Raw genomic sequence first — 72089 nt, 5'->3', positions numbered from 1 at the left:
AACCAAAACCTTCATAATAATTATGAATTAAACCATATGATTGCTAAACCATAGTTATAGACTTTAACTGTAGTTATTAAAAGACTAATCATAGTAGAAAGGAAAATACTAAATTCAAAGGTCTACTATGATTAAAAGGCTTCAAAATAAGTGTTAGAATACTCACGTGGTAATCCAACAACAACTTCATTTAAAAATATAAACCTTTCAAAGTTGAGATCTCAAGTTTAATAACTTAAACTTTGAAATCAAGTATAAAATAATTCAATCTATAGTAGAAACATATATGAAAGCATGAAAATCATATAAGATAATAAGTCAATTTAGAGTCAAAGGGTCAAAATAACATTTCTAGCACAATACATCACAGCATAATGCACCTATGCCGACAATAAGGCACAATAAATGCACTTCAGCAATTTGGCATTACACCGTGGCATAACATTTTATGCTACGGATTAAATTACAGAACCCATGACAGCAACATGTTGTTATGAAAATTTCCAACCAAACTTTTGACACACCTTAAATCTTCGTTCAACATTAGATTGAGGTAGTCTAGGTGTCTATAAAAAACTCTTTCAATGAACTAGCTAATGGCACTAGTCTCATTTACAAATTATATGATATCAAAAATTTAGACACTCAAAATCAAAACTACTATTTATATTTTTCAACAAACACACCATAATACACATATATACCATAGATCATATTTTTATCCCTCAACTCCAAATTTATCAAAAGCAAAAAGGGAGGCATTTTAACATCAAATCTCACAATTTTCAATTACAATCATCTTAAACTCAAAAGTCATATTTGCACTAATATTTTAGCTCTATCCAAACTTCTCAATCATAACACATTATTCTATAGCCTAAAACATAATAAATTAACATAAACGATTAAATGGTGCAAGAAATATTGAAATTTGTATTTTAGTTGGTATTATCAAATCAATATATTACTAAAATCTAATCCATTAAAACACCTTTGTGAACAATAACAGCTTCATTTTGGGCTTTGCAACTCACATTTTAGCTTGGCTTTGTCTTTCATGGCTCAACTTGAAAGGGACTAGAGGGTTTTTTATTTAAAAAATATGTCTTTAAAAAATAATTTTGAAAAAATAAAGTTGCAAAACAGTGACATATGCTGCCTTCTTCATCTTTTCCCAAACAACCCTAGCCGCTCTAAACAACATGTTTCATATTAGCTCGTCTTTTGTCTTTCTTCCTTCTTACTTTGTCCTCTTATGAACTATATAACTCATCTTCCTCTTCTCCTATTGTGAACCACTTCTATCTTTACCCCTACTCATCTTCCTGTTCTCTAGCTATCTAGGCCACTACCGACTTCCATAGTCATTGTGAAACGCACCACTGGCTTCTCTGCCTCAATCTCTCTGTCGTTCTCATCGTTCTCTTTGCCACAAAGCTCCTTGGATGTCTTCTATTACAAGCTTTATCCTTAAATTCTTATCCAGTCTTCATATATCTATACCTTTTGAAACCCTTGATTTTTCCTTTCTCCCTCAATATCTTCCATCTTCTTCTGGTATAGATCTTTACTTCAATATGGGAAAACTAAAGGCCGAGCGAGCTTTCTAAAGAAATAGACTAATTGTCTGTGTCTAAAAGAACATATATATTTACACTATACTTTTTTCCCCTACACCTCCTATGCCTTTGATTTTTTTTTCCTTTGTATTTTCTTTAATCAACCATCACACCTATGTCAAGTTTGCATTTGTAGGTTCTTCTTCATGAGTTATAAATACTATATATTTTGTATTATATGAATCATATTGAATGATTTGCATCTAAATTAGTTTTGAGTTGTTTTATCTAACTAGATTCTAAACAAATAATAAATATTGTCTTACGCTTTTTTTGACTCTTCTTTTATTGTTTTATGGTCTCTTCATTCTACACCATTTGTTTTGCTATAACTAGCAAAGATTCTTCATTATTAGGTGGCATTGCAAGCTTAAAGTCAGTAAATCTACCTACCTACCACTTATTTTCTAAAACTTAAAAAATGAAGGAGGTAATTACATTAAATATTCTCTACAAGTGCTTTATATTATTTATAAATATGTATGTGTCAAACATGCCTTGTGGTCATTTTGCTTATTTGCTTTTAAATTTTAATAAGTGCTAGATTGATCCTTTATAAGGTTTGCTCATATTCTTTTTTATAGCTTGTGCATAAGGATTCATAGAGATCTATACTTCAATGGTTTGGAATGGTGAAGGACATAACACGCTTTTGGTCTTTTTTGTATACCAAATTTCTTTTTGAGTTCCATTTTTGGAATGCTTGGATTAGAATGGTAAATTTTGATTTCAATATTGTTGTTTGTTTGGTGTATAAAATCAATAGTGTCACCTCATATTTCAATAGCTACTTTCTCATGATGAATGGTATCCCATTGGTATTTTGCAACCTATGAACAAGGTCCATTTTCTAGATTTTGACATAGACAGTTTAATGTAGATGACTTACAGGTGGATATAATTGTAGTGCCAACAAAATATACTTGACTATGATGAATGACAACTCATTGGTCGTAGATGATTTATCCTACATAATGTTGATGTTTTATTGGTCCTCTTTTATCTATGCATAGGACTTGCATTTTTCTTTGTGAATAATAAAGTAATATTTATAAAGAGAAGTATTTCATGAAAAGGTTTCCACTTTGACTTTACAATAGAATAAAAAGATAGCACCAACGAGGTAATAGTTTATTAGTTTATTGCAAACGTTACTTTCCTCTCATCTTTGCATTACTTTGAATTATTTTAATTATTTTTATATTTTTATATTCTATTAATGAATTTTATTTTCTAAACCTATCCTGTTTTAGAATATCTACATCTTGACATAACAATTTAGAATATCTGCATCTTGACATAACAATGCTACATTTTTTTGGATCCGTGACTCAGTCAACTCTTCACATCACTTTCTTCTTCAATACTGCTTGGCTAGTATAAAGGTATGTCTTCAACTATTCTATTCTCCACATATAAGGTATTTGTTTCATTTTCTCTTCAGCCATTACTTCAATAAGCTTCTATTTTTCTGCCATGCACCCATTTCTTGGTGACTTTATGCCTCCTTCAGACATTGATATGCTTGATTCCCTTTATCCATCAAAAGAGGGGTCTGCAATCCTTGTCTGAGTTGATAGGGTTTACCTAAGCACTTGTGTTGATAGTGACAATGGTGGATGTGGATAGTGGAAGAAGGTTAATGCTGTTGACATGATTGTATTTGACACAACTATGAGTCTACTTCTTGAATATTAATGAACCTTCATAATGTGTATACATGTTTCTTTATTTCTTTATATGTTGATCATTTATTTATTTTTCATACAGTGCTCCAGAATGATTGTTTCAGTTATTGGTGACAATCTCATTAAAAGATTCTGTAAGCGCCTCCTGGAGAAGAATGCTTACTTCATACACCGTTTTGAGATTGTGGCTAATGGAATGGCCATCCATCCAAACTTTCATATAGAGTTACAACCTACTTCATGTATTCAAGAGTATCCATGTCATATGATTAATTATCTTTTCAAGATAAGATAAGTCTTTATGATAAGCTATGAATGGTGGCCCAAAGGTACAGGTTTGAGGTTTGTATGTTTATAAATTTGTCTTTAATATGTGTCTTCATTGCTTCATTGTGTAATCATCTGTCTTCTTCAACCAAACGTAATAGGCTTTGTCAAATAGCCTGTCAACTATCATTGTTACAAACTTAATGATCTTATTACTTGAAAGTTCAAGTTCTTTGTGTCTGATAGCCAGTTAAGTACTATATTGCATTTATTACATCTCTATATATTGAAAGTTAATCATTGTCATGAAGGAGTCATGATTATAAATTTATTTTCTTCTTTCAGGGGTAACATCATTTAGTGTGTTCTCTATGGTGATGTTGCTAAAAAGGCATTTAATACTTTTAAGTCATTGCATATTACAGGAAATATTATATTAGTGGTGCAATATGCTTTGTTTCGTAGGGTGAATGGTAATAGTTGAGTATATCTTCATACTAACTCTATTATATTATGTATTGAAATTTTTTTTTTTGATATGGGATTACTTTTGCTCATAGGAAATGCTATATTGACAAATTTTGGCGCAGTTACAAGGGTATTCTAGGATCCAAAATTTGATGAACTAGCCCCTCTTCACAAATCATTGATTGAGAATATCATCTCTAACTAGATTAGGAAATTTAAGATAGTATGGCTGCACTTTTATAATTTATGATCTATTCCGTTTGATAGATGTTTTGAGATTGTATCCTAAATTGCTACGTCTCTATTACTTTTAGTTTGTAAGTTTTATTATCGTTGTATAGATATTTATGTTTTTTTATTTAAGAATGACATTCTAGATTGTGTTGTTTTCTGTTGTCTCTAAATCATCTTTTTTAATTCTTGATTCTACTCACAATTTTTTTTAATTCAATGTTATGAAACTATATAGTGCATTGTGTATCCTCTTAGGACTGAAATTGCAAATGGTGGTAGATTCTCATTTTTGTTTTATTATTTCTTCCATTACTGTTGTTTCATTATTTTGCAATTGTTTATTCAGAAAACATAATTGATATAATCCATTATTGTTGTTTTAGTTTGATTAGTTTTCCGTATTTTTATTGTTACACTTAAATTATATACTTGCTATGCATATATTTTGCATTGTGATTACAAAAATAAAGCATGTGGATAAAATCAATACTTTTATCTAGGCATTGCAAGATCTATTCCATGAAGGAGAATTCTAAGAATGACCAATTTTTCCTATTTTTATTCTTATATTTAAACTACATACTTGCTATGCATATGTTTTGCATTTGTCATGCCCAAAAATTTAGACATGACTGGTACAAGATATATGCACAAACATATATCTCTTAAGTCTTGATTAAGGAAACTTTAATATAATATTTTAATTCATTTAAAATAGAATAGAAAATCATTGTAACATTTTTTAGACAAAAGATTCTTAAACTTTTTGTAAAAATTTTGATAGAACCTCCCCAAAAACATAAAACCTCCCAAAAATTGTATTACCAATTACAACATCAACTCAGCAAAAGGGAGCTCCACTCCTCAACAACAATCAAACAACACAATAGAAGATCAAGACTCTAAGTGTAGTCTATATGGAGCACCTAAAATATTATTTATAAAAATATAACATATAAATTATAAATTTACATCAAAGTAGAAATTAACCAAACGTCTCAACTTCAGTCCAAAAGAAAAATGCCTTCAAGGAGCTAATAGATGTGCAGGGTCAACTATGTTATTTGAGACCAAAAATATTTTTCAGTGAATAATGTCTCAACTTTAACATTTTGTAGATTCAAAATGAATAAAATACAATATATACATAAATTAAAGAGAAAGCAATTTAACGTAATTAAATTTGTATACTTGAAATAAAAGTTTTATGTAACTTCAATATCATGAAACTTAAAATCTATAATGATAAAACAGCTTTAACATTTGATCTTGACAATTCAAAATAATTAAATAAATGCATAAATGAAAATAACAACATTTGCTAAAAAAAACCATTAGAGTGTGAAATCATCAATTAATTAAAAATTCAAATTTCTGGGGATTTATCAAAACAATTTATAAACATGAATACACAATCCACGAGAGTAAATAACCAAATATGCCTTATGCCATAAAGACAAATATGGACACACAGTCCACGAAAATAAGTAACCAAATACAATTAAAGCCATGAAATAAATGTGGATACACAATTCATGAGGGTAATACTAACCAAACGTGGCTTGAAGCCATGAAAACAAACGTAGGTTCAAGCCACGAATAACAAACGTGAGAACAGAGCTCATAAAAATCAAACTAGCTAGTCGTTTATAATGGTGCGCCAAAGGCTAACGGAACTACTATTAGCAACCAATATTCTATATAACATCCCCTCCAAATCCATTTTCAAATATCCAAGAAAGTCATCATTATTAAAATATAATTTTCATTCTCAAAATCAAACTCGCTTGAAGAATTTTGAACATTAGAAACTTGCCAAAATAAAACTTCATAAATGATATCTATGCTTCCATTTATTGAGAAACCAAAATTACCAAAGGTGATAAAAATAATTTCATCAATCTTGAAAGTATCCTTTGTAAAGAAAAACACATACACGTCATAATTCAAATATCCTTCCACATCCCTTTATAATTTTCTAAGATAAAAATAATTTAATTAAAAAAGTATGAAATATGTAATATAATTGTTATTAAATGATCCAAGTAAAAAACATTTTTGAAAAAAAAATTGATCATAAATTAGTTGGAATGCTATCCACTTACCTGCAAAGTTTTCAAATGTATAATTTACTTCCAAACTAGTCCTCTAGGGCCAATGCTCTATCTTAAAATTCTTAATATTCAAATAACATCATTGTCACTTCCTCACTTATACTTTACCATCCAAAATCTTTAAAGCCAAAAAAACATAGAAAAATAAAAGAAAGAAATTTCTCACTTTTATTTTTCTCAACATTGCGTAAAATATCCCAATGATATTTCAAAAATGAATATTACATTGGTTCTTAAATTACTATTTAAATATCTCTTCCAAAAACTTCTAAGTTCTACTTGAACTTTCATTGCAAAGAACAAATGCCTACCATAATTGTTTAATCCATGACGCAATACTTGTCATATATGTGTGTATATATATATATATATATTGCCACTTAGATCAAAATATTCATTCTTGTGCTCAATGTCTAGACCATAAGAGCAAGTTCTTTTTCTCATCAAATTGCTCTCCAAAATTTTTCTTATTTTTGTAATTAAATCATTCACCTCTCAACTTCTATCAAAGAGAGTAATTATCTTTTAATGATAGTTTATTTAATCAACAATATATCCATCTCATATATATATATATATATATATAATGCCGTCATATAACAAGAATTCCTCTTGGTCATTTTGTCAAACACCTTATGAACAATAAACCCCAAATTATTACCAAGCTTATTCCTATTCAATTCTACTTCCCAAACATTCTCTAACATAAATACATGAATAAATCAACTTTCCAAGTTCCATTCCTTCAATAAAATCAATTTAAATTCTACTATAGCTCATTGGATCCCAAGTTTCATTCTTTCAATAAAATCAATATAAATTCTACTATAGCTCATTAGATTAAAATTTAGCTTGGTTCAACAACCATTTTTTTCCCCACACATACATGCATGGAATAGCAACCTTACAAACCAAATAAGAGAATTAATTTCAATCTCAAAGAAAACTCAATTCCCATCTCCTTAACACTTACAGTAAATAAAAAATGAGATAACCATAACCACAGCCATCAAATGTACACAACGCCGATGAAATGAGATACTGCAATTTCAACCTCTTAAACATACACACATATATGAACAAATAAGGAGAAGAAAGCATCATAACTCCTCACCTTAAATAACAACGACGGGATCAAAGAAAGAATAGGGAAGAGAGACGCTAGCTAGACGAATAAGGAGAAGGAAGGAGATGATGAACCTCACGCATCTATATTACGATGGACACACGTAACACACCGGCCAACTGGAAATAGAGGAGGAATGTTGGGTTTGAAGCTTTTAGATGAGCTCCCTCTTGTTGTCTTACCTGAATTTCCCACCTCACCTCAAGATGACAAAGTAGAGGAAGAGCAAGAAGGAAAAAAAAGTTGGTTGTGCAAGCTAAACAAGGGAAGGTCTGTTGTAACCAAAGCAACAAGAAAGAACAATAACCAACTACATAGAAGAATGAAAGGTGGATTGGCTGAATCACAATTAATGTTGGCGAGAAGTTGGCAACAAAAAATAGGGGAGAGGAAGGAAGAGCAAGCTCAATAAACCAACACCTTGATTGAGCTCCTTGTGACTTCAAACTCATGGCAACTTGAACCCCATGCCAACAGCCAACTAAGAACAAAGAAGGAGATGAGAAGATGACAATGAATGAAAGAAGGAGGAGAGGGAAACCAGTAGCACAAAAGAAGGGAAACTTACAGTAGTGGTCCCATGGCAGGGCACAAGTAGTAGAAGGAGAAAAAAAATTCAAGTGCACCTTCAATGGCCAGAGATCGGAAGGATGAAGGAAGAGGAGGGCAGTATCGCGAGCTCTTGAAGGTTCAAAAATGCAAAGGGAGGAGATGATGAACAAAATTTGATGGTGCTTGATTTTTTCAGCTCCATTTTTTATTCATTGTTTTTGTATTTATTTATATTTTTTAAGGGCAAACTAGGAATTTCACTATGGGTTGAAGTGAAAAATAAGTCACCTGCTTTTTAGAGGATTTGAACTAAGTACCAAAGATTAAACATCAATAAAATTTTAAATAAACTTGTATGCTATTCTTGCTATATTTGGCCCAAAATAAAATGAAAAACAAAACAAAACATTTAAAATTCCTCACTATAAATTTTAAATTTTTACTTAAAATTTTTGGTCTTTATAATAATAGTAGTATAATTAAAAAATTAAAAAAATTAAATTGCTAAACAAAAATTAAAAAGAATGAAAAAAAATTTGATATATTAAAGTCTAATGAGAACATTTTTGATAGCTTATTCAAAATTACACACCAAAATTTTTAATTTTAATAATAATTTTCCAGGTCATTATAGCATTCTCATTGAAAACATATATCATGCCATTAGGATGATGGATGGAGAATCAGGGCATGTCAGAAGTTCCCGGACAACGTGAAACACGTCATGATGTATTAGCGCCTGAGTTGCGGCGTGTGGCACAGAGAGCAACACTTTATGGCGCATTGCCCTGTTTTATAGCAAATAACTTATTTTCCAACTGTTTTCAATTTCTTTCACTCCTCCAAGGTATCCCATGCTTCCATAACTTATTGTTACTATGATATAAGAGTTTATGATGATTTAAACTCATTTTTATTATGAAAACTTAGGATACCTTGATTTAAAAACTAAAACTTGGTAATCTCTTAAAAGGATTAATCATTGAATTACCATGAGTTTGTTTGATTAATTATGATTAGTAGAAGAGATTTTACAAGTACAACTATTTAGTAATAAAGGTACATCTAGCCTATATAATGCAAGTTAATCAACTATAACAATGCAAGTGGTAGGTTAAACTTATCATGAAATTACAATATATCTCAATCACATTTAGTCATAATACTAACAAACATGCAACTTAAAATAGTAGAATGCATAATGTCACAATAATACCAATCATATGACTATATTATGCCAAATTATGCAAGGGCCATAATAATAACAATTATGTGGCCATAAAGATGATGTGTATGATCAAGAAACAACCTTATATCCTTCATATACTATTGACTAAATCCATAGACTAACAAATCAAATAGGGATGCATTCGTGTCAGCGAACTAACCAAGCTCACCAATTGTGAAGAGCTACTTAGCCAAGGTGTTACACTCACTCATGGACCACAGATTTACCCATTTTTGAATTTTTGGGGTGTCACAAGCTGTGCTCCATTCTCAATCCAGGATGATATTAAGGGTATAAGGTTTTGGTAACCTATACTTACACCCTCTCTGAGGTGCGATTTAAGAAGACTCGACCGAGTTCAAACAATCGACGGCTATACCCATCCCTACATGAGATTCAGGAAAAATCAACCCTAAACACATTAGAGCCACCTATGGTGCTGGTAATATCCATGTGGATTTATATTTTTACTCCTTTTCTTAGGTGAACCCTACCTTATATGATCATGCAATGAAATATTCTTAACTCATAGCATATATACTCAATCATTATATATTCTTTGCATGCAAATTCTCAACCATTATACTTCTTTACGTCAACATATTCCTCATATCATATATTCATACTATAAGAAGTACACCTCTGCCATCTTATCACATCATCATCATCATCATATTACCATTACATATAATTATCCTCCTTTCTCAACTATCATCAAACTCATTTTTAACACATGTCACATAGAATTAACCGCATCATGCCACACTGGCATTAAGATAAGTTCATAATATTATATTTTTCAAATGACTTTGTAAACATCTATAATCAATTAAGCAAGCAAATGCATAAACTAAATTTTCTCTAGTTACCTCAAACATTTAAGTCAAAAGTTTACCCCTTAATAAAAGTACTTCTAAAGTTATACCAAAACTTAAATAGTGTATAAGATAATTTATTTATAATTAATCATACCTATTATCACTAATATCCTCATAAATACTCTTCCAACTTCCGTTAATCAATACTTCAACTATTCAAAATTTTAATATTTTGCATTTAAGAATAACCATTAAGTTTATTAACTCCCATTAGTTTCAACTAACATTAAAAAACTCCTTAATCAACATCAATGACAGCCGCCTATCTCAACCACCACTATTTATGGCATTTTAGGACATAATTTCTTCCATATTAATGAGCCCAAACTCAAGGATGCTCAAACTCATTAGAGCTAAGTTTAGACAAATTAAATAACTTTCATTGGTCCTATTTAAACTAATGGGTTTGAACTCATAGCCTTAGATTCAAAAATTATCATCTTCCAATCTTAAATCTTACTTCTAAAATGTGTAGAGAAAAAAAGAAGAGATAAAAAAGGCATACATTGGTGAAATCACACTCCTATTATCTACCTAGGTGAAATCAAGCTCCAATTACCTCCAAAATGCCCAGAAGTTAATGCACTAGAAGAGAAAATACTCTTTATGTCGCTCTCCCTTTGTTTCTAGCTTCTCTATCTATTTCTATCATTTTCTACATTTTCTAAAAGATTGATTCCTAATATTACACTACAGCGTAATGCATAGTGAGTGAATTTTCAATTTTCTCTCTATAATTTGAGTTCAGGTAGCCCAATTCACTTTCAAACACAATCCAAAAGCTAAAGCAAAACCTAATAGGCCCATTAGTCACCTCTAACTATCCTCAAATCTAATTATATTTAAATTAATATAATTATCCTTCATTAGCTTTATTAATCAGCAAAATAATTTTTAAAATATTACACTTTAGCAATGTAAACCATCCAACACACACACATATGCACAACTATAAGTTTAGGATTATTTGAAATTCTAAACTTAATTTTATTGCAATAATTCCCTTTAACATTTCAAAATAGTGTAATATTGCATCTACTGTCAATGAATGTTAATTTTGACTATTAGTTGACCAACGTATTACAAAAAATGACTTCAAAAATTATAAAAAAAGACCATATAACTATAATTTTGGGGTCATTTTTATAATTTTTAGGTCATTTTCTATAGTTTTGAAATCCTTTTCTATAATTTTTTTGGTCCTTTATGTAATTTTTATGTCCTTTTCCATAATTTTTTAATCAACTACTAGTAAAAATTAACTTTTGTAAACTATAGGGATAAAATTATATCATTTTTAAAGTTGAAGGGTAACATTGCACTAATGTTTTGAAACTCAAATGGTTGGACCAGTCAAATTGTCATCCAGTCAAGAAAATAATTTGGTTCAATCATTTAACATGTTCTTGTAGTTGGCCTAGGTTAGCCTGCCATAACTCGATCGAGTTTTCAAAACCCTATAAAAAGTTGGAACCTAGAACAGCTAGACCATTTTGAACCATTTTTCTTACTATTATTTTAGTGGTAAAATTTTTTATTCAATTTAAAAATATTAATACCAACTAACTTCTTGGTTATTGTAGTAAAACCTTGAGTATATAATTTGTTTATTGGCATTATATTAATGAAAGTTTAGAGGAAATTGAAAAAATTGTCTGCTTTAAAAGAATAAATAAGATAAATAAAAAGATATACAAATAAAAAAATGAGAGAATTAAAATTTAATATGTTATAACTAAACAATTCCGAATTGTGATTGATATTGCAAGTATTTTTATTTCTATATATATATATATATATGGATGTAAATATCATTTTTATTTGATTATTATGTCTCTAGTTTAACCATCAGTCTAACCGATTAAACCATGAGAATTTTGATATATTGACCTTTTTCAATTCATTATCCAATCCAATTTTTAAAATATTGTATTGCGCCAAAACATGTTAAAGAGTTCTAAAAACACCTGGACATATAGTTTAAGGGTGAAACTACCCTTTAATTCAAAACATAATTGTTTTTAATTAGGTTTGAGAAAACTTGAATTTTCTCAATAATACTAAATATAATACAACTACTCCTTCTATTAAGAAATATAAGGCATTTTTTAGATGTTGATATTAAAAAATATAAGATATTTTTAATATTTTAAGGTGTAATTAATGTCCTTTTTTCAAAATTGCACTTGATAAATAAGTTACTTTATATTTATTTTTAAGTGAAACTATTAAATAAGAGTATATATAAAAAATAATGTTAATTGAAAGGAAATTAATTAATTTATTGAAAGTAGAATTCAGCTAAAAACCCTGATAATGAATGAAGTATATAAAAAAAGAAAAATGTTGGGTGTTTGCCACCATATTAATATTCCTTGCCCTCTCTTTCACTCATAATAAAAGTAGAAGGATCCACACACTTTAACCCTTTTTTGAGATCTTATATACATATTTTGTATTGCCCAAACATTATGCTTGAACCAAGAACAAGAATTTACAATGGCAAAAAAAAATTGAGAATTATATTCAATTCTCCATAACACAATTAAATATCATGAAGTTAATAACTGAGTATGTTATCATCCTCTACTAATTTTAGTTGTCATTTTAATAAACTTCTAACTAGAGGTAGGAAAATGAGTGAGTCCAACCTTTAAAGGCTCTTGAGTCTGATTTCTCAGAAAATAGTTGATTTCTGAAGCCTGACCCTTATTTAAAGGCATTAGGGTAAAGTTCGTAAGCCTTTTTTTTTAAATAAAAAAATTAATAAAATAAATAAATATAATTATAGACATAGAATCTTAATCAAGTCTTAAAATGAAGGTAAAAATTTTCAATCAAGATTAATTTTATTAAATCCAATAAATACAAAAATTCGTGTATCATTGAGTACAACATTAATCAAAATCAAGAAATGGACCTTACAAAGTAATTGTATTTAAAAAATTAATAAAAAATTTGTCAACATCATGTTAAAATAAGTGACAAAAGAATCAATATCAATTATTTTGATAACATAATATTTGAAAGATCATCTATTTTTTAGGCAATAAAGCTTGAAGGGCTGCCCAAGCTCAATAAATGTTTTCAAGGCCTAGAAGCTCGATTTCTCAAAAAAATCACCAATTTTCAAGTTTAAATTTTTATTTAAATAGGACCTTCAAGCCCGCCTATTATTCCTGACTCTACTTTTAACATGTTTCCTTGATTTTAAAAATATTAAACATTATTAACTATATTTATAAATTTAATAAATTTTTAACTTCATTCCTATTAAATTTATATATTTTAAAAATAAATATTTTTTTTTAAATGAAACTGAGGTTGGAAAAGTGCAAGTAAAAAAAACAAAACACAAAAAAGAAAGAAAGAAAGAAAGATGTTCGGTAGAGAGGATCCACTTCCTCGAAAAATCTAATTCCATGAAAAAAAAGGTGGTTGTGGATTCCATCCCTGCATCCGAAAAAACACTCGCTTCCTTCCCCAATTCCTTCATTGTTTTCTCTCTTTTTGTTCCTTCAACCTCTCTCTCCTTCCATGTTCGACCCTAAGCCCAGGCTTATTGACAGCGTCATGACGGAGGACCAAATCGGCGACGGCAACGACTGTGGTGACTGGAGGAGGCGACAACTGCTATGACTGGATCATCCACGGCTTATATTGCTTCCACTACCAGCATACCCATGTTTGGATCATCACTCGGTGCATCAACGAGTCCCATTTTCTCATTTACTTCAACTGCAATGGCTACTTCCACACAACCTGTTTTTGGTAATCCTAATCCTTTTTCTCATTTGGTTCAGCTGCTTCGGTTAATAATTGATCAGATGAGTATGGAAGACAGCATGGCAGAGGACCCAATTCATTCATCTTCACCTCTGACTCCTGCGACTCCTGCATTTGGTCAACAACCTGCCCCGCCTCAATCCAATTTTGGTTTTGGAGCACCGGCTCCATCGGGAACTAGTCCCTTCCAGTTTGGGACTCAGCAGAATATTGCTCCACAGAGCCCAACCCCATTTCAGGCTTCTAGCAGTCTAGAGGTCAATGGCACCGGAAGTTTCTCGTTAGGTACTGGAGGCGGCGACAAGTCTGGTCGAAGATTTGTCAGAGTTCGTAAAACTAGGGGACGCAAGAAGTAAGGCTTGGTCTATTAAAATGGTTATATAGATTATTGTGAAAGTGAATTCATCAAGGACATGCCTTTTCTTTCATGCAGTTTTTCTCTACCATTCCGCGTTCTTTCTATAATATGCATTTTTTGCCATTCTTTAAGTTCTTACACTTTCTGCCTGTTTTTTGGGCTAGCTACACCCTTTGGATCCTTAACCATATTATGATTTGTTAAGCATTTTCTTTTCATCTCTAATCTTACATCAAGTCATAAATTCTTTGAATGATCTTGGTTTTTAAGGCCATCCTGTTCTTTGTTCAGTTATATTTAGAGGTGAAATTTTTCATTATATTGCAATTTTTCTATTGATCTGTTGTATATCTAAATTGTCTTATTCTTTAGTTTATTTTTAATATACAGCATGATATACCCTGAATTAAATCATGGCCATTGAGGCATCAAGATCATTCATTTTCTAAATATCTGTTCATGCTGCATGTGCGGGGCTTCTAGTCGGCAGGCCAACAAGTCTACGTTTGGTTCCGCATTTAATTCATTGTCGTTTTCTGGCATTTCCTTTAGAGTATCAAGTGGTTCTGTTTCGTCTACCTCTAGGTTACCCATATTTGGATCATCCACTGCTTCTATTGCTTCAACTGCTAGTACACCCATGTTTGGATCATCCACGTCTTCTATTGCTTCCACTACCAGCTCACCCATGTTTGGATCATCCCCTGTTTCGTTCACTACTAGCACACCCCTGTTTGGATCATCACTTGGTGCATCAACGATTCCCATTTTGTCATTTACTTCAGCTGCAATGGCTACTTCCACACAACCTGTTTTTGGTAATCCTAATCCTTTTTCTCATTTGGTTCAGCTGCTTCGGTTAATAATGATCAGATGAGTATGGAAGACAGCATGGCAGAGGACCCAATTCATTCATCTTCACCTCTGACTCCTGCGACTCCTGCATTTGGTCAACAACCTGCCCCGCCTCACTCCAATTTTGGTTTTGGAGCACCGGCTCCATCGGGAACTAGTCCCTTCCAGCTTGGGACTCAGCAGAATATTGCTCCACAGAGCCCAACCCCATTTCAGGCTTCTAGCAGTCTAGAGGTCAATGGCACCGGAAGTTTCGCGTTAGGTACTGGAGGCAGTGACAAGTCTGGTCGAAGATTTGTTAGAGTTAATAAAGCTAGGGGACACAAGAGGTAAGACTTAGTCTATTAAAATGCTTATATTTTTTTTCACATCTGTGATCTGCACTGTCTTCCATGAGACACACTTTAACGGCAGGCGGTCATGGGTATAACTGTTCTGATGGCAATCTGGAATTCAGTGGTGCTATCGAAGCAAATGATCATGTTTAGGCTTGTCAGTTCTAAACCTTCATTTGTTTGTCTCCCAGATTCTTGTAGATTGCAAAGGTGCAAGTTTTCACAATTTTGTATCAGTATGAACAACATAATCTTCTGTACTTTGAGGGCTCCAGGATCAAGATGTGGGCAACTATGATGTCCGGTGAGCTCTGTACTGTTACTTGTATTATAACTAGAAATAGGTATGAATTATTAGCTTGTAATTTGCATTTCCATCGGGCAATATGTAAACCGACTTTCTTAGCTGTCTGTTCTGTTTAATTATTTTCTCTCCCCCATAACGGGAATTTTTGAGACAATATAAACATGGTGTCTGTACAATATTGAGCTGGACGTTTCGTGATCGATGATTTTCTGCCACGTGATGTTTCCTCAGCATTGAGTTTTGGGTTTTGAACTCCAAGTCTGGTGAATGGCACACCATTTAAGTTTTAGCTTGCGCATTTGATGTATTTGATTCAAGAGGTGGAGTGAAGTTCATGCCTTCTGTGCATCGTCCTGGCTTCAGGTTGTGGTTCTCATTGATTTAGGATTTCTTTTCTTCCAACCTTTAATCTTATTTCCTCAAAAAATTTAGGGAAATGTAGCAGTTATAGATAAATTCACCTTAAATTGTATCGTCTCTTAAATTTAAGCAATATCATCAGCCATTGGACATTTTGGTTTTTATTGCAACAAATCTATGATCTAAACCGAAGTTTAGTAATGTAAAGTGCTGCGCGCGCGCGCATCCTTTCAGAAGTTGTTTAGAAACAAGATAGAAGAATACAATTAAACATAAAATTCTTTGTTTTTTTTTAAAAATTATGGAAAAGCTTATTACCCATAACATTGGTCAAAGGCTCTCTCATAAATGGAAAACTATCTAAAAGAGTGCTTGGTTTCATGTTTGCAGCAATTATTATAAAGCTTTTATTCCCTCCTTTAGAGACTTGAGGGTGAAACATGAGAATGTAACACATGATTCATCCTCCTCCCCTATTTTTAACCATGCTACGGACGAGCTTCCCAGTTCTAGTTCAAGTATTTTTTAAATTTTAATCTCGGTTCACGGTGAAATCCATGGAGTTACGAGTTAACGTGGTATTTCCCATTTCATACCTATGTGTATCTCTATCTTCTTCATTTGGATATTAAGTCCTGTAAACCATGTTGCATTCTATTAGATCCAAAGGGCTTATTGGGATTAGTGGGCTTGGTACACATTTATTAGTATTTTTGGGCTTGTTCAAAACATTCTTCATGGATTTGAGGATATTGGATCTTATACCAATAGACATTGGTTCTAGAGGAAAGGATCATAGTTGCTTAAGCATGTGGTCTTGAGTTCAAGTCCGTGTAAATGCAGACAGTGTCTTCGGGAAAGTTATCACTAATTGAACCTGACAATTCTTGAATTTGATTTAGCAGAAGCTAAATATAAAAAAAGTCATCAAAACAAAACGTACTCAAAGCCTCGAAGGTCTTGCTGGATCGAAGCTACTCATGATGATCATCAAAGTTTTGCTTGGTTCGATGGAGGAGAACGAAAGGAAAGAAAGTGAAAATAATCAGCTATCATGCTTCTACCTAGTTTGCCCCGTTTGTTTATTTTTCAGGGAAAATGCAGTTTTTTCTCAATAAGTATTTCTTGAAGAGCTATAAGCATCTTAAAATCAATTGTAAAACAATATGGCATAATCTTTGAAAAATGGTGCAACATTGCCCTATTTTTAACTCTCAATGTTAAGTTGATTGTTAGTGTGACTTGGGAGATTTTTGGCCACAACTTTAACTTAACATTGATAGTTAAAGAATGGCAACGTTACACTGATTTTAAAAAATATATATATGTTGCATTGTTCCACATTTTTCTGCTCATAACTCTCTTTGGAATATTTTCTTTGCTGCTACAGATGTTGTCCTCCTACTGCTCTTACTAGTGTTATTCTTGCTGCTGCTGTTATTGCTAATACTATAACTCCTACTGCTACTGCTGCTATTGATTTATGGTCATGTTGTATTTTTTGAATTTAAATCCTCTAAAGTTGAAATGGGTAAATTTAGGTGAAGTTTTCTTTGTTAAGTATTTTTCTTTATTTTATCATTTTTATAAAAATATAAAATCTCTCTCTTTCTTAAAAAGGAAAACTTCACATAAATCCTTCAATATCAAATTCAAAGGATTTAAATCCGTATTTTTTTTTTTTAATAACAAAAGCAACCAACCTAAAACCTAAATAGAACAAGCAAAAAAAGTAGCATTTCTGCACGCAACATTAATGATAACATCAGATGGATCACTAAATTGATCATATTATGTTATTTTTTTAACAACTAGGCATATTGTAGAGTTATTATATATATATATATATATATATATTATACATTAATATTATTATTTTTTATTTATTTAATTATTGTACCATTGGTTTGACTAATGTTTAACTGGTTAAACCAAAGAAAATCAAAATCCACTAACATTTCTACTTTAACATCCTACCTAGCTTTTAACACATTGCTATTAATCTAATATTAAATACTCTTCTTAGCCATATTTAAGTTTTGCCAAATTCAATTGAGGTAGTTTTCCCATAATAGTTGATTTTATCCACAAAGTTTAAATCCTTAACCTTACGTAAATCAAATCCCTTCCACTCACTCCAATTACTATTATTTGTGAGTTCATTATTTGATTTGTTCTAGAAGATGTAACATCCTCATTTTTAAATTATGAATTAATTGTGGATATGGAGATTTTGATTGAGAATATATAATTACGGGTTGATATTATTTTAAGGTTTGCTTTGAGGAAGTATGAGCACTTGAGGATTTAATTAAAGAAAAGTGTGTAGTTGAGAATTTAATTGAAGAAACATGTATTTTCAGGATCTAATTGATGGTGTATGTTGATTGAGATTTATAAATGTTAATTAATTATTTAAGCTCTCAATTATGTTTTAAATTGAGACTAAGATCATTATCAAGGTTATTTGGTGTTTAAAATAGGTATTGGGCTAATTTGGATCCAAATTATTGGACTTAACTGGGATTGTTCACTGCTGTGTCATATGTCACAATATACAATGCATTTTCAACATATATTGTTTTGGTGCGAAAAATAGAATCAGAAAAGGGAGAGTTAGGGTTTGGTGTGCAATTTTAATACTCTCTACTAGGGTTTGGTAGGAGCATTGATTTCCTACATTTTAAGAGCCTCAAATCTCTAAGGTAAGCTCATTTAATCTCTTCTCTACCTTTTATTCTCCTCTTTAGTCTAGTTTGTGAAGAAGTTGGTGGTTGGATTTCATTTTTAAGTTTACCTAGCCCTTATAATAGAATTATATGAGTGTTTTGAGGTTAGATGATTATATATAATATTTTAAGCTTTTTTTTATATATATTATCAAATTTGCCCTTAATTATCTTGTACTAATTTCATCCTATTCTATCATATTTGCATCTCGTGAGTAATCTAAGTCTACTTATTCAATAAATGTTTTACATGCTATGATAACTCAGTTGTAGCTTAACACTTGAATTTTAATTCAATTGTAACTCATTTCTTGAATTTTGACTCAGTGCAACTTCGTTCTTATAATTTTAACAATTTAAAATATTAATTCCTACATTTTAGAAAATAAAATTATAAATATTAAAATTTTAAAAATAATTTTAAGCTTTATAATCTTTGTAAAGATTAAAAGTTTTAGTAATTTAAAATATTTGTCCCTAAATGTCAATATAATTTCTATTTTTATGATTTTATTTTTAAAATATAGGAACCAATGTTTTAAATGTTTAAAACTATATAGACTGAGTTGTATCGAGCTAAAGTTTATGGACTAAATTATAACTGAATTAAAAATATAAGAATTGGATTATAATAAATTAAAGTTCATGGACAAAATTATAACTTAGTCAAAACTATCTGAACTCAATGATTAATTTTCTCTAAAAGGAAAATAAAGAAAGGAGTGTGCTTATAATAGGAAATGGATGGAGTATCAAATCCAATCATCTTAGTTGAATTCAACAACAAACTATTATATATACATACATATACATGTATGTATTTTATATACATTTAATATTATTTTTTATTTAATTATTATACTATTGATTCAATTGCTGTTTAACAAAATTCATTGACATTTTTGCTTCAACATCTTATTTGGCTTTTAAAACATTGCTAATAATCTAATATTAAATGCTCTACTTAGCCATATTTAAGTCTTGTGGAATCCAATTGAGATAGTTTTCTCATCATAGTTGATTTTATCTACAAAGTTTAAATCCTTAACCATATGTAAGTCAAATCCCTTCCACTCAATTCAATTACTATTATTAGTAAGTTCATTATTTGATCTGTTCTAGAAGACACATTTGAAGATCCCCAACCATCAATGACAAAAACTCTAGGTTCATTTTGAAATTGGCCCCAAAATTTGTTGGATTCAGGGTTTGAGTCCTCAAAGACACGTTTGGGTTCTCCCAAATGATGCATATAGGTGTACAGGCATAACTTGACCTCTTTATGCTAGTACTTTCCCTTTTAATTTTACATTAAATTTTAATAAAATAGTTAATAAAGTATATTTTGAATTACATATGTATAAAATCTTTTTTTTAATTACTATGTGCCAGATTTTTTTTTTGTCTATTATCTCTCTCTACCATATTCTATTCATTTCCTTATTACATGGAATTGTACTTTTTTTTTAAATCCCAGAAGCCCTAAGTCTGTTACTCTTTACTCCCCCCTCCCTCTTTGCTGTCTTTTTTTTCCTGTCTTTTTCATCTTTCATTATTTTTTTTCTTTTCTTTTATTGCTTTTCTTGTTTTCAATTTTTTTTTTGTTTGGCGCCAAGATCAAATGGCTCTTAATATCACATCAGATTTTTATATACACATAAGGATTGTTTGTTTAACCAAATTAGCTTAATTTACTTAGTTAAAATATCCTAAACTTTCCACATCTACTACCTATTATGCTTTTCTGATTATTACATGTCATACTTCTTTCTCTAATGTATCTTATCCCTTAAAAACATAATGATATCGTATATAGTTACTTTTTTCTACCAAACCTATAATAGCTTCTTAACAAAAGCTTGTTATATTGATTAGAGTCAATAATTTGGGTTAATTAAATTTATTTAGATTGAATTTAAAATATCATATTTTTTAAAAAAATTTATATAATTAAGTCTATCCCTAACTTTTTTCGAGCGGATTCTGGATGGCCTATCGGCTTGACCTGAATTACTAACTCCACATACATATAGAATTGATAATTCTAGCTACCAAACTTATTTGGATTGAACTTAAAAAATTATATATTTTTTAAAAAAGTTTATATAGTCAAGCTTGACTCTAATTTTTTTTCGAGTGAGTTTGAATTGGCTCAAATTACCTACTTTAACATTTATTATTTCTCCTAATATTTTTACTATTCATGTTGATCTCAGTTTATATGTTTCTGTCATTCCCCCCCCCCCCCTAATATGGCGTGTATGTGTTATATTTTGCATAAGATAATAACTTTGAACTTTTCGCACATGGCAAGGATTTTTTTTTTTTGGGGCTAAATCAAATTTGACAAAATCACTAATCCTAAATCAGTGAACAATAGAATTTTTGTATACGAAAAAAAAAAATTGAACATCAGATGAACACAAATAAAACAAAGCAAGTTCTTTACTAATTATAGAAAAGAGGATAATAATATAAAACTCATGCACTACAATTATTTACTATAATTATTTGAGAATCAATCAATTTAATTTTTAAAGGAAGGAAACATATTTTATTAATTTCATAATTAATGTACTATAGTTACAATTTTATCTTAATTAAGATAGCAACATTTTTAAATAATAATTAAATATCGGTGGCTACCGGTCAGAATCCTCTTTTTTTTTTTTCCTTCTTTTCCCATAGATAGAGAGGAAAAGAATATTGTAAGGAAAAATCTTATATAATTAACCTTATATATTTAATATGCTTATTTTTAATTAAACTAAAACATGTGGATCTTTTATAAACTATTTATTTTATAACAAATTTTTGTTATTAATATTATCAATATATTAAAATTAATTTATTTTAATTTGATTGGATAAAAATATTTTAAGTATATAAGATTAAGTACCTAAATTTACTTGTAATATACCTTATTGTTGAGGGATAAACTCGCAATAAATTAAAATATACTGTAATTAAAGAAGTCAGATTTAAGATTTTTTAAAAAAATTAAATTATGAATTGTTGTACTTGTATTTTAAAAAATTTAATTATAATAGCAATTGTAACTTACAATTTTAAATTAAAATTATTACGTAAATTTTAGAATCTTTTAATGTTGATGTTTTTTATTTAATTTTTCACTTATAATTATTTAATAAGTTAATCTAATCAGTTATAAGTCATTATTATAACTAATGATAATTGGATTGAATAATTGAATTAAAAAAATGCCCCGTTTCCCTTAAACATGGTTTCCAATTTCAGCGTTGTAGATAAAAAACTAATAACCAATGTATGTTTGGTTTAATTGATTGAGAAGGCTAAATTAACTTTTAACTTATGAGTAACGCTGAAAATAGGTTGGGCCAAATTAAACTTTAATCAAATTTGTTTGAGTTTGTATGATAAGTTAAAAGCATGAATTTAGCTGAAGCCGTATAAGGATTTTTTTTATTGCTCAAGTTTGAGCCTACTTAAAACTTGACCACACCTACAAACTTATTTAGAAGCTTACTTAAAAATAAAGCTTTTTAAATAGACTTGCATTTTAGTTTTAAATATCTCAAATATATTTTAGAATTATTATAATATATAATATATAATCTAATTTATTAATTACAATATATAAGAATTGAAAGGACTTACTAACTACAATATAGTATAACAATAAAGTGACAACATTAAAATTAATATATCAGTCAAATATGATTAAAAATATAACTAGAAAGAGTAAAGAATAAATTGATTAAAAATCATATAGTGAAATTGATGTGTTTGTGATATAGTACATTATATATATATATATAGAGGCTAGCCTACTGGCCTTGTAAGCTAGGCCTTAAAAAATAAACTAAGCCTATTAATTAAATAGGCTTAATTAAAAGCCTGAGTCTGGCTTAAACCTATTTAGTAAACAGGCTAAGCTAAGTCTAAAATAAATTAACATATAGGCTTTTGTTAAAGGTCTGGCTTATTCTCACCCTTACTTATGAGTAAAATATTTTGACTTTTTTTTTATTTTAACTTGATTACAAATACCATCTTTCTATTTTTGAAATCTATATAAACTTTTCTTAGTATAAATTATTACAAAACACAAACATTCTCTCTATTTTTAAGATTTTATTTTTGTCCACCCAAATGTTAGTTGACTATTAATTTATATATGTTGGGCCAAAATATCACTTATTTAAATATAAATATTGTCTAAAAATCATTCAAATTATCAAAAAAAATTGGCCAGAATAATATTTCAAAGATGCAGTTAAAAAACTTAATTAGATAAGGATTTAATTATAATAAACTACTCAATATAATTTATATTTATTTTTAAAAATTTATTAATTTTAAATTATTTATTTTAATATTGACAAAATTGTTTAAAGTTTTTAAAATTGGGAGAGAGAGGATATACAATTAGATTATAAGGGTTTTTCAACATAGTTACAAATAAAAAACAAAAGAAAGGTTATTGCATTTTACTCTTATTATAAAATCTCAAGTTTAAGTCCTATAATATGTAGTTGTGTTAAATAAAAATAATAAAAGATAAATCAATCTAATATAGTGGAGGTTGAAAATTAGTCTAGCCAAGTGAGGATAATGCCTTAGCTTTATTATAATGGCCGGGGATGAAATAAAAGATAACTAATAGGCATTGGTTTTAATAAAAGAGGTAATAGCCACTGAAACAAAACACAATGTTTTTTAATTTAAATTCATGTGAATAAACTAACATTATTGAGAAAATTGTATCTAATTAGGTCTGATAAAACTTAAATTTGTCTCAAATACTAAATATAGTAGAACTACATAAAAAATAAAAAAAAAAGGAGGAGAGAGAGAATGAGAGAAGTGTCATTCTCAAAAATGTTGGTGTGTTGGCCGCCATATTATTATTCCTTGCCCTCTCTTTCACTCATAACCAAAGCAGGAGGGCTCCACACGCTTTAACTCTTTTCTTGGATCTTACACACACACAAACACACACATAAATACATACATATATATATATATATATATATAAAGAATTTACGGTGAAAAGTTATATTCAGATTCTCGTAACACTATTCAATATCATAGAGTAAATAATAGAGTATGTTCTCATACTCAACTAATTTCAGTTGTCATTTTCATATACTGTTTTCAATTTTACTTATAAATCACTTTAGTATATTTTATTAAAATAAAAAATTTTAAATTTTATTAATTTTATTTAAAAATTCAATAAATTTCTAACTTAATCCCAATTAAATATATATATTTTAAAAATAAAATACTTAAACAATTAATAAATTTCTTGTATTTAATAAATTTTCTATTAAATACTTTTTCAATATTTAATAAAAAGAAAAAGATAAAGATGAATACAAAAATCAAATAAATAAAACAAAAATAAATACTTTATTTTATAAATAAGAATCTGGGAGAACTCAATTTTCAATAAACCTTGTGTTATTTAATGACTAAAGTATATTTTTTATCTTTTAATTTTATATAAAGTTTAATTTAATTCCTTAATTTTATATAAAGTATCTTTTCAGTTTTCTACTCTCTGACATTATTAATTTTAAATGATTATTTTTTATATCAATTATTATTTTTTAAAAAATAAATTAAAAATATTATGGTTAAAAGAATGAAAAAATATTATTAAAATTAAAAGATCAAAATAAAATTATATAACATTAAAAGATTAACAGCATATTCTAGTCTTATTTATTGTGTCTTACCAAACGTGGCCTTCCACCAAAAAGCCGCGAACAAGTACCATCCCTAGTTTGTGTACAAAGCTCTTCCTTCTCTTTTTGTCCTTTTCTTTTTCCTTACTTTGACTTCTTTTCATTTTGTGGAATATGGAATCCTCTTTTTTAAGGACAAAATTATCTTCCATTTTAATTTTATGAGAGATAATGCCAATCAAAAAATAGAAACATGTAATGAGTATAATGTATGGTTTTTCAGGTGTAAGTGAATTTAATATATTTTTTATTATTATTTAATAATATTTATCGATTCCATGTTCAGTATATGTTGGCAAAAAATGTTACTTATGTCAATATCAATATTATAATAAGATTCATAACAATAATTCACAGGATAACTCATTTATCAATTTTTTATAAATGTAAAATATATTTATATGTATAACTTTATAAACTATTGACTCATTATTCGCACAAGAATATTTTTCGGACCAAACATTTCTAGGGAATTTGAATTTCAACCGGCGTTGAGTTTAAATTATTTAGATTTTTAATTCTCTTTAATTTTTAGTTATTCATTTTATTAGATGAAATAAAATATTATATAATAAAGATTAGAGATAAATTAATTGAACAAAAACAATAATGTAAACCTACCAAAAACTTAAAAGGGATGCACAATCAATCATATTCGCCCGCACACCACAATCTCTCCATTGCTTATCTGTCCACCTCGTTCCCATCATATCTTGAATTTGGATTTGAATTTCGTGGGTACTTTTAAGTATACTCACTTACTAAATATTTTAATGAGAACATAGCAATCAAGAACTTCAATCATAAATTAATATCAATTAAGAATTAATTAATTTTAAAATAAAGATAAAATCTCATGGTCATTGACTAATATTAATTTGTGAGGTCAAAAGACTAAATTATCTCTTGAGGGAAAAAAAACCACCTCCCCACTATCGCCAGACCGCCGTAAGGCCCTTGCCGACAGCAAGGTCATCGGAACCCTTACCAATGGCTAGCCACCGAAGCTTTAGCGTTGGTGACATTTATTTCAATAAATATTTGATTTAGGTGGTTAAGGGAGGGTTTGATCCCACGACCCCTTGACTACCTAAAGAGCCCACCAAACTCTTTAATTATATATAGTAAAAAAATATAAATAGTAAACCAAGCTTTTAACAATTTTTATGTTATAATATAATAGTGTGTTGTTAATTCCTGAACTAAATTTATTATTTTACTAATGTTACTTGTTAATCTATTATGGACAATGATAAATTAGAAGCTTTAAAACTTTATACATTTTACTTGTTTAAAATTTGAATGTATTGTTATTAATAAGTAATGGGTTGTTTTCAAAACTCAAGCAGATATTTATTGATAAAGGACTAACACTCATACAATTAAGCCTATCCTATCAATTTTTCTTACTTGTTAAAATCTAAATGGACTGTTGTTAATTTAAAATGAGTTGTTGTGAAAACTCAAATGGATACTTGTTGATGAAAAACTAACATATACAATTAAGCCCATTATATCAATTTTTCTAACTTGTTAAATCCTAAATGGATGTTGTTAATTTAGAATAAGTTGTTGTTAAAACTTGAATGGATGCTTATTAATGAAAAGCTAACACGTAAGTTAAGCCCATCATACCATTTTTCTAACTTGTTAATTAAATCATAAATGAAATGTTGTTAATTTAAAATGAGTTGTTAAAACCCGAACGGATACTTGTTGATGAAAGATTAACACGTATAATTAAACTCATCTTATCTATTTTTCTAACTCATTAAGGCCTAAATAGACTATTATTAATTTAAAATTATTTGTGATAAAAATTTGAATGGATGCCTATTGATAAAAGATTAACACGTACAATTAAGCCTATCGTATTCATTTTTCTAATTTGTTAAAGCCAGAATGGACTAATGTTAATTTAAAATGGCTTGTTGTTAAAACTCAAATAGATATTTGTTGATAAAATACTAACATGTACATTTATGCTCATCCTATAAAAGTCTATTCGGGCTTTAACAAGTTAAAAAAACATATAAGATAAGTATAATTGTATGTGTTAATCTTTTATCAACAAGTATCAATTCAAGTTTTAACAACAACTTATTTTAAATTAATAACAGTCCATTTGAGTCTTAACAAGTTAGAAAAATGGACAAGATGGGTTTAATTGTATATGTAAGTATTTCACCAATAAGTATCCATTCCGGTTTTAATAACAACTTATTTTAAATTAACAACATTCAATTCGAGATTTAATGAGTTGGAAAAAAGGATATAATGGATTTAATTGTACGTGTTAGTCTTTTATTAACAAGTATTCATTTAGGTTTTAACAACAACTCATTCTAAATTAACAACATTCTATCCAAGATTTAACAAGTTAAAAAAATAAATATGATGAGCTTAATTGTACATGTTAGTATCAACTAGTATTCATTTGAGTTTTAATAATTACTCATTCTAAATTAACAATAGTTCATTTGAGGTTATTGAAAGGATGAGCTTGATTGTAATGTTAGTCTTTCATCAATAAGTATTTATTTGAGTTTTAACAACCCATTAGTTATTAACAATAATGCATTTAAACTTTTAATAAGTAAAATGTATAAAGTATTAAAGCTCTCAATTTTTTATTATACATGCTAAATTAACAAGTAACATTAGTAAAATAACAAGTATAGTTCAAGAATTAATGACATACTGTTATATTATAACATAGAAGTTGTTAGAAGCTTGATTTATTATTTATATTTTTTTCTATATATAATTAAAGAATTTGATGGCCAAGTGGTCATGGGATCAAACTCTCTCTTAGCTACCTAAACCAAATATATATTGAAATAAATGTTGTCGGCATCAGAGCTTCGGTGGCCAACTACTAGCGACCCTGTCGGTGGTAGGGGCTTCGGCCATCTCACTGTCACTAGGGATCTCACGACTGTCCAGTGGCCAACAACAGTAGGGAAGTGATTTTTTTTATTTTTTACTTAAGGGGCAATTTGGTCTTTTAATCTCATAAATTAATATCAGTCAAGGACTAGAGACTGCATTGTAATTTTAAAGTCAATCAATCCTTGACTAATATTAATTTAATATTGAGATCATTGGTTGCTATTTCCCTATTTTAATTATAGTTATTAAATTTTATTAATATAAAAAATTTAAAATTATTAAGATGTATTTTAAAAAAAATAAAACAATTGACTATCAAAACACTCCTTACTTATAATATCCACTCAAAAAATTTGATATTTGATTTTTTTTTAAGTATTATAGGACAAAATTATTAATAACCATTTAATTAAGTTAAATTATTGTTGTCATGTTATATGAGATATTCATTGAGTGTATTTAAATAATAAAACATGCACATAATTTAACGAAAAGCTCGCAACTAATTATGCTGTCTTTTACTTAATAAAATATGGATTCCTTGACAAAAAATGAACAATTCTATTTTCAAAAAATTTTCATTTTTAAATATTTTTAAGGTTTAATCATATATTAAATATTTTTACACTTAAACATCATTATTTGAAAATTTGATAATTAATGCTCTCTGCTCTCCGCGACTCTGCCTATCCTGTTAATGATGGAGGAATTTTTTGTCAAAAAAGTCAATTTTATTGATATATAAAAAAAGATTACACTCATTAATCATCAGAATTTAAAAACAAAACAGCAATATAAGCCTAAGATAGAACTTATGAAAGAATATATATATATATATATATATATTTTGTAGCACTGCATCTTAGCTGAACTGCTTTAACAAGTTATCGGTGGCTCTTATTATTTCGTACCAGATGTTTTGGGAGAAAAACAAATTTATATGGAATGAAAAATAATAGAAAATTTAAATTTAAATTATTCGAAATCAATATCAATAGTTTAGATCTTGCAAGAACATGTTTGAACGATAAACTGACCTGACAGTAGGTTTTTTTTTTCTTTTAATGAAGAGGGGCTCAAATCATTTGATGTTTTTTTGTTCAAATAGAGTTAGAAAAGAAAAAAAAATGAAAAAAAAAATTAAACTAAAAGGGAGAAACTTAAAAAAAGAAATAAAAAGACGGAAGACAAGCGTTTTCTTGAATGGAATTGATCTTAAACTTTGTACAATAAACCACATTGAAGTTGGTGAGTAGAAAATAAATGTTTCTAACTGTTACTGAGCTAAAACCTTCAGCCGACAGTTCATTGAAGAAACAATTCGGCCAATATAGGAGGATAAGATATTGCAAATGAAGTTCCTTGGGATTAGGAATAACAGATATAACCCAGAGCAAAGTAACATCAAAGACAAAGTTTCAAAGTTGCTCAAGTAAAAAAAAAAAAAAATTGTATTCAACCAGGTAAACTTGACATGTTATCCTTGATTAAAAACAAGAATGTTAATTATCGTGAAAACACTCCTTTTTTTTTTTTTTTATACAAATGAAGTACCATTCTAATTCATCCAAAGAAGAAAATCTCCTTCTACTAAGAGAGTTAATCATATTATGCTTGCCCGATGGGGTATGAGGAGCAGAAAAATCAAATGCATGTTGTGGACATAGCCCCAATATGGAGGTCACCACTTTTAGTTGTGAACAAGAAGATTCTACCATATGTGGAAGTAGAGACTGTCCAGAAGCTAAAAGAAGTATGGTTTGCAGGATTGGATATCATGGAATGAGAAAACAAAAACGAGAAGTAGTGCAACATGGAGATTGCCTTGGTAGAGAATTTATACAAAGACATTTTGGATGCTATGGAAGAACAAATGTAGTAAATTGCCTTTGACATGGAAAGCTATTAAAGAAAGAGAAATATAGATTCCGTTTGATTATCAAAATGAAATGGATTGAAAAAATAAAGGTAAAAATAAAATAATTAAAAGAGACGATGAACTATATTCATAAGAAAGAGGAATAATTTAATTTATGAAGTTAAGATTTATAATTCTTGAAATTTTTAAAAGGTGTGATGATTCTCATGAGACCATAAAAGGAAAGCGTGCTTTAGTTCATTTTTGTATTAATTTTTTTAATTTATTTTAATTTATTTTTTTTAGTAACTAAATGAGATTAAAGTAGTCCTTGTTATACAAAATATAAATGAAAATGTCAGACTTGATGGGTTCAAAGATAAACTAAGGCTAGATAAAGCCATGGAAAAGTGGAGATGGAGACTACCTGATCTAGGTTTGGTCAAGTTAGATGTCCAGGTTGCAATCAATCAAGACAAGAAAGCTCCTTGTCATGGAATTATACATGATGAATACGATAACTGGAGAGATCGGTTTGTGATGAAGTTGGGATATTATTAATAGACCGTTGCAAAAAAACTACAGGACAGCTTGCATGTGTTAAAGTTTTTGCAGGTTGGGTTGGGTTCCAACCCGCACATCGGTGGGTCAGGAAGCTCGCAGGTCAATCTGTAAAATGTAATTTTATTTTTTAAATAATTTAAAATTTATAATTGACATATCATATATATACACATAAATTAAATCACCCCTCTAAATATTATTAGACAAATCCCACATAATAAACTTTATTTTTTTCAACACCTATCTAAATTTAAGTGGTCTATTGTGCATTCTTAAAAGGCTAGGATACTTCAAAAAACTTTAGAATCCAAACTTTTTTTTTTTTACTTGGATGTCTCATTAAAAGTAAGTTTGAATAATAAAAATAGATATAAAATTGATAAAAGAAAAAGAATTAGAATTAAAAATATTTTTGGTATCACAAAAAATTTAAATGTAATTTTGATATTATTTATATTTACTTTTTATGGATTAAGAATTAAATAGAAAAATGAAGCCACAATATTAAAAAAAATTGCTAAAATTTTACTATTAATCATCTTCTTGTCTAGGTGTGTTATCTTTCTCATTAAAAAAGAAAATTTAAATATAAACCCATATTATTTTTTCAATGAATTAATATTTATAATTTTAATCAATAGATCTTATGAGATTAATAAATAATATATATTTAAAATATTTCTATAAAAACTAATAAATCGTTGATTTATAAACTACAACAAAAATTTCATTTACAAATTTTAATAACGATTTACATTATCTTTTAAATATAAAGAACATATTTGGGAGTAATAAATTATAGATTTAAGAAATATTATTATTATTATAGATTTATAAAAAGATATATTACAATTTAAAAATAATTTATTTTTTTAAAAAAATAGGCTAGCTCACGAGGCAATCCATTTAGCCCGCAGGTTAACCCATTTTAACTTGTCAATTTTATGGGCTGAGCTAGTCAAATCAATTTTAAAAAATGAGCTAATTTTTTTAACACAACTTGTCAAAATTGATGGGTTAAACGGGTTATTTCGCAAGTTTAACTCATTTTTCTAACTCCAAATATTATACCCTCACACTAAAATTGAGATGATGAGCATAAGAGAAGGTTTAAAGTTGATTTGAAACCTTGACTTAAAAAAGGTTACTATTTTGGAATTCAACAGAAGACATCGAGAACATTCAAAAAATAAAAATTCAAGATAGGTTTCATCATGCTTTTAGAGTCTTAGAAGATATTAGGAGGATACTTATGTAATATTGGGAGGTATTGTACAATCATGTGTTTAGGGAAAAAAAATTACTCTATTGACTGGCTTACAAAAAAATGTACACAATTCAAGCCAATAATCAAACGTGATTATACAACCACATGTAAAGTTAGGGGTGTTTGCGACTCAATTTAGTTCAATTTTGAGCAAAACTCAAACCAAACTAAATCAATCAGTACTTATGACTAAGACCTGATCAAATTTTGGAAAAATTAGTTTGATTTGGTTTTATTTTCAGTTTGATTCAGGTCTGGATTAAGCTTTAATGTACTTATTTAATTTCTTCTTCTGTTTTATAACTTACACTTAGCATTAGTATGTCATTGTTTTTTTTTTTAATGTAGAGTGCATTTATATAGTTACTTGTTAGTTCATATGATTTTTTTTTTGTTTTCCTCTAAATATTTTTAATAGCATGAAAATACAAACAACAATGTGATCATATATATGTGCCTTCAAATCATTAATTATTAAAAACTGATAAAATTGTAAGAATCTTTTGAATTATATAATTTTAATTCATTGGCACTTGATCAAAGTTTTTTTATTATGAATTTATGATAACATTTGAGTGTACTTTTTGCAAAAAAAATATAAAACAAAGTTAGTTACTCTAATTTGCAGAAAAATACTAATAAAAATAACCTTTTATTGTCAAATATATATATATATATATATAATATCATTTTTCCTAATTGTAGAGAATAGTTAATTAATTATAGACAAGTATTCTTAAAAAATACCATAAAAATTATAGATAATATTTAAATAATTATAATATATTTTTAATTATCAATTTATAGATAATTAAATTTAGAAAAGAGGAAAAAAGCTAGACAAATTTACAAAAATATAAAAAGTAAGTATTATAAAGCTTGGTTCAGTTTGGTTTAAATTTTAAGAAACAAAAATTTAAATCAAGCTAAACTAATCGATTTTAATAAAAAAAATCAAAGCAAATTTTATTTATAATTAATTTTGATTAATTCATGTTAATTTGATTTGATTTGATTTACTATCATTAATTTAAATTGATTTTGAACACCCTATTATTATCATGGGCTGCGATCATGGTCACGGACCTGCAGGTTGATTTATTGCATTTTTCTTTTTCAATATTTATGCTTTTGCCTACATTCGTAATTAAAAAAAAACATTTTTTGACATGCATGTGTGGTTCGAAAGTAATTAGGAAAAACTACAATCAAACCATCCAACTTAAATATAACTGAGATTTATTAAACAATTTTTACCAAAAATAGATTCATTAAACGATTGTTATCTGAAAAATCAACTTCATAATACTTAATATTATTAGCGAAATAATAATAAATAAATATGAAAAATAATAAACAATATATTTTTTAAGTAAAATTATATTGGATCAAACTAAAAAGAAGATTAGAAGTAGAAATAAAACAAGAACATTTTCCAAATTTTTTTTTTTTTGAAAAAAGGGAGAACCAAATTAGGGGTTGATGAATATCTTCAGATTGTTTATTTGGGTTGAGCTTAATTTGAGTCATGTTTATTTGAATTAAATTTAAAATACTTGAACATATAAAAAATTTCTTACAATCAAATCTGGCCCTAATATTGTGAGTTTTGGAGTTTATTCAAGTAGGCTCAAATAGTTAAATTTTTAAATAGTATTTTAATTTATTTTTTATGAGCCAGTTTCAATTTGTACCTTAACAAGTTAAGATTTTTCAAACAACTTAGTAACACAAACCACTTTTTTTTTTTAATCCTTATTAAATATCAAGTATTGAAAAAATAAAAATGAAAACATTAAAAGTAACCTCTGGTCTTTATTTGTTTATATTTGTTCAAAACATTGAAAACAAATAATTATTATTAGAACATTACAATTTTATTTGGAAGTGCAAGATGTGAGAATTGATAGTTTGGAAAATAGTTTGTGAGTGTTGAGCAAGGTTTAAGTGAAAGTTAATTTTATTTTATTTATAATAAAAAAAACTTAAGTATTTAAACCAACCCTTTTGGGGTTCAGCTCAATTTTTTGGAGCTTATTTAAATTAAAATAAAAAAATAAACTTTTAAACTTGATCTTAAAATTTTTTTTATATTATTCAAACATAATCAATCAAGTTTAGCTTAAATTATTAACTTCCCTCTTTACAATTGCAATAGGAACGAGTATAATATAGTGTGCGAGTTGGCTCATATTTGTGGACGGGATAAATTAGAATGTATGAGATTTCACACACACATATAATATATTTATATAGTTATAGAGTATTACTATGCCTTTTTTAGAAAGTATTATACTATTTTTAAACGTTCTTGAATAATAATATTTAAAAAAATCAAATATAATATTCTCAAAAAAAATTCAGATTCAATATTCAATTCAGGTAAATAATAAATGTGCGAGCATGAGACGTCCAAGTTGATCTAGTCCGTAGAACTTTTGTTTGCATCATCTTCTTCAACCTTCACAGTTCACACACATCACACTCACTTTTCATTTTCACTGTCCTCTCAACATTTTCAGAACCAGAATCCCAACGAAATACAAAGTCTCTCGAAAATATTTCTCCAATTTCTCTTTATCTTTCCTTTTCCCTCAAAATTTCCCCTCCAAATTCATCACTCTCTTCTTCTTCTTCTTCTTCCAATGGTGTCTTCTCCTTTGCTTGTTACCTTCACTCTCTTCTTCAGTCTCCCTTTTTTCTTCTACTTCGCTCCACAAACCTTCCATCTTCCCCACTTCGCGTTCACCGTTTCCGACGACCTCGACGATCTCGTCCTCTTCACCAGAGCCACCCGCGCCGCCGCCCATTCCGCTTCCACCACCTCTCGCTTAGGCACCACGAATCCTAAACCTAAAATTGCTTTCCTCTTCCTCACCAACTCCAATCTCTCTTTCGCGCCCCTCTGGGAAAAATTCTTCCATGGAAATCGTAATCTCTTCAACATCTACATCCATTCAGACCCGTCCGTTTACATCGCTCCTCCCGGCGGCGTTTTCCGCGATCGATTTATCCCATCGAAGAAGACTTTCCGCGCGTCGCCGTCCCTTATCGCCGCCGCACGCCGCCTCCTGGCCGCCGCGCTTATTGACGACCCGATGAACCGGTACTTCGCTCTCGTGTCCCAGCATTGCATCCCGCTCCACTCTTTCCGTTTTATGTATCGCTCGCTCTTCGGCAACGAACTAACGATTCTCTCGAGTTTTACATTTTTTCAATCCAACTACAAGAGCTTCATCGAGATACTTTCTGATGAGCCTAATCTGTACGACCGATACGAGGCGCGTGGGGAGCACGCGATGCTACCGGAAGTGCCGTTTGAGGAGTTCCGGGTCGGGTCACAGTTCTTCGTGCTGAACCGTCGGCACGCGGTGACTGTGGTGAGGGATAGGAGGTTGTGGAGGAAGTTCAGGCTGCCGTGTGTGACCGAGGAGCCGTGCTACCCGGAGGAGCACTACTTTCCGACCCTTTTGTCCATGGAGGATCCGAATGGCTGTACCCGATTCACTCTTACGAGGGTGAACTGGACGGGATCCTGGGACGGCCACCCGCGCCTGTACACGGCGCCAGAGGTCTCGCCGGATCTGATTTTCCAATTGAGGCAGTCGAATTACTCGGGGTATGACTACATGTTTGCGAGGAAGTTCTCGCCGGAGAGTCTGGTGCCGTTGATGGATATCGCCGATGATGTCATTTTCCGGGATTGAAGTAATTATCCTCCTTCTGGATCAGGACAAACTGGTAAGTATCTATCTATCAATCTAACTTTTAACCAGTGCGCAGTGTATATTTTGGCATGCTCTTGCTTTTCTGAATACTGATATATAATTGATAATTAATTTGGACTTCACGAATATTAAAAACTTCTTAAAGTGATGCTGATTATATAAATCTTTGTTTGTTGGCCAAACTAAATAAATAACGTTTTTCGAGCAAATTGCATTGTTTTTTAATCAAATTATATCAAGTTTCAATAAAAAAATTATTAAGTTAGCATTTGGATAATTCATAAAAAGTCATCACATATGGTGATTACACATAACATGAGATATGTAATTGTCTTCACATTTTTGTTATCATCAACCTTATTATTTTTTATTCCAGTGGCTTTGTATATATTGCAAAAACAATATGGTGAAGCATGATAAATTATCACTTAACGTATTTATTTATACAAAAATAGTGTGACATTCTTGAATATGACGAGAACCAATTAGGTTTTTTTTTTGAAAAAATTGCATTTAAGGACTTGCATAGAAAATTATTTGTAAATAATGATCAACATAGATTAGATTGCTATTAAAATGAAAATGTGAATTTGTTTTTCTGGAATGATAATTTGTTACTGGTTCGAGTAACTTTCTTTGCATGTTTTTGGATGTGATGTATTTTACAAAGAAAAATTAATCATTTGATCATTTAAATTTTGACTCAATTATAATTTAATTTTTAAATTTTAACTCGTTGTAATTTAATTTTTATATTTTTGATTTGATTTTAATTCAATTTTTAAACTTTAATTTTTATAATTTAGTTCCTATAGTTTTAATCAATTAAAATATTGCTCCCTATATTTTAAAAAATAAAATTATAAAAAATTAAAATTATGCTAAAATTTAGGACTAATATTTTTAATTATTAAACTCTTTTAATCTTTATAAAAATTATAAAGATTAAAATTTTAAAATATTTTTAATATTTATAATTTTATTTTTTAAAATATTAGGATCAATACGGTTAAAATTATAGGAATTAAATTGTAAGAATTAAATTTTAAAAATTAAGTTATAATTAAGTTAAAATAATAAATGCTGAGTTATAACGTTCGAAAATTGAGTCAAAATTATGAAAACCAAATAACTAATTTTGTTTTTTTTTTCACCTAGAGAGAACCAATTAGGTGCACCTTGGATTCTGTGAGAATCATTCATATAAAGTAGAACAAACGTAGTGTGATTTGTTTTGATTAATTAAGAAGACATAACAAAACAAGGTATTGAATATTTCATTGCCGTAGCTGGTAACTGTGATGTGACCTAATTGACCTTTTTCTTGCTCTCTTTCTTTCTCTCCATTCTCCAAATTGGATGAGGAGGTTAATTGGGAATGCTTTTCTGGAAAATGGGTGGGTTCCACAATGCTCTTACGTTTTATTACTGATTTTATGCGTTCAAGGTTGAGAAGAGAGACACTGCCAAAAGAAACGTAAAGGGATAATAGATTGAAATGGAATCTAATTTTCATGCTTATCCTAAAAGAGGGGCAATGAGTGATGATCCATTATCTGATATTTGAGATTTGATATGTAATTGATTTGTTACTTTTTATTTTTTAAGAACGATTTGTCACTTTTAACTACACTCTCTGTTGCTTTTTATAAGATAAATTTACTAATAAAACAGTTTTAACTAATTTATGTCTGCAAAATTTTCTATCTTTCCACTTCTGTCTTCAATAATGCCCATTATTTTCTTAACTTAAGGTGGGTCAATTCTTTCTTTCCGCTGTATAAAAAATAAAAAAAAAAGAGGTGGGCCAATTCTTTTTTCTAAATAGTTTAGAGGCATTTTAGGGGAAAAAATAGTAATTACTTCTAAAGGTTTGTAAATTTAGGAATATCACACCATCCAAAATTTTGTCTTAGAAACGAAGGGAGTACATGCATAGGAAAGAAAATAATTGTGTTGACTAGATTACCTACTAGACTTGCCCGATTTATGACTAATTATAAATCCCCCCTAGGTTGTGGTGATATCTTGTTTGTTGATTTGTGTAATGAGCAATAGGTTCCTATTTAGTTACCCATCTTGTATAGATCTCGTCCATACTCAACTACGGTATTGGGTCTGAGGTTTCTACTGTGTCTCCCTCTAATATCTTTTGTAATGTCTCACCTTCTCAATTTTGTTTTTCAATTTTTAATCGTTGCCGTCTATATGAAATAGAAGACATCATGATGTCTTGAAGTTTCGAAACGTTAGAATTTTGCATTTTTTTAAATAATTTTTCAAAGAAAATTACCATAAATTGTGTGCTTTCGATATATATATATATAATTATAAAAGAGTACAAAATTCTACTGTTCCAAAACTTTAAAATATTGAGATTTTTTATTTTATTTTATGTATAAGCTAATGATCCAATAAAAAATAGAAAATAAAATTGGAAAGGTGGGGCATTAAAGGGTATCAGAGGAAGGCACATAAGAGGTTTTTGATTCTATGATAGGAGAGAGTTGAGAATTGAGATGGACATTTAGTGCATGTTTACTTCTTTTCTCCGTTGATGTAGCTCCAATAGACATTTGACCAGAAGTATCAATTTATTACCTCTCACACAATGAGGCTTCATGATTCATGCACCATCCTTTGAACGAACAGATCCTTAGGAATTTGAGAGTTAAGGATGAAAAAGATATAGGATATTGGATTCAATTAATTTAACGTTATTGGCCCTAAAATTTAACACAATAGTCAGTTTAGATAAGATTGTTGGAATTCGTTTTGAATGGATGATAAAAAAAATGGGTAGTCAATGTGGGTTAAACATCCCAAGCTCAAATTATATGTATGATGGCATTGGTTTTTTTTTTTTTTTCTTTTCCTTTTCAAATTTTGGTCAAGTTGTTGAATGATATATTAAAGAAGGCATTTTGAAACCTTTTAGATGTTATAATATGCAAATCTGAGTCAATCTGTCCAGGTGAACCAGTAAACCATTAAATTAATTTTTCAACTGGTTTGATCATGGTTTGATTATTGTTTTGATTATTAACCATTAAATCAGTGTCTTGAGTGGTTCAATAATTAGTCTGGTTTTCAGTCTCTTGCATTTAAGTTTAAAAATTGATTTAATAATAGTTAGGTTTCTAAAATATTTCTGAAAATTGAGTGAAAAATATTGATTTAGATAATTATAAACCAAGAGTTACATTTGCGTTTAAATACCTTATTTGCAATTAAGACCCCTAAATTTACAGCAGTTTGAATCAAAATTTGTGACTCGTTTTTATAAAATTTTATTGAGAACCTAAATGTTATTCTCTTATAATTTTAAACTTCGATACCACACGACTGGTTATCCTGCTCCTTGCTTTAATATAATGTTTTTTTTTTTAATCATCAATTCATTCTATTTCTTCATAAATCCCTAAACATGCCTTCCTTTGAAATGATGGCTATTTCATTCTTTTTGTATAGACATTTTTTCCTTTTAATTTCAGGGGATATTGAAAGATTAATGAATAATCTTCCCTTATTGTGTCTTATAACAATGAGGGAATCTCAGTCCTTTTGTTATTCTTATAAGAATTTCTGGGCATAATAAATAACACTGTTGAAGTAGCTCGGCTGAGGAATGCTATCTACCCACGTGACAATTATTGATATTTTCTCGAGCTCACGTGCTCTCTTCCCTAGACCATTTCGTATATTTTATATACCACTCATGTGAATTTCTTTTTTGCTTTCTTTATGTTTTTTTATTATTTATTTTCAGGGCATCTTTGTTGATAGTGGCATAAGTCATGTTGATGCACAGTGCCACTACAATGGGCAAAGCTTCATTTGGCGATATGTGAATAGAAAATTTGATTTATCTTTTTTTTTAATTACAAAAATAGTTGTGAGTGCAATATTTGGCTAGTAAGAAAGTGTCATGAAAATGTTGTACTTAGAAAATAGAGCTTTGTGGGGAGAGGTATGCAAGTTTGTAATAAGGTTAAGAGAAAAATGGATATTGTACAATGTTGCACGAATTCGAAAGGAAAAGGAATTCGTGTGGAAAGAAAAAATAGAAGCTAACGAAATTCCTTTGAGGGGATCTGTAGATCTTATGCTCTCCCCCCCCCCCCCCTTCTCTCCCTCCCTCTGCCGCGCTATTTGCTTGCTTAGGAATTGGATTTGATAAATAGTTTTAATCTACTTGTTAACTCCTCTAGTAAAAAATATGTAAAGCAGTTTTTTAAAAGTTGAATATTTAAAAATGTAAAGTGTTTTTAATCTTTTAAGGTGTAATTATTATTTTTTTTTAAGTGTATTTATTGATGAATGATTTTATATTTATCGTAAGGTGTTTAATAAGAGTAAATATAAAAATATGAAAGTAAATGATTATTTTATTGATGGTAATATTTGATTAAAAATGTTTTATATTTTTTTATTAAAGGGGTAGTATTTAGCACGTAGAAAAGTATTTTTTAAAAAGAAAATAGTAAATGTACTTAGTTTACTTTTTTAAAAAATATTTGTGTGTATGAAATATGTACTAGATGTGGGTATATTTTTTAATAAAAATTTAAGTTTTGAGTTATAAGAAACTAATTTCTTTTATTAGTTTCAACTTTCATATTTTATTTATTTTTTATTAGCTTTTTTTTGAATTTTTTGGTTGGGATTTTCCGAGTCCCCCTACCCACCCTATCTACTATTAAACCAAACGCTCTTTAATTTCTATCCTACCCCATAGCAGAAGCCGCCACGCACATCTCTGTTCTTCACTCAGCCTAACATTCATCATCATCTCCCACTCCGTTGTCACCATCATCATCTTTTGCTCTTCCACTCATCATAAAGCAAGGAAAGAGGTGAGCAAGGGGAAGCTAGTAGATGAAGTTTTTCTATTTCAATTCTAGATATTAGGGCATGTTTCGTGTAAGTGATGAGAATATAATAGATTAAAAAAATAAAAAAAATAAAATGAACTAAATATGAAGGAGAGATGTGTCAACCATATGTTCATGAGGGAGAAGAATAATTTAATTTATAAGACTAAGAATCATAATGTATGAGGTTTGTTATTCACTCATTTGTAATATATGGTAAAGTTTTATTATTTAACTATATAAAAAAGGTAATTTAATTAATTTTTGTTATGAATTTCTTTAATCCATTGCACCCTCATCATTTCCAACAACCAATCAACTCTTTAGTTTTTCTTAGCTTTTAGAAAATTTTAAGTTTGTTTTTTTTGCATATATTCAGTCTAGTTTTGGATTTTTTTTAGTTAAATAATAATTTAACCTCTAAACTATAAGTTCAAGAGCGCTTAGAACTTTAAACTTATTTTTGTGTCATGTTCTCTCAACTTTTAAAAACAATATAATATAGCCTTTACCATTAACAAAAGTTAAATATGACCTTTAATGGACAAAAAACAAAAAAGACAATGACGTCAAAATGTATAGAAAAGTCATTTTCTACAATTTTTTATGTCATTGTAATTTTCTTGGTCTTTTTTTTTGTCATTTTTGTTGGATAGGGAGACACAATGAAAGATTAAAATTTTAAAATCTCTATCTAGATATAAACCGAATGAACTCGTTTAAGTCAAAGTGGATAGAAGAGTTACATTTTAATTCTTCAAACTTGACACATGTTCTCTTTAAGAGTTTAGATCTCAGGAGTTGACAATGTAGATTTGCTTCCTCTACCAATATTCACACAAACAGCTCTTTAGCTCGAACAACGTGCTAGTGCTTTTAGTGTCTGTTCTTCTTTGAACGTTAATTTTCCTTTCTCTAGGATGTTTCATGGCTCTCAAAGTATTTTGGTTGTCAGAACTTTTCTAACTCTCTATCTCTTCATAAAGCACGTTCTTATCTATATATAGTATATAGATTAGGATTTTTGCCTTCCACTTAAAGAGCCCACAAAAATTTAATTAAATTTATCTTATAAATTTAATTTATGATATCATATCTAATTTAAATTTATCTTATAAATTTAAATTATAAAACTGACATGATATTCTCTCATATCATGTTAGTTATTAAATTTAATCTATCATATAAAATTAAATTTAAAACTAACACGATATAATATAATATAACATAATATAATATATATCACATATACATATTATATTATATATGTCTATATATATATATATATATAATTCATAAGCCCTATATTACATTCATTGAATCTAGATATATTTCAGATCCAATGAACTTGGACATTATGGCTCGAGTTGGATTGTTTTTGTGTGCGACCTTGTAAGCCCATATGAAGTTAGCAATAGGCTAATTATGCTATTAGCCTACAAGTTATAAGTGGCCTTTAACAAGACATTGCAACTACCCAATTCACATGAGAATTGATGATTTGATGTAACTTATCATATAATTGTATCACATTCCTTTTGTTACATGATATTTCGGTTAAGTGTGAGACATTGAATTATCATTCTCCTTTACCTGACCATTACTTTTTCGATCTCTAAGTAGACTGACTGTAGCAATGGAAAAATCATTTCTATTGTAGTATGGTCATAGATTTTCTCAGTCTTACTCATCGAGGGGCCTAGTAATATCTCTCACTTAATATAAGGGACAAATTTTATCTTGACCACTCATATTCCTCTACATAAATATCACTAAACTCAATCATAGCCTTTATGATTGCCTGGTCAAAGGTGTTTTTTGACTATGTTAAAGTTCGGTGGTCATCATATAGGAATCCATAATGATCTCAGGTTAAAAGACTTAGTGATATAATTACATATGACATAAGCTTATGACTTGTATCATGCAACTTTCTCATAGCGGGTCGGTCTAGTACCTTGTACTCTTTCAAGTGCCTATGACTTTAATTTGTATCTCTATAATTAATCAAAATTATATTAATCTTGTTTCATTTATAATCCCTCATAGATGAACGACCAGGGACATTTAGGATAATTATTATAATTTGTCCAAAAATACAGTTATCATAGTAAACATGCAATTGACATTATAACAAAAGAGAAATTCATTAAATAACAATATGCATAGTATAATGATTGACCCTAGAGCACAATTTTCAATAGTTTTATAGTTAATTAACCATTAAAATTAATTTTTGTTAACTACATGAGCTAAATTATATCGTTTTCAAAAGTTCAGAGGAACATTATACTAAAAACAAGTTTAGGATTTTAGACTCTTTTAAACCTATAATTTAGGAGCTAAATTGTCCTTTTAACCCCTTTTTGGGCCAAAGTTCTAAATTGAAATATTATGTATCTTGGATTGGAATTGGTTGAGCTAATTTGTATTTAATTTCTTTGACATGAATTAATCAAGTTAGCTGTGAGCATTTTATTGCATATTTAGGCTTGTTAGACCTCTTTTTTGAATAAAGGGAGAATTTCTTTCCTCACCAAATTAGAGCATGGGGTTTAAATAGATAGGCATGAGGCTAAGGGGGGGTTGATTTGTTAGGCCACTTAATTGTTCAATTAAGTAGGTTGGTTATCTAAACGTTCCATTAGGTAATCTTAATTGAAAATTTCAATATTCAATTGATTAAATTTGTGTAGGTTTTAATGAATTTAATTGGTTGAACCAATGATATTACTTGAATTAGCTATCAGTTGGAGTTCTCTAGTTGGGCCAAATCATGGGTTATAGGACTTCTAATTTTTTATATTTGGGTTAGGCAATTGAACTTGTGTTTTACCAAAAACGGAAAAAAAAAACTGAACTTGTTAGAACCAATTTTTATTTGTATTGTTGAAATTGATTGCCATTAACAAGTATTTATAAATTAATCTATAACAGAGTTCTTTAATTAACTTGAATTACACTTGAACATATGGTTCTGGAGTCCTTACTTTCCAATCAATCAATTATTCTACTTTAATTCACTACTCGTATGTTTTAACTAATTGAAGTTGAATTAGGAAAAACCAAACCCCCTGGCCAAACCTTGAGTTAGGCAGCCCGAATATAATGCTATTTTTAAGGCTTGTTTGCTTAAGATTTAAAAATAAATAATTTTTAATTGCTTAAATATTTGAAAAAAAGAAATTTATTTAATAGTAATTTTAAAAAAGTTGGAATTATTTTATATTTGGTTCCAATAATAAAAATTAATTATTATTTATTAATTTATAAATTTTTTAACATCTCCAAGAATCTCTATTCATAAAAAATAATTGTTTATATTTTAAATTTTTTAATATTTTCATATTTTATGACATTCTTTTCTATTTACCAATTATTTTTAAAAGCTACTCAAGGTAACTTCTCAAAATCATAAATATATTTTTTATATTTTGGTTATTTTCAAAATTCTAAATAAATATCATAAATTTTTATTTAAAAATAAGTGCTTTTTTATTTTTTAAAAAAAACTTAAACAAATGAGCTCTGAATTTCAAATTTAGTAATTAATTCAGCTTCACTTAGTTTAATATATTTGATTTCCAATTTTAGTTCTGTTGCAACAAACTCCCCAAGTTGCATTTCATATAGTTGATAGGTTATTTAGCAAATAAGTATGCCATAATGCCTTTGGAGTTTAGCATTTCTATTCATTTACATCATTAATCCCTTACCCCCTATTTGATTGGAGGGGAGAGGATGGAAAATTTAATGAAATTCTCTCCCCTCGTTTGGCAATGCTATAGTAGCCCTTCCTCTCCCCTCCAATGCAAATTGGGAGAATTGGGAGGAATTTCTCCCTCCCCCCTCCTTTTAACTAAACATAGTGTTGAAAAATTAGACTTAAAGAAACCCCTCATCGAGCTCCCTAAAAGTAATGGCCTAGGTCCACTCTATACTACGGAATTAATTTGATAGCCCGTGTGACTAAGGGCACATCACAGCCTTTGTGTTTTTATAAGAAGGGAGAAAACTAAGCGGTAATAATGTCCTGCCATAACACACTAACTAAATCAAGAGAAGGGGGTAAAAAAGAAAGATGAAGCCCAACAACATAAGATAAAGCTTGTTTAACGAGCATGTCAGGGGCTTCGTTAGTATCTCGCAAGATATTATGGACTACCACGATCTAGAAGAGTTTGAATCTTAGAGATCACATCCATATCTAGGCGAGTAAGATAAGCCTCTACCAGCAAGCAATCCCAAGACTTCAATCAAATTCCAGAATCAACTTCAAAGCCCCAGACCCTAAGCCATTTTGAGATTCAACATGCATGACTAGAGTTCAACAATCAATAGTTCACCACTGTTCATGTTAAACATGAAACCAGCTTTAAACTCGCTACTCGACTTCCTAACTATCCCACCATAACTTGCAAAGTTCTGGATTATAGAGAAAGCACCATCCACATTTAGTTTAAACCAATCATTAGTCAGTGGAAACCAAGTGCCACTATTTATGGGAGCCTCTTTTTGTCTCCACATCCTTGGTGTTTTTTCTTTCTTTCTTCTTTTTTTTTCCCGCCTCTGAAAGCACACCCCTAATTACAATGTTATATTACTAAAAACAAATAAAATAAAAACAGATGCCACATCAAATCAGACCTTTGAAATGAGTTTATGATAAAATAGCATTCATAGCATTATTCTGTTAGTCTAGTTCAAACTTTTGCAAGTCAAAGTGTTTTGTAACAAATTTAAGCACATTGTTGTTAGGCACATAGGCCACTGATCCTTGTAATACTTTTATAGCATTTACCTCCATTCAAGAATAATTAAACCTTCACTAGACATTTTGTCCAAAAAAAAAAAAATCTTCACTGGAATTTTTTTTTTTTCCTGCAGATGAACACCCAGAATATGACATTTGACTGTTTCTGGAAAAGAAGTCCTTGAATGTTAGTGTAATATAGAACAATAGTTGAACTCATTTCCACCATTCCCATCATCTATCTATAAAAATACTAGTCAGCAATTAAGCAGCTGTAATGGGCAACACCGTCTCTGAACTGCTTTAGAAGACAAAGCCTCAACCTTCTGCAAGAACTTCTGGTCAAAATTATTCACACTGCCTCCACAATAATCTACATGCCACGATACCTGCAAACAAGATTGCATTGAACAACTTATTGTTCTTACTGCTGGATTATATCTCTTCATCAGATATCATCCCTAACCAAGACAAATGATTTAGCGAAAAACAAGCCACAAGTTTTAACATTAGATCTTCTGCAATGACGAAATTCATGGTCCTTGACTTTTTCTTGGTTCTGAGAATTTTACGCAAGGACTTGTCGTCACATTAAACACTAATGGTTCATCTTTTTAAAAAATGAACATGGAAAAGAATTACCTGGGCATTAATGGGTCTGATTAATGGCACTGCACTGCTGAGTTCCCCTGGGAGCCAGGGGCAGGTTAAGCTCTGCCTCTAAATCAGGTTCTTTATCAAATTGGAGGCAGGAGGGAACTCAATCAACTTCAGCTTCATTTCCCACGTCCTCTTCTATCGAATCAAGCTCTGGTTGACAAATCACATAGTCAAGAAAATGGATGATTCAGGATACTGAATGGCTGACAACAGGAACTCACCGAAATGCAATAAGAAATATGGAATCCAGATTTTCCTTTAGGCCTGTTTTTGTAAGAAAATAAAACCTGTTAAGAATTTTTTTTTTTTGGGGACAAATTTCCCTAAAAAATAATTCCATAGCCTTTTTTTAAGGAAAAAATGACACTTAAAAGACTCATAACTATAATATACATAACAAAGGACCTCAAAATTCAAAATCCATCACAATGACAAAAAGAAGAAACTGTTGACACTTCCTAACGTTCCAACTTATGCTTCCAAGTTCCAACGTAATATTCCTTATGTTGATGTAACATTTTATTTATGGATAATAACAAATCTAAAACATCCTTGTAATATCAGCAAGACCAGGTTGTATAGGATGTGCCAGTGATAGCTAATTTATTTGGTTCTTGAGAGGGATTTTACAAATTTTTTCTTTCTTCTGTTTGGATTACAAGGAAAAAGGGGCGGGAAAAAAAAAATCAACGTTATCAGCCTAATGCCTTTAAGATTAGGAAGCAAAGTTTCCCAGAACATCTGCTGTTCCTCAATCAGTAGCAAAATCAGTCCTACCCACCCCTGAAGTCACAATTCTCTTCTCCGATAGCCTGTTCTTTTACAGACCGCTAGAAGACATGCTTATGTGGTTGAACCAAAACTGTTATAGTAATTTTATATAGCTAAAATTTGTAAATTTAAATTATACAGAGCTTGCTGCAATGGGATTAATAAATCAAGGGGTCTGTTATGACTTTTCTTAAATTAGGAAAAATATTGGGATGGGAAGTAAAGATCAAGGTGAGTTAAGCACAATTTTCCCTAGCATATGATTTATGCACATATTAGTTGTCTTATTTTTTATTTTTTATTTATCTTAGAACATATAATGGTTGCGTGACTAATGAGAATCATTGGGAGAACCACATCTCTAAAGCTAGCCACGAGGTTGGAGAGCCAAAGGTCTACATAAATCCCACATCAAAATCACATGCTTCCAATGAGGGACTAGTGTCTGATACCTTGCAAGTTAGATTTAACAGCCTGCACTTCATTGTTTATGTGAGCAATGCTACATGCCAAGGCTGCAAAAGCCCTTCTAGCAAAGGTGCACGATGTGGGATAAACAACTAGGAGATATTTACAAGGTTAAAAGCTTGGATATAAAAGAGCACAATAATGTCATTCAATCTATATAGCCAACCCCACCTAGTGGGACAAAGCTTGTTGCTACTGCTGCTACTGCTGCTAACATATACACAAGGTTGATCAACATAAATCAAAAACTGTATAATCATCAGAAGATAATTGCTAGAGCATCAAATTGCCCCTATGTCAAAAGCCTAAACAATTTCTTAGCTTACCTCCCATGAGATTCTCCTCACCAACATCACTGGGTACATTATAGACTCTAATGAATGATTCTTGGATTTTATTGCTTAAATCATCAGATCATCATCTCATCTCGTAAGTTCTACAAGTAGCACAAATAAACAATCAAGACAAATACTCTCAAGGTCCAAAGAACAGAAGCTGTAAGAATAGGCTAAAGAGTGCACCCATAAAGCCTTGTATCTTCACAGTTTTCATCACTCCCTTCAATTCCTAGTTGGCAGATTTCAAAGCTGACATCTGAAAAGAGAAATGGTACAAGATAAGAGAAATTAGTATTCTCAAAACCTAAAGACATCCTCAGAATTGGCACAAGAGAAATTCAAGGTATCTATAAATTACTTTTCTGTAAAGAGATCCCTTCCTAATGACATACAGTTCATGCCCTACCTCTCATGACTCATGAGGTAGGCAGCCGATTCCAAACAGTGCAGAGATAAAGCTCCGCCTTGAACCATGCCCCTTACAGCGCTATGAAGAGAAATGCATGTTATAAAGTGAATACCTAGTCAACTTAATATAGCATATGATTGGCATCTTCAAAATTTTACAACAAATAACACGCAAGTCTTTGTTATAATCAAGATAAAAACTAAAGCATAAGTCACAAAACAAGAACTATAAAATTTGAGAAGCGTTCACTTTTAATAGACAGAAGCTCAGCTACACCCAGATTTGAGAGAAAATTTGGACAGGTTGTGAAGCAGTGCCATGACCCATGAATGATTAAATTTATGCTGCAGATTTCCCTCCCTCCAAAACTTATTTTATCCAAAAATATGACAGTATTCAAAACTTTCTGATTTCATATATTTCTAATGTTTTAGACTTACTATCCACCTACACTCTATAGCAGTAACGCAGTATAACATATAAATACAGAGAAGGAAAAAGTTGAATATCAATTACAGAAAAAGATTTAAGCTCTTTGTATCATACAGTTTGTTGAGCAAGTTTAGCTTCCTCAGCAGCAAAGGTAACTTGGTCAAGATTCAATGTCTGATTATACAGCATGTCACGTTGCCCTTCATAACTGTTACGAAAGGCAATAGCCATATAAACACATAATCAGAAACAATTCACATTGCTAAGTGTACCCTAATAAATATTGAAAGGAAAGGCCTTGGGCTACTCTGAGTTACAAATGTCTAATAAAGAATGTACCCTTCAAGACATAAAAAAATATTAGAATAACATGAATACAGCAAAGTAAAATAAAATTACACAAACTGATGAAGTATACACAAAACATGCTAAGATTAGAAAAGACCCAACAAATTGTTACAACCTGCAGGAACTACAACAGATGGATATACTGTGAAATTACCCATCACATTTTATAATATAAGACGGGAAAAATTTAACATATGAAATATTATGTAAATTTACAGCTGTGATATATGATAAAACATCTGCTCCAAAATACTTGCACATAATTAAGAGCTGATAATAGCATTCTAATGTAAAACATCAGGGTAAAAATCATATCATAATCATATCATATAACATTCTATATGCAGATACAGTGATTTACAAAAATAGTCCAAGCTCCAAAAGCATTCACATGTTTTTGTCAATCAAAATCGAATCAAACTTTACAGTCAATTAATATACAGCCTATTTAGTAGAATCGCTTGATAGTTTTTGAGGAAATCATGTGCTTTTATAATAAAATGAGACTCTGATGAAACTTAGTAATCAAATTTAGCCAAGAATATTTCAAATAAAATAATTTGACACTGATCTAGTTTACCTTTTCTCCAGAAGTTTGTAAGGAATGTTAAGAAACAAGGAGAGGGCATCCTTATCATAGTTTAAAAAACCCAATGATATTGGTTAGTTGGACCCATGAACTAGTGAATTGGTCATGGTTTTGATCCAGCTAACCCAAAGAACCAATTTAGTAACGAACAACAACAACAACAACAACAACAAGCAGCTTTTATCCCATTAGGTGAGGTCGGCTACATGGATTGCAAGAGACCATTGTGCTCGATCATTTATCAAGCTTTTAGGAATATTATTAATTAAGAGATCGCGTTCAATAATTTTCAAGAATGTTCTTTTAGGCCTTCCTCTACCTCTCTTAATCGGACTCAAAGTTATATGTTCCACTCTTCTCACCGGTGCCTCCCTTGATCTTCTTTGTACATGCCCAAACCATCTCAACCGATTTTCTACCATTTTTTCCTCAATAAGTGCCACCCTCACTTTTTCGCGTATGTGCTCATTTCAAATTTTATCTTTACATGTATGTCCGCACATCCATCGTAACATTCTCATCTCTGTTACTCCAACTTTATGCTCTTGCTGTCCCGTTAGAGCCCAGCATTCACTACTATATAACATTGTCGGTTTGATAGCAGTGCGATAAAACTTTCCTTTAAGTTTATTAGACACCTTACGGTCGCAAATAACTCCTTTAGCTTTTCTCCAATTAAACCACCCAACTTGAATTTTATGTGAAATATCTCCACTGATTTCGCCATCATTTGAATAATGGCTCTCAAATATCTAAACTTTTCTACTTGAGGTATAATTTGATCTCCCAATTTCACTTCCAAATTATTGTCGAATAGTCCTTTATCAAATTTACAATATAAATATTCCGTCTTACTTCTACTCAGACGAAAACCTTTCAACTCCAATGTCCTCCTCTATAACTCAAGTTTGCAATTAACCTCTTCTCTTGTCTCTGCTATAAGAACTATATCATTCGCGAAGAGCATACATTTCGGAATTTCCCCTTGAATATGTTCCGTCAAAACATTTAAGATCAAGTTGAACAAATAAAGACTCAGAGATGATCCCTGATGTAGTCCAATCTTTATAGGAAAATCCTTTGTTTGACCACTAGGTGTTCTTATACTAGTTTTTACCCCCTCATACATATCTTGTATGGCTTTAATATAAGCAATCCGTACTCCCTTTTTTTCTAACGCTTTTCAAAGCACTTCTCTTGATATATGGTCATAAGTTTTTTCCAAATCAATAAAAACCATATGTAGATCTTTATCTTTACAACGATACTTTTCCATTAATCCCCTTAGTAGATAAATCGCCTCTATAGTTGATCTACCTAGCATAAAACTAAATTGATTCTCAGAAATACTTGTCTCCAATCTCAACCTGTGCTCAATTACTTTCTCCCACAATTTCATTGTGTGGCTCATGAGTTTAATCCCTCTATAGTTAGTACAATTCTGAATATCTCCTTTATTTTTATAAATAGGAATTAATGTACTTCTCCTCCACTCATCAGGCATTTTCTTGGACCGTAAAATCACATTAAATAACTTAGTTAACCATCTCACCCCTTCTTCACCTAAACATTTCCACGCTTCGATAGATATACAATCAGGTCCATTGGCTCTACCATTTGCCATTTTCTTAAAAGCTTCCTTTACTTTCTTATCACGTATTATTCGATAGAATGACAAATTTTGTTCTCCTTCACCAGTTACTAAATCGTCCAAGTTACTAGATGAACCCTCTCCATCATTGAAAAGTTTAGAAAAGTAAGTCTCCCATCTATTTTTAATTTCATCATCTATAACTAAAGTTCTTCCTTCTTCATCCTTAATACACCTTACCTGTTCTAGATCTCTTGATTTTCTTTCCCTACTCTTGGCAATCTTATAAATATTTCGCTCTCCTTCCTTCGTCTCAAGACTCTTATAAAATTCTTCAAAAGCTTTAGAACGAGCTTCACCCACAGCTCTCTTAATTTCCTTCTTAGCCATACGGTACCTCTCCCAATTTTCCTCATTGTTACACAAATGTATGGCTTTAAAACAGTTCTTCTTATACTTGATTTTGTCCTGTACACTATTATTCCACCACCAAGACTCCTTATCTCTCGGACCAGAACCTTTTGATTCTTCCAAAACTACTTTTACAACCTCCCGTATCTTTTTAGCCATATCTTCCCACATGATGTTAGCACTTCCCTGAGATTCCCAAATTTTTTTATCCAAAAGATTTCGCTTGACAATATCTTGCTTCTCACCTTTTAATTGCCACCACCTAATCCTTGGTGCTACTGCTTGTCGATGTTTTTGGATTTTACTTATAATACACACATCAAGGACTAGGACCCTATGTTGTGTCGTTACAGCATCTCCGGGGATCACCTTGTAATTTTTACAAAGTCTTCTATCTGTGTTCCTAACCAAAAGAAAATCAATCTGTGATCTTGAGGCTCTACTTTCGTAAGTGATGAGATGCTCATCTCTTTTCTTGAAACAAGTGTTGGCAATCTTTTATTCTTTGTCTGAATTAGACTTTCGAAACTCTATAATAGAGATTTGTGATATTTATTAGACTCTAACCAACTGATGTAGAACAGGGAAGGAGAAGGGGGAGAGGATATAGAAAAGAAAGAAAGAGATCAATAGACAAAATAGAGAGAAGAGAAAACTCAAAAGAGAGGCAAGATAATAGTAATTCTTGTTCAATCAAATGTGCGTACAAATCAAATGAGCTAGGGCACTATTTATAGGCCTCAACCTTAACATTAGAATTAAATGCGAGAAATTCATAAAATCTTAAAATTAAATGAAAAGATAATAATTCAAATATTACAACAATTAAAACAAAATATTTTAATCAATAAAATATCCTAATAAAATATCTTTGATCTTCCAATCTTATCAAATCTTCAATATCTTTAATTAATTCTTTTTATTTTTCTTCCCATTATTTCTCCTCCGCTTGAAGAACTCTCACTTAGAGAGTAAGATTGTGGATATGCTCTGGAAGTATGATTGGATCAAGAGATTTCAAGTTGCGTCTCTGTTTGGAAACCTTTCCAGCAAATCAGATACCAATAAATGACATTAAGTGAATAGTAAATAATTTGAACATGTAGAAGCACAACATGCAAATTTAGAAATCCTTTCCAACGAATAAGATAATATTGGAGGGGACCATATGGTTCACGAACAATATGTGCTTCCATATTTGTAATAACATCAACACTAGAGGGCATAGTAGACGAATTAGGTAGAGCAAGAGTCGGTTGAAATTGGATACTATCATCCATTGTCTCAAAATTCTCAACTACCATGTGCGAAATTTGCTTTCATAATTTCTCTTCTTCTTGATTAAGAGTTGCCTCTTGAGTCTCAACAATGCTTATATCTAGGGTAGGGGCAAAAGCTTCAATATGATTCGACCAAACTTCTTTAATTTCTATGTTGTCACATGCCTTAATCTCAAAATCCATAGTGATATTACTCTCTAACACCACTAATATAGGTACATGGTCTTGGTTACATATATTATCTCCTTCAGAAGTCAAAATATTAGGGTCCTTATGTTTTCAAATACTATCAAGAGAATTGGAAGGTATTTCCTTTTGATATAACTTCTATTTCTCAACTTAATAGCAATGCCCTTCTTTTAATGTGGATCAAATGGAGCTTTAGAGTTCATCAATTTTATCTCTCACAAGTTTAAGGCGTGAACATATGAAATCCAAGTCTGATTGATCAACCAAATCATACTGATAGTGACATTGATGATGATTGACATAATCATAGTAGTGATGGTCAACATAATCATATTGACAATGATAATTATATTAATGACGGTCAATATAATCATATTGGCAATTAAACGAGGCCATAACATCATGATTGAATGTGGTTTTTTTTTTTGGGTGATTGTAGGCAATGAAAGGTGAGATTTTTTTTTTTTAAATATCCTATTTGAGAAAAGGTTCCCAAGTTGCCCTCACCTAAAAGGTGAAGACCCTATTCAACAAGTCTGACCTCCAAGAACTCAAAAGTTCCATAGGGATCAAACATGTTAAATAAATAACAACTTGAGCAAAGTCTTCATAGTGACCTCCGGGGGTTTGGAAACCCCTCAAGGAAACCGATAGAAACTTCAACTAGCCGAGGGTAGATAACTATTTATAAGGTGGATTTTTTTAAGGGTTAAATCAAAGGAAAAATTGAATGAATGAATGAAGGAAAGGAAAAAATGGAATAAATAAAGGAAGGAAACAAAATAATATCAAAAAGAAGGAAATATGGTAGAATGGCTTAAAGTGAAGGAAAGTGAAAACAAACAACAATAATGGGAAAAAGGAATAAGGAAAGGAGACAAATAGCAAGGGACCTAAAATTTAGGATCGAAGAACCTTACCAAGTAATTTAAAGAGTCTTAAGTTATAAACTTAAGAACCTTACTGGTATTTTAGAGTGGGTTTGGTCGTAGAAGTGGTGTGGGAACCAAGGCTCTAATGCCAATTGATGTAGAATAGGGAAGGAGAAAGGGGAGAGGATATAGAAAAGAAAGAAAAGGATCAATAGAGAGAAGAGAAAACTCAAAAGAGAAGCAAGATAACAGTAATTTTTATTCAATCAAATGTGCGTACAAATCAAATGAGTTAAGGCGCTATTTATAGACCTCAACCTTAACCTTAGAATTAAATGCGAGAAATTCTTAAAATCTTAAAATTAAATGAAAAGATAATAATAATAATTCAAATATTACGACAATTAAAACAAAATATTTTTAATTAATAAAATATCCTAATAAAATATATTCAATCTTCCAATTTTATCAAATCATCAATATCTTTAATTAATTCCTTTTCTTTTCCTTCCCATCACCAACCCATTTCATATAGATTTGTTGCCATATACAAAATACTAGAATGAATTTTAGTATTTTTAATTATTCAAATTTCTTTTAAAAATTATTTAAAATATATGAATGAATTTGATTAACTCCGCCTATGTTTATAGCCGGTCCCAAGCCCGGGTAAAGGAGGAGGGTTGTGTTAGGCCATCAACAGCCAATGTAAAAATTTGTTGAATCTATCATGAACATGGACAATAGACGTTATAATGTTAATGCTAGGTCGTTGCCCGTAAGTAACGCGCTGCATGGCTCGAGTACAGTGATAAGTGAGTTAGAGCCGCTGCATCGGCGCCCGGATGTAGTGTTAAATGAGCAAGGGCTACCGCGTCATTCTGGACGCACGCGGCTAAAGAAGTTAGTCCATAAGAGCAAAATTAGATTTGGTACTTGGAATGTTGGGACATTAAATTGTAAATCTGTAGAGGTTGTAGGGGTTATGATTCAAAGAAAAATCAATATCCTTTGCTTGCAAGAAACAAAATGGCGTGGAGAAGAAGGTAAGGATATTCAAGGTTTCAAACTTTGGTATACAGGAAAAGTAAGTGCACGCAATGGAGTAGGCATCATTATAGATAAGGAGTGGAAGAAGAACGTTGTAGAAGTTAGCAGAATTGGAGACAGAATTATTTCTTTAAAAATGATAATTGGACGTGAGACTGTTAATATTGTTAGCGCTTATGCGTCGCAAGTCGGGACAGAAGCCAGTCTTAAGGAATTATTTTGGGAGGATCTGGAGGGGTTGATTCGACACATACCACAGAGTGAAAAGATTTTTATTGGGGGAGACTTTAATGGGCATGTCGGGAGGGAAGCTGGTCAGTATGCGAGGGTGCATGGTGGTTTTGGTTTTGGAGAGCTAAACAATGAAGGGCAAACTCTTCTTAATTTCTCATTGGCGTATGATTTTAAGATTGCCAACACTTGTTTCAAGAAGAGAGATGAGCATCTCATCACCTACAAAAGTGGAGCCTCAAGGTCGCAGATTGATTTTCTTTTGGTTAGGAACATAGATAGAAAACTTTGTAAAAATTGTAAGGTGATCCCTGGAGATGCTGTAACGACACAACATAGGGTCCTAGTCCTTGATGTGTGTATTATGAGTAAAATCCAAAAACGTCGACAAGTAGTAACACCAAGGATTAGGTGGTGGCAATTAAAAGGTGAGAAGCAAGATATTTTCAAGCGAAATCTTTTGGATAAAGGAATTTGGGATTCTCAGGGAAGTGCTAACATCATATGGGAGGATATGGCTAAAAAGATACGGGAGGTTGCAAAAGTAGTTTTGGGAGAATCGAAAGGTTCTGGTCCGAGAGATAAGGAGTCTTGGTGGTGGAATAATAGTGTACAGGACAAAATCAAGTATAAGAAGAACTGTTTTAAAGCCATACATTTGTGTAACAATGAGGAAAATTGGGAGAGGTACCGTATGGCTAAGAAGGAAACTAAGAGAGCTGTGGGTGAAGCTCGTTCTAAAGCTTTTGAAGAATTTTATAAGAACCTTGAGACGAAGGAAGGAGAGCAAAATATTTATAAGATTGCCAAGAGTAGGGAAAGAAAATCAAGAGATCTAGAACAGGTAAGGTGTATTAAGGATGAAGAGGGAAGAATTTTAGTTACAGATGATGAAATTAAAAATAGATGGGAGACTTATTTTTCTAAACTTTTCAATGATGGAGAGGATTCATCTAGTAACTTGGAGGATTTAGTAACTGGTGAAGGAGAACAAAATTTGTCATTCTATCGAAAAATACGTGATAAGGAGGTACAGGAAGCTCTTAAGAAAATGGCAAATGGTAGAGCTAACGGACCTGATTGTATATCTATCGAAGCGTGGAAATGTTTAGGTGAAGAAGGGGTGAGATGGTTAACTAAGTTATTTAATGTGATTTTACGGTCCAAGAAAATGCCTGATGAGTGGAGGAGAAGTACATTAATTCCTATTTATAAAAATAAAGGAGATATTCAGAATCGTACTAACTATAGAGGGATTAAACTCATGAGCCACACAATGAAATTGTGGGAGAAAGTAATTGAGCACAGGTTGAGATTGGAGACAAGTATTTCTGAGAATCAATTTGGTTTTATGCCAGGTAGATCCACTACAGAGGCGATTTATCTACTAAGGGGATTAATGGAAAAGTATCGTTGTAAAGATAAAGATCTACACATGGTTTTTATTGATTTGGAAAAAGCTTATGACCGTATACCAAGAGAAGTGCTTTGGAAAGCGTTGGAAAAAAAGGGAGTACGGATTGCTTATATTAAAGCCATACAAGATATGTATGAGGGGGTAAAAACTAGTATAAGAACGCCTAGTGGTCAAACAAAGAATTTTCCTATAAAGATTGGACTACATCAGGGATCATCTCTGAGTCCTTATTTGTTCAACTTGATTTTAAATGTTTTGACGGAACATATTCAAGAGGAAATCCCGAAATGTATGCTCTTCGCGGATGATATAGTTCTTACAGCAGAGACAAGAGAAGAGGTTAATTGCAAACTTGAGTTATGGAGGAGGACATTGGAGTCGAAAGGTTTTCGTCTGAGTAGAAGTAAGACGGAATATTTATATTGTAAATTTGATAAAGGACTATTCGAAAATAATTTGGAAGTGAAATTGGGAGATCAAATTATACCTCAAGTGGAAAAGTTTAGATATTTGGGAGCCATTATTCAAAATGATGGCGAAATCAGTGGAATATTTCACATAGAATTCAAGCTGGATGGTTTAATTGGAGAAAAGCTAAAGGAGTTATTTGTGACCGTAAGGTGCCTAATAAACTTAAAGGAAAGTTTTATCGTACTGCTATCAGACCGGCAATGTTATATAGTAGTGAATGCTGGGCTCTAACGGGACAGCAAGAGCATAAAGTTGGAGTAGCAGAGATGAGAATGTGACGATGGATGTGCGGACATACACGTAAAGATAAAATTCGAAATGAGCACATACGTGAAAAAGTGAGGGTGGCACCTATTGAGGAAAAAATGGTAGAAAATCGGTTGAGATGGTTTGGGCATGTACAAAGAAGACCAAGGGAGGCACCAGTGAGAAGAGTGGAACATATAACTTTGAGTCCGATTAAGAGAGGTAGAGGAAGGCCTAAGAGAACACTCTTGGAAGTTGTTGAACGTGATCTCTAATTAATAATATTTCTAAAAGCTTAATAAATGATAGAGCACAATGGCGTCTTGCAATCCATGTAGCCGACCCCACCTAGTGGGATAAAGGCTTGTTGTTGTTGTTGTTGTTATGAATGAATTTGATTGAAAAATATTATATATCTATAATTATAATTTTCTTAAATATTTTTAGTAATTGGTTCAACTCAGGTTCGGTGACAGTCAAATCATTGATCTGTGTAATACTCTTTATCTTGGCTGAATGGCGAATCCTATTTTCAAAGCAATGAAATCAATGTACAACATGGCTGAATAACTGGAAATTCAAATAACATTGGAATATAAGAAAGTCACTGAAGGGAACGGATGGAAATAAAATACAGAGGAAGAGATGCAAGTTGAGAATGCAAACCCAAATCCATTTAGTTAAGTGCAGTCAAAAAAAAAAAACCTATGGAAGTGCCAAAAAACACAAGAAAACAACCAAACGCAATTTAAGTATCAAACCCTATGAATGTGGCAAACCAATGAACCTTGTCATTTTTAGGATCAAGATGCTAAATCCTACATCAACCTCAGTTAGCAGTTTGCATACATATCACAAATGGATCAGTCTCCTACATCATCAAATCAAAGGCCATCCCTTTCTAATATAAGCAGACAAACTAAAACCTTACAATATTTTCCATCTGCATGAAGATAATAAGAACAATTGACTTATTAGTAAACAAAGAGTGGGAAATTTACATTCGTTTTTGCTTAAGAGCTCTTATTGCTCTAGCTTTAACAGCTTCCTGTGCAGGACCAGGTCTTGTTTTCTTGATCTGTTCTTTATATCTACTAAGTTCAGCATCTAGCTTCTTAATCTTCTCATCCACTATATCACCTCTTTTAGCAATCTGGAATCCAAAGCATGCTTCAGCCAATAGATAATTGAATTGGTCTAAAATAGAAACGTGGTCAGTACACAAGCAATTGAGCCAATAGACTGAGTATAAGAATTTAACATCATTCTAGTAGGAATAATAAAGCAGATCTATTTATTTAGAGTCAGATACGAGTGTCATAATTAAAAAAGTTTGCTCAGATCTAGACTTTTTGCCATTTGATTAGCTAGAGCTACATTTAGACCTATTGTATCAACCAACTGTTTTAAAAGATTTTACATCAATACAATGTGGAGCCTGGGAATCATTTTAGGCCAACTTCAAGCCTGGATTCACAGTTCAAACTGTAGTTCAAACAAACCAAAAAAATAAAAACAGAGAAATGATTGAACATGAACATATCATTACTTCCCTGGTTCCCTTATCATCCAACCATCCAGCATGTTTTTTTCCATACATATTTCATTATGCTAATATTAACTTGTATATATATGCATTATGTTCCAATCATTACATCACCACAACCACAGCCATCATCATCATCATCTTCTTCTTCTTTGGCATGATTCCAAGCATAAAATGACCCGCAACACATGATTCTAATTTCAGAAAGCAACCCAAATATGAAAGATTTATTAAAGTGATAAAATTCTAGGGTCTTTAGAAAAGACTTGCATTAATGATCGAAGTAGAAAATACAAGCTATACTTACATACATTGTCCCAGAGGAACCCCAGAAACAAAAAAAAAAAAAAAAACGCGCGCGCGCTCAGCTAATCTATATAGGACGCGATTTGAATTGCAGAAATGGACGGCATAAGTGTTCAATAGCAACAATTCCATGAACAAGATTAAGTCAAACGACTACTATGATCTCAAATTGTAGTGAAAACGAATCACTCAGCCATACCAACCCTACACATACAAAAAATAAGTAACAATGAGAGTGAAAGACAACACATAATATTCTCCTAAACGTCAAAGACTAACCCTATCGGAAGCACCCTGAATAGAAGAAGGGGGCTCCTTATCCTTCTTCACACCGAAAACCCTCTTCATCTTTTTCTCACCTCTTCCTACAAATGGAATCTGTGGGTCGAGAAAAACCTTGCCGGCGCCCACCCAATTTACGGCTTAACGCAGGGTTTGATTAGATGGAGGGACACGACAGTGTGGGAGGTAATGGAGGACTTTTTAACGTTACCACGACCGAGGGCATGGATTATACCGTTACCTTGTTTGGTCTATAAAAGGTTTTTGATAAAGGAAAAAAAAAAATACATATATATATATATATAATAAATTTTCACTAATTTACTTCAATTAATTTAGCCTCTCAAATTTATCTTTTTATTGATTTAGTTAGTATTTAAATTTAAATTTGTTTTAATTATTAATTTAATTTTTATGGTTTAAAAAAAGTAAAAAAAGTATATTAGTCCAATGACCATGAAAAATATAGTTCTTATAAAATATGAATGAAATTTTTGAATATTTTTAAAATATGATCAATTCACAAAGTTAATTAGAGATCATTTTTCCTTTTTATCCACACAACAAATATATTATTGAAACATTTTTTATAAACTAGTCCACAAATATGTCTTTTATAAATTAATAAATGATTTTTAATCTTTAACTAACTAAATTAAATCCCCGCACATACATTCATCATATCTCTCTCCCCTTTTCACAATAATTCCTTCCTTTTTTTGGCGGGCGGAGGGATCAAAGTGATAGTTACAAATTGCTTCCTTATTATCCTAAAGTGCACTCTTTTTTCAGAGACGTCCCAATATAAGTAATTCAATTTTGTGCCTCTGTAAACAAGTCTTATTGCTAGGCTTCATTTCACGAAGATGAATGTAAAACCAAAACTTTTATTATAGAGAGGTATTCGATTTTCTATGATGAGGTAAGATGTCCAAAAAAATTTTACGGTCTGTATTTAATCTGTTTTAAGTAAATGATTATGTTCTTTTTGTGTTTTTAATCCACGATAGTATAACTGATAAACCATATAAGTAAAAACTTATCAACATCATTTAATCTTGTGAATATGAAGATGTTTAATATCATTATTTCTTATGATGAAAAATGAAATTTATTAGTTTAGGTATTTGATTCTCTATAATAAGCTAAAATGTTCAAAAAAATTTATGGACTGTGTTTGATCTATTTTAAAAAACTAATTATATTTTTTTGTGTTTCTAATCTACAATAATATATCAGTAATTTACAATTATCATTGATAAACTATATCAATGAAAACTTATCAATATCATTTAATTTTATAGATATAAGGATGCTTAATCTCGTCATTTCTGTTTTTTTTTTGAAAAAGGGTTAAATGAAACTCTCTTCCATCTTTAAGTATTTGGAAGAAGATTTTTGTCCAAAAAAAAACTTGAAAGAAGCCTAAAATGACCATAATGCGAAATATAACAAATGTTAGGCTATTTATTAGGTTTGGTTCTATAAAATAAATTATATGTGCAAAAGCCCCAAAGTGAAATTGTTAAAATAATTAAAATGTAAATCTATCCCCAAAGAATTTTACAAAGAGCTAATAGTATTCTTTCTTTCCTTTTTTTTTATGAAGAAGGAAAAACTAATTAATAACAAACAAGTCCTATTTTAAATAGTAATTAACTCATACAAAGGAGATAATAAACAGTGAAATATAGCCATGCATGAAAGAGCCTTCTTCACTAGATTATTAGCAACTTCATTAACATCTCTCAAGATTTTCTACAAAATCACCTCCCATTCGTGAGCTAGCAAGTCTTTAATCTCAAAAATAACAACAAAGTCTGAGTGGTTGAAGAATGTTGTTCCATTGATCACTTCAATGGCTTCATAAAAATCAAACTCAAGGATAAGTTTACGAGTACCAAAATTCCAAGCCATTTTCAATCCCCACAAGCATGCCCATAGCTCAGCATAAAGAAGACCACCATCATTCATCTTGTACATGAACCCAACATTGAATTCACCATTACCATCTCTAATTAATCCACCATAACCCACAATATTCTAGTTTGTAGTAAAAGCACTATCCACATTTAATTTAAGTTGGTTATTGTTCAGTGGAGTCCAATTGCAATTGAGAATAGGGCAATCCTATTTCCTCCATATAGTTCCTTTAAGTTTAGTATGACAATCAAGGAACATATTAATAAAGGTCAAAGCTTGTGCATCAATGGTTGCTTTCAAGGTAGCTTTACTCTAGAGTATTCTTTCATTACGCCTTTTCTAGATAAGCTAGCATGCAATAGAAAAGTAAGAATTATGGGAAACACCAAGTGCTTTCTTATGGGATTTAATGTTCCTTCTAATCCAATCATGTTGCTCTACACTAAAGAACTCCATTTTGTATTCCTAATCAATTTATTATAGCCAAAAGCTTTTTGTACTTGAGTAGTCTTGTAACACATGGAGAACATCTTTTGTAGAATCTTTACATATCTCACATTGATCATCTGTATGCATTCCATATTTCCTATAACCTGTATTAGTAAGAAACTTGTTATGATAAATTAGCCACAAAAAATACTTACATCATTCCATAACATGAAGTTTCCATATTTGCCTCCAAGTGCTAGCTTAACAATGGTTTGTTGGGTTAGCATATTGTTAGCAGACTTGACTAAAAATTGCCCACTTTTGCTCCACTTCCAAGTAGCATCTATACGATCTACACTAACAATAGTGTTATTTTGAATGTGTTCTCAAGTTGACATAATTCCTAACCAAAGAGCTAATAGTATTCTTAACTCAAATATAGTGTAACTTTACCAGAAACTCTAATGTAGGTCCCACCTATACAACTTCAAAAATATTGTTACTTGATGGTTATTTTTTGTATTATCTAACAATTTTTAACTGTCAATTAAAGAAACAGCATATATAAAAGGACCCCTTATTTGACAGGTATTAATTGTCAAATTAATAAGGGTGGCTTCATTTGACTATTATCATGATACAAATGTCAAGTTAGCTTAACTATCAGACTTTTAATGCAATTCTTAATAGTTATTTGAAAATAACTGCTCAATACTTTAGGTCAAAAAAAACAACCCTAGGTGGAAAAAATTATCATAAACATTTAACAATTACTTTCAAATAATCATAAAAAATATGCAAATATTTAATGTTTATTTAAAAATAACTATTAGGTAATTATAATATTTTTTAAAAAATGAGTTACTCTTAAAAGTGGACCCAGTACATCTATATTCAAAACAATAAAAAAACTACTATCTAGAATATTATAGCAGCAACAACATATATATATTAACAATTTTTAATGTGATTAATTATAGACTAATCACTTATTGGCACAATTCAAGCTTTGTGAAAGCTTTAGAAGTGTGTAATTGAAGAGTAAATCTTTGACCTCTCAAAGGTTTGAGATAATCAAGGAAAATCTCTCTTGTGCTTTTGTGTTTTGGTTAATTTTCTTAGCTTATGCACTATAATTGAAACATGTGAAAATTATTTGAAATGCAAATGTGGCATATGAACTTGTAATCTCCCTCTAATAACAAGAGAAAGTTTTGAAATAGACATGTGTTAAGTGGAATTCAACAATATGAGTGTAATGTAATGATCTATCTCATATTTTACATGTTAAAACACTGTTTTTGACATCAAATTGTGCATAATAGGATTTAATTCCTAATTTTGAGTTGTCATTTCTATATTGACTTTATGAACCCTAATAGTGCTATTTGATGATTGTTTTGATACTTTCATATCCTAATTTAAGATCTTGGGCATTAATTCTCTTCTCTTCCTTTTTATTTCTTTTTGTTTAGAATTTATTTAGTCTTGTGTTTTTATTTTCAGATTTTGTGAGGGCAATTTTAGAATCAAGGATCAAAGGCTAGTCCACATGCTTGGAGAAATTCAAGAGATAGCAAATAAATAAAGATGAAGAATTTGGGGCTATTGGGCGCAAATTCCAGAATTATATGAGGGATAATGTGGGACCATTATTCAGATTTAGTTGGCAAGAATTAATTAAATAAAAAAAGTAAAGGAGCATAGGAAGCATTGAGGGACACACCATCAAGTGAAGAAAGGCATGGGACGTATGACATGATCAAATCTAATGGGAAGACATGTGGCAGCTGATTGGGAGCCTAAGGAGGAGTCACATTTCCCATACATATTCACATGTTCATTGCCACATTTTTCACCTTATTTTTATTTCCATTTTAGCTTATTTTCGTCCATTTTTTTAACTTATTTCAGATCTGAACCTTTCTTGTTTTTATCACCATCCACTTTGGTTTTATCACCACTGACATTGTCCACACATACTTAATCCTTTATTTTTTATTTCATCTTCATTCTTCACCATCACTTGTCAGATTTTTCTAGATTTTTCTCTCTTCTTCTTCATTCATTTTCGTCCAGCACTATTCATCCATTTTTCAGATTTCATTTCTTCATCTTCGCATTATCAATCACACATCCAGATCTTCTCCTCTTCCCTAATCCATTTTGTCTCCATTTCTTCTTAATCCAGCATCTCAATTTATCCAGATCTATACCTAACTTCCAGATTCAGATTTCATCTTCATCTTCATACATTTATGAAGGCTTCTCAAGTTCTGATTCAAGTGAAGAGGAAGAGCATGAGAGGTTGATCATTTAGAGCTCCATGAAAGATGACTTGACATTATGAGATTTCCAAATTTGTAATTGTTGTTGATGAACCCTTTAGTCGCCTTGGGTTATCAAATTTTACTAGAATGTAGAAGTGAGTATTCTGGGTCATTTCCCTAGAGAGCAAAGCATATAAATCATTGTTCAATTGCCACAAATTAATCTAAATTTTCAAGTGACTAAACTAACTCTATAATGCAACAATAAATGTTTGTAAAATTCTGTTTTAGTTGTAATGAAATGAATGATGATTATGGTGAGCCCAAGTCAGATTTCCTAACATTAATCATTGATTTCCAGAATTATAACATCATAAACCTTCTTGATTAACCTAAAATGAGACACTTAAAAACCTCTAAGTATGGTGCACCATTAGACTCAATGGACACTAATGAATCAAGTTCAAGTGAACTTAGAAATTAACACTATATTCAGCCTTGTTCTACACAAGTTTTAGACCAAAACTAGTGGAAGAAAAACAGCTTAAGTCAAATTCATATAACTAATATAGATCTAACTCAAGTCTACACAAGAACTTGAATAAGAATCAGCAAGAACTTATAAAATAACCCTAGAACATTAAGGTAAATCATGAATTCCAGAATTGAAAATAGCATAAAAATCTAGATTCAACATTCATATTCTCATCAAATCTGAATTAGAATCACAAATTCCTTAACTAAACATAGGTTCAGAATCGAATCCTCAGAGAATCAAAATAAGAACATAAAATCAAGAAAATAAACAACAATTATAAATTTAGAAATTTCGTAATGTCAAGTCATCTTTCTTAGAGCTCTAAATGATCAGCCTCTCATGCTCTTCCTCTTTACTTGAATCAGAACTTGAGAAGCTTCCATGAATGTATGAAGATGAAGATGAAATCTGTAGATAAATGTGTGTTGGATGAAATCTTGAGGAGGAGGAGAAAATGGATGAAAATTTGGAGGAGAATGAAGGAAGAATTCAACGTGAATGAAGAAAAAAAGAAGAAGAATGATCTGGACAGTGAGAGGATGAGAAGATGGCGTGATTTAAACAAGAAGATGAGAGAACTTAATCTTGAAAATTAGAGAGTGAATATGAACGAAAATTGAGAGAGAATATGGCTGAAGTGAGAGAGTGGAATCTGAATTATGAGGCTCCTATCTGAAAATTTAGCTTATGTATGTGTGGAAAATGTGAGTGGTGATAAAATCAAAGTGGATGGTGATAAAAACAAGGAAGGTCCAGATCTGAAATAAGCTGGAAAAATGGATGAAAATAAGCTAAAATGGGAATAAAAATGAGGTGGAAAATGTGACTCCTCCTTAGGCTCCCAATCAGCTGCCACATGTCCTCCCATTAGATCTGATCATGTCACACTTCCCATGCCTCTTCTTTACTTGATGATGTGTCCCTCAATGCTTCCTATGCTCCTTTAATTTTTTTTATTTAATTAATTCTCCCTAATTAAATCTAAATAATGGTCCCACATCATCCCTCAAATAATTCTGGAATTTACGCCCAACAGCCCTTAAATTCTTCATCTTTATTTATTTACCATCTCTTGAATTTCTCCAAGCATGTAGACTAGCCTTTGATCTTTAATTCTAAAATTGCCCTCACAAAATCTAAAAATAAAAACACAAGACTAAATAAATTCTAAACAAAAAGAAATAAAAGGAAGAGAAGAGAATTAATGCCCAAGATCTCAAATTAGGATATGAAAGTGTCAAAACAATCATCAAATAGTACTACTAGGGTTCATAAAGTCAATCTAGAAATGACAACTCAAAACCGAGAATTAAACCCTATTTTGCACAACTTGATGCCAAAAATCAAGTGTTTTAACATATAAAATATGAGATAGATCAATTCTCCCACACTTGGATTTTGCTCTCCGGGCAAAACTCTCTCAAGTCCTAGACAAGTAAACAATACAAAGATACAAGTTCTCAAGAGTAAATCTAATTTTCAAAGTCAATGCACTGTCACAAGAATCAAACCAATGTTGCAATCTTTAGAGAAAATCTTAATACATCACAAGTAAACCATTTGCAAGAATGTAATCTCAAAAAGAAACCTCACTGGATTAGTGTTTCACTCTAGCACTCGGTGTATAAGGGTACAAATATCACTCAAGTTCCTTAGCAAGTCATCCTACCATAGGCTTGTAATCCCTCTATCTTTCCACTACTAAGATGCAGAGGTTCTCAAGAATCATATGAACTTTCAAAGAGATGCAATGTGCTCAATGAATGGTACTTAGATTTGCATGTGAAAGGGGTAGGGATTGGCTTAAGAAACTTGTCTTGGCCACAATGTAGGTATGTTCAATATATATGACTACTCAAAACTAAACTAAATAGATAACATAATAAGGATCATGGATGGAATGAATAATTGGCCAAGAATGAGATAAAATGAGAATCTACAAATAGGAACAAGTGAATCAAATAGAAAACCCAAGGAAACTTGCTTATTCAAACTCTTTCTTTTGCTTTTCTTTGATCCACTTTGGATCTCTTTTTCTCAAATATATTTCTTTTTTTTTTCTTTCTACAATCTTTTTTCTTCTTTCTTTATTTTGTTTTTCTATTGCTGTTTCTTCTTAATTTTGTTTTTTTATTTCTTTTTTTTTTCAAACATAACTTCCAACATTTAGGTACAACTCAAGAAATGTTTCTTAATCATAAGAATGGAATGGTATGGCTAATGTAAATAAATGGAATGGATCCCACTAAATGTTATCTACTAGTTTAATTAAAAAGAGTCAATGCATATTGAAACATACTAAATGAAAATACATGCAATCTATCCAAGATAGGTCAAGTGTTTAAAAATGACAAAAATAAAGAAAGGCTCTATTTGGCTAAACAAGGGATAATCAAGTAATCAAGAGTTAGCTAAAAAGTCTTGGGCACTTTAATGATGGCCATAATCACTTTCCCTACAAACAATGCACAAATGTAGCCTCAAGTAAGAGAGAAAATAAGTTCTAGAGGATTAACAAAACCAAGGAACATAGAACTTTCAATGGTTGAAGGCCCTTTCCATATGGTTTATTATTGCCTCTCTCAATCAATTACGCTCAACCAAATGGTTTATTGCTTCAAAACAGATTAAAACTAAAGAAAACAACATCTCAAAAGTTCAAACTTCAAATGCAAAAACTAAGATCATCTTCAAAATTGAAGATTGCTCATAAAATAAAAGTTTTTCTTTTCAAAAACACCCTTTCCCCCACACTTAAACAATGCATTGTCCCTAATGCATGCAAAATATATAATGGGAAGAATTAAATCAAATCTGTCTAGCATGTAAAAGTATAGAAAAAGTTCATTTCATTTTTTTTAAAAAAACTAAACTAAATAGCGAAGGGAACAAAGGAAAACAAAGAAACAACAAAAACTAACATAACAATGGAAAAGGAATTTTGTTTTTTTTTGTTTTTTTAAACCTAATGAATCAGGTTGCATCTCCCCCCACATTTGAACTCAAAATGATATTCACAAACACAAACATAAGCAAAGAATGGTGTGCCACATGTGTGCATATGTGATAGCAAGCATATCCCAATTAGTGCTCCACTTGTGTGCTTTGTGAATCAATTAAATCAATCAAAAAGAAATAAGAAGGAGAGATACAACCTTTGAAGACTCATGGAGGATCTTTGAATCTCATTTCAACAAGCAATGTGGAAGATTCACCCTCATGAAATTTCTTACACAAGTGGCCATTTGTCTTGAATGTTAAGCCACTTTGAGGTTCTTTAAGGGTGAGAGTGCCATAGTCAAAAATTTCCTCCACAATGTAAGGGCCCTCCCATTTAGATTGAAGTTTGCCACCAATGACCTTGAGCCTTATCTTAAACTTAAGCACTTTATTTCCCACTTGAAAATGCTTCCCCAAAATACATTTATCATGAATGAATTTTGCTCTTTCCTTGTACAATTTAGAGCTCTCATATGCTTCCAATCTCAACTCCTCCAATTCTTAAAGTTGGAGCTTCCTAGAGGCAGCTATACCCTCCTCACCAAATGCACAAGCCTTCACAGCCCAATAGGCTTTGTGCTCAATCTCCACCGAGAGGTGACATTGCTTACCATAGACCAACCTAAATGGAGACATCCCAATGGGTGTCTTGAAGGCGGTCCGGTATGCCCAAAGAGGAGATAGTCTTATTGCAAAAGTGTGTCCTTTGGTATGTGATGATTTCTCTTGGGATGCCAAACCTATAAAACACATGAGACAAAAGAAACTTTGCCACAATTTTGACATCATTAGTTCTAGTGGGGATAGCCTCAACCCACCTAGAAACAAAATCAACACAAAGCAATATATATTCACAATCATTGGAAGAAGGAAAAGGACCTATGAAATCTATACCCCAAACATCAAAGATCTTACAAAATATAATGGGCACCTGTGGCATTTTATGTCTCTTTCCCAAACTCCCAAAATGTTGACATGCATGACATGCTTTGCAAAATTGATGTGCATTTTTAAAAAGAGATGGCCAATATAAACCACAATCTAAGACCTTATGCCCGGTCTTCCTAACCCCAAAATGACCACCACATGCATAAGTATGACACATCTTTAACATATCATCAATCTCAACATCAGGAACACATCTCCTAATGACACCATCACTACACAATTTTTAAAGAGTAGGTGAATTCCAAACATAGTATCTACTATCCCTAGCAAGCTTCTCCCTAGCATGTCTTGTAATTCTATTTGGAAACACATTATGCACCAACAAATTGATCAAATCAAAATACTAAACAACATCATGGAAAGAAATAGCACATAATGACTCATCCCTAAACTCATCACAAGGGAAATCAAAAGAGGAATTCACCATAATGGAGTGATAAGGCAATCGACTCAAGTGATCTGTCACATGATTTGTTACTCCACTCCTATCAATGATCTCTAAATTGAACTCTTCAAGTAGAAGCATCCATCTAAGCAAATGTGGCTTAGTGTCCTTCTTCTTTAAAAGGTACTTCAAGGCCGCATGATCTGTAAAACAAACAACCTTGGAATGCAACAAGTAAGACCTAAACATGTCAAGAGAAAACACTAATACATACAATTCTTTTTTAGTTATAGTGTAATTGCATTGTGCTTTGTCTAAAGTCCTAGATGCATATGCAATAACATAAGGTAGCTTGTTTTTCCTTTGTCTCAACATAGCCCCAACAACAAAATTAGAGGCATCACATGAAATCTCAAATGGAATCAACCAATTAGAACTCCTCAAAATAGGAGGGGAAACAAGCTTAGCCTTCAAAGCATCAAATGCATCTCTACAACTTAGAGAGAACTAAAATTTGATATCTTTTTGAAGTAATTGAGACAAGGGATATGCAATCTTTGAAAAATCTTTAATAAATCTTCTATAAAAACCCACATGGCTAAGGAAAGATCTCAAGTCCTTGACATTAGTTGGACAGGGCAGAGATGAAATCACTTCAATTTTGGCCCTATGCACCTCAATGCCACGGCTTGAAACTAAGTAGCCCAAGACAATCCCTTACTCAACCATAAAATGATACTTCTCAAAGTTTAAAACCAAGTTCTTTTCCACACATCTAGCGAGAACTTTATTAAGATTTTTCAAGCAAGAAGAATAAGAATCCCTATGAATTGTGAAATCATCCATGAACACTTCCATGCAATTTTTAATAAAATCACTAAAAATACCAAACATGCATCTTTAGAAGGTCCCTGGAGCATTACACAATCCAAAAGGCATTCTTCTACATGCAAAGGCACCAAATGGGCAAGTGAAAGTGGTTTTGTATTGATCAACCGGATCAATGCAAATTTAAAAATAACTGCTATATCCATTAAGAAAGTAATAATGAAATTTTCCCCCTAATCTTTCTAACATTTGATCAATAAATGGGAGAGGAAAATGGTCTTTCTTGGTTGCCTCATTCAACCTCCTATAATTAATGCATACCCTCCAACTATTTTGTATCCTACTAGGAATCAATTCATCATGTTCATTCATTACCACAGTAATTTCACTCTTCTTGGGCACAACTTGCACCGGAGACACCCATTCACTATCACTAATAGGATAGATTATACCTGTACTCAAGAGTTTGGTGACCTCCTTCTTTACCACATCAAGTATGAAAGGATTCAACCTCCTTTGTGGCTACCTCATGGCCTTGGCATTTTCCTCCAACATGATCCTATATGTGCAAGTTTAAGGGCTAATTCCAGGAATGTCTCCAAGTGTCCACCCAATAGCCTTAATGTTCTTCCTCACTACATCACACAACAAAGACTCTTCCATAGGGGTTAGTGAAAAAGAAACAATAATAGGAAGTTGATTACCATTTCTTAAGTAAGAATACTTAAGATGTGAAGGAAATGGCTTCAACTCTAGATTAGATGGCTCAATGATGCTTGGAGGGATCTTTTGCACTTGAATTTACCTTGCTAGATCCATGTCTTCCTCTTTAAGTGGCATGTCCAAGCTTCTCACAGCTATTGCATGAAAAATTTCATCCAAATTGACTTGCTTGGTTCTAACATTATGCCTCACTTCCAGATCAGATTGGCTTGCTCCAGAATTAATTCTAAGTTTGGCCAGATCTGATTCTAAACTTTCAGTACCAATTTGCACACCCCTTAGATAATTAACAGCCCTAAAATCACTTTGTTCAAGCTTTTCAAGTATCCCTAAACCTAAAACATCACAAGTAGAACACTCCTCCAACCTTGGAGAAGGATTAGGCACAAAAGGATTAAAGCTGTCAAAATTTTTAGAATTAAATTCACTAGAAGAAATCAAATGATGTGATGAAATATGACATATGGAAGATGAACTAGGGCTATCATTAGATGCAATTTCATTCTCATCACTTGATTCAATCACTAAATCAACATAATTTTCAGAATTAATACTCAAATCATCAAACTCATCTAATACAAGTAAATCACTTAAAGAAGCATATGTTTGATCATGTGAAGAACTAGATAACACAAGTGCTTGAAATGGAGTGCAAGTAGATGAGTGAGGCATATCAAGTGTGTTGCCATTCAAATGCTCATGCTCAAGTGAATGCAATTCATCTTGAGATTTCAAATCAGACAAAATTAACACTATGTTATTGCAATTCACACAAATAGAGTCATGAGTGTATGAAGAAGTGAAGCTAGGAAAAGATGCAACATCATCAAAGCTAGGATGCATAGAAACCTTATCAATGATTCCATCAAGTGTATCATCAATGCAATCTACAAAATGAAGGTTATAATTAACATAAGAGTTTTTCAAGCTATCAAATATATTAAATTCAATCTTACTGTCCAAAAACTCCATGGTAAGTTTACTTCCTTTATGTTCAATATAGTACTTGATGTCATCATAAAAGGTCCCCCAAGGATGAGTGTGCCTTGCTCTCCTTCTTGCATATCCAACACATAAAAATCTGCTGGAAAAACTAAGTCTTTAACCTTCACTAAGATGTCTTCCAAGAATCCCTTGAGTTTCCTAGTGCTTCAGTCGACTAATTGTAAAATGACACAATAATCTTGAAGATCACCAAGATTAAGGGAAGAATAAATCTGAGTCGGCATCACATTGATGGCTGCCCCTCGGTCAATCAAGGTTTCTTGAACAAACACATTCCTTATTTGATAAGGAATGGTACATGCCCCCGGATCTCTACACTTTAAAGGGAGTTATGGCTTGAAGACAGCACTAATATTAGGACTCATTTAAACTATAGCCAATGGTTTGAATCCCTTTTTATTAGTGCACAACTCCTTCAAAAACTTTGCACACTTAGGCATGCTTTTTATCATGTCAAGAAGTGGTATGTTCACTTCCACCTTCTTCAACATATCAAAGACATCATGCCTATCTTCTTCTTGCCCCCTCTTAGCAAATCTAGTCAAGGCCTTAGGGAATGGCATATCCCTAGGAATAGGGTCCCCAATTTGATATTCTTTTAGAGGGTCTCTTCTTCCTAACACCTCTTTCTCCTTAAGCTTGCTTGAATCATTCTCATTTGCCTTAGAAAAAGGATGAACTATGGCTGTTCCAGTACTATGTCGGCCTTGATTTGAGCTCAATTTTACCTCTTTTTCTTAAGCATTTAGGGCTGATTTTGCCCTATTTGCATCCTCAACTATAATCTCTTCAATAGAGTCATCCTCATCATCAATCACTTGAGGACTTAGAGAAGTAGGAGGCATGTTCTTGAGGCTATGTGAGGCACTTGGATAGACATTTAACTTGCTGTCACAGCAAGTGAAATCACGTGAATCAGTAAGAGAAAATGGAATTCCTTTATAAATTTAAGAATTCCTTGAAATAACCTCATTAAGCTTGCTGCCACCATGGTTTGAGGCACTTGGAATGGCTTCAAGAACTCTTCCACTCCTCAACTTAATTGCACTAAGGCTCTTTAAATTGATGACTGGTTGAGTTGGGAGCTTTCTACTTCCTTAAGTTTAGCTAATGCTATTTGAATTCCTAAATTGTTGCACCACCAAATCAATGCTTTGTTGCTTTGATTTAAGATTATCTAGCCTCTTAAGTATCATGTCCATTTTCAATTTTGCCCCAAACACATGAGAATCAAACTTTTGGCTCATAGAAAATATAGCATCACCCATCCTCTCAAGGTAAGGAATACATTTGTTTATCACCTCCACCATCTTGAATAGGGATCACTTGAGAATTCTTGGCTTGCACAACCTCTTGATTACCCTTGTAGTTAAAGTTAGGGTACTGCCTCCAACTTGGGTTATATGTGCTCCCATAGTTAGCCTCAAAATTGTTCCTTGCCCCTTGATTATGTTGATAATTGTAGGGCCTTTGTTGTTGATACACAACCCTAACATCTTGAGCATGCATGCAATTAGAGGTGACATGCATTGTGGAATTACATATACCATAAATAGGA

The 72089-nt window shown here is 31.0% G+C and overlaps 2 protein-coding genes and 1 long non-coding RNA gene across 11 annotated transcripts; 2 read left to right on the top strand and 1 right to left on the bottom strand.

The window, feature by feature from the left end:
* The first annotated feature begins 13565 nt into the window (after positions 1-13565).
* On the top strand, positions 13566-15916 carry LOC129293234 (nuclear pore complex protein NUP1-like). Of its 2 annotated transcripts, none has more exons than XM_054931073.1 (5): positions 13566-13876; positions 13978-14312; positions 14871-15067; positions 15169-15502; positions 15700-15916. In XM_054931073.1, the coding sequence occupies exons 2-5, from the start codon at positions 14002-14004 to the stop codon at positions 15707-15709; spliced, it is 852 nt and encodes a 283-aa protein (XP_054787048.1). In that variant the 5' UTR covers positions 13566-13876; positions 13978-14001; the 3' UTR covers positions 15710-15916. The 2 variants fall into 2 exon arrangements, with proteins under 2 accessions (XP_054787048.1, XP_054787049.1); XM_054931074.1 differs by having other exon boundaries at positions 13569-13876; positions 14904-15067.
* Positions 15917-33679: 17763 nt separating this feature from the next.
* On the top strand, positions 33680-39047 carry LOC129293597 (glycosyltransferase BC10-like). The gene is made up of 2 exons (XM_054931649.1): positions 33680-34961; positions 38718-39047. The coding sequence occupies exon 1, from the start codon at positions 33866-33868 to the stop codon at positions 34925-34927; it is 1062 nt and encodes a 353-aa protein (XP_054787624.1). The 5' UTR covers positions 33680-33865; the 3' UTR covers positions 34928-34961; positions 38718-39047.
* A 5419-nt stretch (positions 39048-44466) lies between these two features.
* LOC129292914 (uncharacterized) lies at positions 44467-47827 on the bottom strand. 8 transcript variants are annotated; one of them, XR_008589042.1, is made up of 9 exons: positions 47768-47827; positions 47219-47299; positions 46996-47068; positions 46801-46910; positions 46646-46684; positions 46459-46566; positions 45457-45499; positions 45218-45385; positions 44467-44964 (listed from the first exon to the last, which is right to left on the bottom strand). It is a non-coding gene; the product is annotated as an uncharacterized LOC129292914 (long non-coding RNA). The 8 variants fall into 8 exon arrangements; XR_008589041.1 differs by having other exon boundaries at positions 46646-46681; XR_008589038.1 differs by having other exon boundaries at positions 46459-46684.
* Between the last annotated feature and the right edge of the window lie 24262 nt (positions 47828-72089).

Source organism: Prosopis cineraria, unplaced genomic scaffold (assembly GCF_029017545.1).
Source record: "Prosopis cineraria cultivar Desert tree isolate PC_DT_omini unplaced genomic scaffold, ASM2901754v1 PC14, whole genome shotgun sequence".
Taxonomy (NCBI): Eukaryota; Viridiplantae; Streptophyta; class Magnoliopsida; order Fabales; family Fabaceae; genus Prosopis; species Prosopis cineraria.
Note: the sequence above shows the minus strand (reverse complement) of the source record. Positions and strands in the feature narration are given on the sequence as shown.

Bases quoted from the DNA above. Each gene is read 5' to 3' on its own strand.
- LOC129293234 (XM_054931073.1), top strand. From the start codon at position 14,002: ATGAGTATGGAAGACAGCATGGCAGAGGACCCAATTCATTCATCTTCA. The intron at 14,313-14,870 runs GTAAGGCTTGGT...CATTTCCTTTAG, and splicing joins AAAACTAGGGGACGCAAGAA to AGTATCAAGTGGTTCTGTTT. The intron at 15,068-15,168 runs GTGCATCAACGA...CATTTGGTTCAG, and splicing joins CCTGTTTGGATCATCACTTG to CTGCTTCGGTTAATAATGAT.
- LOC129293597 (XM_054931649.1), top strand. From the start codon at position 33,866: ATGGTGTCTTCTCCTTTGCTTGTTACCTTCACTCTCTTCTTCAGTCTC.